Below are 72089 nucleotides of genomic sequence, written 5' to 3' on the forward strand. Positions count from 1 at the left end.
GGGATCTGCGCCGGCGGTGACAGTGTACACCACCGCGGACATGACCGCCATTTTCTATCTGATTCCTCACTTGTTTCCTGACCTTCAATAGGAGAACACCTACACTGCGTGTGCTGGTGTGACCTGTGTCTGGAACCTACTATGATCCGTGTGACCAGAGAAAGGGCCCCTGCCTTCACTTTGGAGGAGTTGGAGCATTTGGTGGATGGGGTCCTACCCCAGTATGGTTTATGGGCCTCCAGACCAACAGGTGAGTACACTTTGGGCACGATGCATGTGGGAAGGATGCATGGAGATGTGTGTTCAAGCATTGTGTCATCAGGGGGGAATGTTTTGTGGTGGTGTACATGTTGTGCGCCGGACGATGTGTTTGCCAATGGTGATGGAAATGGAATTGGCGGGCCTTATGTGTGACAGGCTGGATTGTATGTGTAATGGTGTTCTCCTGTCTGTATTACCTCTGCAGGTCAGCGACCATCAAAAGAAGGGATTATGGCATGCCATCACCAAGGATGTGCTGACCCTGGGAGTCTATGGTAGGCAGAGCACCCACTGTCGTAAACTTGGGAGGACCTGAAACGCTGGGCACGGAAGACTGCGGAGTCCCAGCTGGGTATGGCCTCCCAACAAGGAAGGGGTGCCCATCGGAACCTGACGCCCCTGATGGCCTGCACACTGGCGGTGGCCTACCCAGAGCTGGATGGGCACTTGAGGGCATCACAGAAGCCACAAGGGGGTGAGTACAGTGGGCATTATTAAATAATTTGGCAGCTGGGATGGGATCTGAGTGGTGGATGTGAGTTAGTGGGTGACTCTAAGGCCAGGCCAGACATTGCAGCGTGAGTCAACTCTAGGGTAATGGGTGTATGACAAATGCAGGTAACCTAGCTTTTTAGCATTCCATTTCAGTCAGGGCTTTGTGGGTCCCAGGAGGGGTGCAGTTGGAGGTGTATGGCCCTCATCTTGCTGTGTCATCTAGCCAAATCACTGGCAGTGCAATGCTTAGTGCTCAATCCTGATCCCTGTGTGTGACGGTGTTGTGTATGCCAACTGTGGTGTTCGTGCAGTAATTGATCCAGTGTTTCCTCTTTCTCTCTCCCCCTTTTTTCTTCTGTCATACTATCCATGTGAGCATTAGCATCATCTGGCGGAGGAGCAGGGGCACCTTCGACGGAGGGAGCTGCATCCCACAGGATCCAGGAGACAGATTCCACTGATGCCGGTGGGACGGAGGGCGGTGGGAGCACCACGGCGGGGACAGGAGGTAACAACAAGGACTCAGAAGCCTCCTCCAATGGAAGCTTCCTGCTGGTGGCGGACCACTCTGTGACCACCCAAGCTGCAGGTACAGCCGCCACCCCGTACCAGCACCCTCCTCCCAGTAGCCCCTCAGCGAGTAGCCCGTGCCCGTTCACCCAGGAGAGTGGGCCTCTCCTTTGCCCCAGGCATCCCAGATGCAGCAATGCAATGCATTCCTGGAGGGCATCCACGGTGGACTGGCGGCCCAACAGAGATCGATACAGGCTCTGGCCTCCTCTCTGATGGTGGCCACTGTCCCTGTTTCTACCATCCCCCCTACAACTACCACTTCCCAGTCCCAGTCTCCTCAACCCCAACCCATCCCAGGCACACATACAGATGAGCATGCACACAAGACAACACCCAAGAGAGGCACAGGCAAACACAGGCACCACATTTCATCCCATAAGCACTCATGCAAACACCAGACAGGTGCAGACACAACCACATCCACTGCCTATACTGTCTCCCCTCCTCCTCCACCTCCCTCACAGTCATGTCCACGCTCAAAACTGCATGCACTGCATCAACATCACCAACAGCATGACCACACCAAGCAGCACACACACCTCACTAGCAGACACCTCCACAACATCCATGCACACGTCCCCTGTGTCCTCTCCCACCCTTTATGTCCCCCCAAAGGACTCACACACCCAACAGCCATCCACCTCACATCAGCATACTGCCCATGCACCTGTACCCAAATCCAACAGACAGACACCTCCTACAACCACTTCCTCAACTTCCACTCCCATCCCTCCTTCCACAAACTGTCTCTAAGATGTTTTTCCTTGCCTACCTTCACCTCTTCCCTCCCTCTCCCCCCATCCTTCCCGTAAGAGCAGGGTCCCAAAGACCGCACCCCAGCACCTCAGCCAAACAGTCCACGTGGACAGTGGTGGCACCACCTAGTTGTGGTGGCAAGTCAGTGAAGGATCCTACTCCACCAGCCAAGAAGGTGAAGGTTCCCACACCTCCTGCCATGAAGGGGAAGGAGCCCGCACCTCCTGCTTTCAAGGGGAAGAAGTCTTCGACTCCTGCCCAGAAGGCTAAGGAACATGCACAACCTGCCATGAAGAGGAAGAAGCCCTCAACCCCTGCAGGAAGGGTAAGGATCCCATGCCTCCTGCAATGAAGGGTACAAAGCCCTTGACTCCAGCAGAGGCTGTCAGGGTGACACATCCACCACCACCAGTGGTCATGGGGCCCCCACCATCAACTGAGGAAGTGCATCCCTCACCACCAGCAAAGGCTGCCCAGGAGGCACCTTCACCTGCTACAACAGTTCAGCCCTCGCCACCAGCAGAGGCTGCCCAGGAGGCACCTTCACCTGCCACCACAGTTCAACCCTCACCACCAGCAGAGGCTGCGCAGGAGACACGTTCACCTGCCACCACAGTTCAGCCCTCACATCCAGACGACACAGTGCAGCCATCACCACCAGCAGATGCCATGTAGGCCACCCTCCAGGGGCTGCTGTACGAGGAGCCCCCTCCAGGAGCAGTGGACACTCCAGAGACTGTGGCCTTGCACTACGCAGCAGAGAGAAATGGGCATGGAGACCCCTCCAGAACTAGTGGGAAAGTCACCCACTCAAGAGACTGTGGCCTTGCACTCCCCAGCAGAGAGATGTGGGCATGGAGCCCCCTCCAGATTCAGTGGGAAAGTCACCCACCTGAGAGACTGTGGCCTTGCACTCCCCAAGACAGAGATATGGGCATGGATCCCCCTTGAGAACCAGTGGGCTTGTTCCCATATTCATCTGAGGTGCCCCTCACCCCTACCCCCCTGAGGTGCCTGCCCACTTGCAAACTGATGCCCATGCAGAGTTCTATATGGATGAAGTCAGGATTTGAGTTGGGCCTTGGACTGTGCCCTGTGGCCAGGTGGGCCCTTAGTACATTGGACTGGGCATTGGCCCTTTGTGTACATTTATACATATCTGTTTCACGTACAATTGGATTATTTATTAGCTGTTTATATCAATACATTCTCATTAGTGCATTCTTGTTGTCCTTGCATTATTCTGCCATGTATCGTGTGCCATTGTTTTTCATGTGCAGCTGGTTGTGTGCATGGTGTGTGTGTGCCTGGTGTGTGTTGTGCGTGTGTGTGTGTGTCACTCTCGTTTTCCTCTCTTCCTCCTTTGTGTGCTAGGCGGCTGTACTCACCATCGTCGTCTTCATTGGCTTTGGTGTTCCAAGTGGAGCATGATGTAGAAGAGCATTGGGAAGACTTGCAGTTCCGGTTCCATGGCAGCGTTGTTCTTCCCTGTGTCTCCGATGGTGAATCCTTTCTCTTCTGTGATGTGTTTTTGCCAGGATTTTGATGGCATTGGTACCGCCCTGGAAAATGTGGCGGATTGATGTGTAAAAATATGGTGGGCGGTACTTTGTCTTCTGTCTGGCTGTTGACGGCTACCGCTGTGGTGAGTGTTTTTTCCGTCCTGGCGGTTGGTGTGGTACATTGGGTCTCTATGGGAGTTATCATCGCCATGGTCATAATTTGGCGGTAATTACTGCCAGCCTGTTGGCCGTATTACCACTACTTTATCGCTCGCTGCCAGGGTCATAATGAGGGCCTAAATGTTTTCTAGCGCATAGAAATCAAAATTGCCAATCTGGACACCTGGTCGCACTCGACCGGGGCAAAGTCAAAATTTTCAGGCCGACGCAATCGAGCCCTGCTTAGCTACAGTGAGTGGGAGGCCTCGGATAAAGTTTTACCTTTGGACTTACTCTTTTTCTTGAAGATTTTCTGGTCCGGGACAAAGTAACCTGTTGAAGCCAACTTCCCTGGAACTCTCAAATACAAGTCGCAGGAGGCTCGGTCAAGGGTTCTACATTCTGATTTAGGTGCTTTTTCGGGATGGAAATCTTCACCCGGGACCAAGTTGAAATTGAAGCTGACCTCCCTGGAGCCCTCCTCGGATCCACTGCGCGGGAAGCCTCGGTCAACTTTTTACAAACTTTTTTGCAGGTTTTACTCTCCGATGCCGGATGACGGCAAATCGATTTCGATGCAACTTCACCAGATTGCCTTTCCATGAGTCCCCTGGCAAATCCTGGAAGCCTGGGACTCTGGAGCTTTTCAGTAGGATGAACTTGCAAGTCAGGCAGGGTCGCGGTCGACGTCAGGTCGGTCTACTGATGGAGCTTTTTCTCCATAATTGCTCCAAATTCCTTCAAACCTCCGGATCTTCTTTCAGAAGGTCTTATGAGGTTCTTTGGGTGTCTACAATTCATCCCAAGCATCCAGAGGCTCTGAGTTGACCTTGAGGGTTGGGCCTTCAACTCCCAGAATGGTCATGGCTCAAATCCAAAAATGACTGCTGACCACTGGTCAGCTAAGCTATTTTTGTAGGAATTGTTGCAGGTTTCTGGTTAGCGCCTTTCTGCCTGTATCTTACAGGGAGTCCCTTCTTGAGGTCTTAGAAATCAGGCAAAGTCATTTTCTTTGTGAAGCCCACAGTTTGCAGCTGGTGCAGTCCTTCTGAGTGCAGTGTCCAGGTGCAGTTCAGGGGTCCAGTAGGGTGGTCTTTCTTCTTCTTGTCTTGGTCCTGTAGTGGTCTGAGGTAGGGTGCAACTCTGCCATTTTTATTCTTAGGGTGGCAAGCAGGGGGGAGGGTCACGTGCAGGCCACCAACCTCTTGAGTGACCACTTCCTGGGAAGTGTGGCAAAAATCAATCCCAGGAAGCAACATTCCTCCAAAATCCAAGATGGCAAAAATTCAGTCTTAGAGTTTATATCTCGCTGAGTCCACCCACTTGTGTGACTACGTTTCCCTTAACACCCCTTTCCAGCCTTCTCTTAATCTAATCAAGGGGCATCTGGCTGTCCGGGTTTGCAGGAAATGGCGGAGTTACAGTTGCTGTCCCAAATGTCCTTCCCTCCTTTGAAGACCAGTTTGGCTGTTCATCCCCCATCCTGTTCCACCATCTGCTAAGGGAGATCTCTTCTTATCAGATGCTTCTTTTGCTTCAGCACAGGCCACTTCACACCTCATCAAGGCAGCCTGGCTGACCAATTAGAGTAGGGCACTACATGGCTGAAATTGGTAACTTTTAGGAAGAGTTCTAAAACTCTTTCTAGGTACAAGTTATATTTCTTTCAAAAGTGGCAAGTTGTTGGATTTATTACAAATTTTAATTTGATACTAAACATGCCATATATACCTCCTTGCAATGGAAAAAAAGACTTTATTATTTTAAAGTAAACTCTCTCCATTGTTAGCCTATGGTGCCCATTCACTACCATAGGGAAAAACAAATTCAGCTATTTTAGGTCCTTGGAAGTTCTTTTAATTCCAAAATCGAATTTGGGGTTAATTTTAACTTAAAAGCAGCCAGCAAGGCAGGATTGCCTTTAAAATGACACTGGGCACCACAGCGTGCACCTCTGGGTGTACTACCTATGCTGGGGCCCTAAACCTACATGCCCTACCATATACTAGGGACTTATAGGTAGGTTGACACAGCCAATTATAATTAGCCTAATTTGCATAATCCATTTTACACAGATCACTGGTCCTGGGACAGTCAGAGTCAGTAACCACCAGTACCAGTCAAAAAGTGTAGGGGGTGACCAGGGCAAAAAGGAGGACTTTCTTACACTGACCAATACATCAGTTGTAGTGGAAAGTAGTTGTGTTCTTTCCACAAAGTCCTAAAGAGTCGCTGCTCTGCCCATGCATCGGCCATTGAAATAGATGAATAGGTTGGTGAGCCAAAGGATCTGTGTATCTTTATTTGCAATAGACATTACTAATGCGGGTAGGATTTTCTTTTTTTGACTACACATTATTGGATGTTCTTATTTAAAATGTTGAGTACACATTAGTTGTCTCATTTTTTACATTTTACCTTGCCTGATTTAAAGTTTGGCAGAGGGGGCTACTCCGTCACAAATGTGACGGATGTCCCTTCCTCCGTATCAGGATCTCTTAACAGCCTATGGAGATTGTAATATGGCAGGCGGGATATCTGTCACATTTGTGACCAAGTAACTTGTCTGCCAAGCTCTGAATCAGACCCTAAGTTTTGTTGTAACTGGTTTCAATTTCTTTCTGGGTTCTGTGCTCAGATTCCTTGATTACTTTCTTTCCTTTCAGATGTTTTTGTTAAATTAGAAAAAATATTTAGAAAAGTATTTTTGGACCTTAATTTGCCTTAATTATTTGGACCTTAATTAAAAAGCATTCTTACTCATTTTTATTCTTTCCTATTACTTTTATTTCAGTATGTACTATATAATATTTTACCTGTAAAACAATGTGGGAGAATTACTGTTCTTCAGTACGTAGAATGTGAATATCTTCCTTAGATCAAGGAATTCTTTCTAAAGAAGGATATAGCAAGTACCTACATATCGGTCAAAATGTAAAAATGCCATCTTCGAGCACTCTTTAACACAAGTTCTGATCAGAAACCAATCCTCGTGAATCATTATTGTGCTGATTCTGAAACATATAATTTTGAAGTGTACATAGTAGATTATAGCCCTGAAGAAGTCAAAGGCAATAGGACCAGAGTAGGAAACACATGGTGGCTAGAACATTGGAGATTATGTTGGAAACAGAATAAAGTATAGACTGATTCATAATGATTGATTTCTACATAGTATTTGTGATAGAAACTGCTTGGAGGTGACATATCTACATTTGAACGTTGGTCCTTTAGAAGATTGGATGGTGTTAGAAATTAGGTCTCTAGTTGGCAGAGGTATGCACCTGTGTCCAAACAGGGACTACAATCCTTGTCTGGGTAAGTCACTACACAACCTAAATTATCCTGCGCTCACCCTCTGGTTGCTTGGCACAGAGCAGACAGGCTTGACTTAGAAGGCAATGTGTAAAGTATTTTTGCAATAACTCATAGAGCAACACAGTGAAAACACCACAAAAGTACCCCATACCAGTTTAGTAAAATAGGTAATATTTATCTGAATAAAATAAGACCAAACTGACAAAAATCCAATATGCACAAGTCAAGATATCACTTTTGAAATATTTAAATGAGTCTCAATCCTTAAAAATCAGTGGTATATCTTTGTAACACACATACCCTGGAATGAGTCAAAAATAGTGACGCACGGGTCCCAGGGGAGGTAATGCGTCGAGAAATCAGGTTTTGCATTGGATTTTCTGGCACGACACAGACGATGTGTTGTTTCTTTCCATGTTACAAGGTGATGCATTGATTTACAGGAGCGCAGCCTTGGTTCCGAGTAGATGCGTTGAAAAATAAGGTGCTGCGTCTGATTTTCCGTGAGTCATTTCTTTCCACGCTGCAAGGGGATGCGTTGATTTACAGGAGCACAGTCTTGGTTTCTCACTGCGATGCAAGGATATATTGACGCCCAGGGAAGATGTGCTGAAAATCCTTGATGTGCTGCTAAGAAGAAGTAGGCGCTGCGTTGTTCTGGTCGGTGATGCAGTGATTTGTCAGCCACGAGGCAGGTGCTGCATCGCTTTTTGCAGACGTTGCATCGATTTTCCAATGCACAAGAATTTTCTCCTCTTTGGGAAGTCTTTGTTGCCCTTAGGCTTCAAACAGGAGGCAAGCCCAATCTAAGCCCTTGAAGAGCACTTGTGGGGAACGCAGCGCCCTTCTAGCAGAGTCAGGGGCCATCAGGCAGCAGGGCAACAAGCAGGGCAGCAGTCCTTCTCAGCAAAGCAGTCCAGATGTGTCCTTTGGGCAGCGAGTCAGTCCCCCTGATAGACTCCAGGTGTAGGTCCTGAAGTGACATATTTTGTGGGGTCAGAGACCCAGTATATATTCCTAAATGGGCCTTTGAAGTGGGGGAAACTTAATTTGTTTTTTTTAAGTGCACAAGGTCCCCTTTCAGCCCAGTCCTGTCTGTCAAGATCCCTGTAGTGGGTTAACAGTCCTTTGTATGAGGGCAGGCCACTGGCCTTTGAAGTGTAAGGGAGAGGCAATCCACCCTTCCTGCCCAGGGAGACCCATTCAGTATACAGATGAATGCAGATGTGACTGAGTGTCCTGTATTTATGGCTGTCTGGGTGAAGTCCACCAGGGGAGCGCTCAGCCAGCACAGCACAGATGTGGATTGTAGACAGGTTATAAGACACAGAAGACAGTAAGTGCAGAGAAATGCCCACTTTCTAAAAGTGCCATTTCTAAACTAGTAATAATAAATCCAACTTCACCAGTAAGCAGGATTTTGTATTATCATTCTGGCCATACTAAACATGACAGGGCTGCTCTTTGCAGATCAGAATCTACCACTTAAAAGTGTAAAAGGGCAGTTCTAATGCTGGCCTATGAGAGGAGCAGACCTCACAATAGTGGAAAATGAATTTGTGAGTTTTCCACTGCAGGACATGTAAAACACATAAGTATATTTCCTGCCTTTTAGTTACATAGCACCCAGCCTTATTGGTTACCTAGGGCCTCCCTTAGGGGTGACTTATACGTAGAAAAAGAGGGGTTTGAGCTTAGCAATTAGTTTTAAATGCCAAGTCGAAGTGGCAGTGAGTCTGCAAGCACAGGCCTTGGAAAGGCAGGCCTGAGACATGGTTAAGGGGCTACTTATGTGGGTGGCAGAATCAGTGCTGCAGACCCACTAGCAGCATTTAATTTACAGACCCTGGGCACCTCAAGTGCACTTTACTAGGGACTTACATGTAAATTAAATATGCCGTTTGGGTAGGAGCCAATGTTACCATGTTTAGGGGATAGACAAATGCACTGTAGCACTAGTTAGCAGTGGGAAAGTGTTCAGAGTTCTAACACCAGCAAAAACAGGGTCAGAAAAATAGAGGGAAGCAGGCAAAAAGTTGGGGGATGACCACCCTAAGGCTGTCAGGTCTAACAGATGGCCACTCAGCCCTTCCGGTGTCCAGGTTCAAGGCATATAAGAACACTAAGGGCCTAATTAATGATGCCCTATGGTACACTGCGCCACTTGAGCATCATTTTTTATGCTCGGGTGGTGCACTGTGCTGTCCATATTTACAAGGCCACGCAAAGCCACCTTGCATGGCTATTCATGGTTTTGTAAATATGGACCCTTTCATGCATAACACTGTGTGAAAGGAGCGTTCCATGGGTGTTTATGTGGGTATTCTCATGCGACACCCATGGAATCTGACCGTATCTGACGCATTCCCAGATTTACAAGGTTGGGAATGCGTCAGATTAAAGTGACTCAGCGAGGAGAAATAACATTATTTCTCCCCATTTTTAGGGTTGAGCCTGCGTCGCATGCGCTTGCTTCGCTAAGCAAGACGCTTTAGTAATTAAAAAGGGCTCGGAGCCCTGTCCACCTCACGTCAGTGTCTGTCATTGGCTTGTGGGCTTGCCTGTTAGAATGTGCTTGATTTCATTAGTGGAAGGCATGCACATGTCATGCCTTTTTCGGTGGATAGCCCTCCTCGAGCGCATCGACGAAGTACAGAAAACATGCAAGGCTCGCTGTTTTCTGTCCGGCTCGTGGACTACTTTTTCTCTATTTTCCCAGCGCGATCTCGTTTGGCAGAAGTCGAGCGCTTCACATAATATCTGCCCTGTTACACAGTTAATTGCACTTTTTCGGGTTACGTACACAAATGCACTTTTGCCGATAGGTTTCATTACCAGTGAAAAGTAGGGTTAGGAGTTTACAACGCTATCAGCTCTAACACGAGCAAACGCGAGACCCGTTGCATTGCAAATGCTTGTTTCCTCTTTCTATGTGTGCTGCACTCTACAGCACACATAGAAAGAGGAAACACCATTAACGATTTTTTTTTATGTGAAGGAAGGTGTCCCTTCCTGCACATAAACAATTATTGCTGCGATGCATGCCCCCTTGCTCCATGGTGCAAGGGTGCGGCATTGGTGCTAGGCTGCAATTTATGCGCCATCTCATGGGACAAGGACAGGAATGTGCTGTATCTTGTAGATACAGGGCATTCCTGCCCTTTTGTTTTGACCCAGGGCAGCACAGCAAAAAAGGCTCTAAGTTAGGTAATACTGTGGAACTATGTGCATAGGAATACCGTCCTCCACCTTTATTAACTTGATCTCGGTCTAGTTGTGGTGGAAGGTGTTTCATGGGCAGAACAATATTGTTCTTTTGAGAAAAAGTAATATCATAATCATATTTTTGTTTTTAAATTAAGTAACCATAAACTAAGCAAAGTGTTTGTTTATTTCTTGGTTACGCTTAACTTTTAGTTTATATAGGTGGCAATTCGGTATCAATGTTATGGAGCTTAATTGAACATATCTTCTCAAGTCAGTAATCTCCTCGTACGTGACCAGAATATGGTGGTTTCTGCTCTGTACGTGTTTTAATTTTGCTAGTGTTTTGAGATGTAAAATTATGTATTTTCTTGTGACAGAAGCTTATTTTTAAATCACAAGATTCTAAATTTATTCGAATGGTACTTAAATGCAAGTAAAGGGTGGGCGTGTCCAAGATGGCGGAGCGCTAGGACGTGTCCGAGAGCGCTCCACCGCCTCAATCCTGGAAAGTGCCTTGCGGCCCGTGGGGGGGGAAGCCTGGAGGCTCCTCCTCACCGTGAGGCGCCCCCGGGTGTTTTGCTTTGCTCGGCTGCGGCCGGGTCCGGGTTATGCCGCTCCCGCGAGGTGACTGGCCTCTTCCCGACGGCCCCTCCGGGCCTGGTGCCATGGGCCTGAGGGCCTGGGGGCTCGCTCGGGGCCCACTGCGCTGCGGGACCCGGCGCCTGGAGATCTGAGCGCCCGGAGGGAGAGGGCGCTCATTCGTGCTCAGCCAGACCGGGAGAGACAAGCAGGGCCTCCTCACCCTGGTGCCTTGGAGTGGGGCCGTTTGAAGTGCAGGGCCCCAGCAGAAGGTAGGGGCCCAGAAGCTTGGACGCCGGGCTACTTTACTCCACTATTTGAACTTTTGACGAGTGTGGCCCGCAAGTTTTTGGAAGGGCGCCAGGAGCGGACTGTTGCAAAGGGTGGCTGCTGGGGGTTGGACCTGGGCACGGTCCCGGCCAAGTGGGCTCATACTGCCCGGCCCCATACAGAAACCTTGGATGCTCGGCGGCAATGAACAGGCGAGGTGTGACCAGGCCGGTGTACCATGGCGGCATCAAAGTCCAAGCGTGAGCGCTCGGTGAGGGACATGCTGGCAAGGACGCGCCTGATATCTGTTACGGTGGCGGAGGACCTACCTGAGACGAGGGCCCTGGAGAGTCGCGTGGAGACAGAGCCAGAGGAGAGCTCTCCCGTTACGAAGGGCTTTCTGACATCCTTGTTTGAGTCGCTTCGGGGAGATATCCAAGAGCTGCGTAGGGACATCTCACAGGAGGTGAAGGAGTTACGAGGAGAGGTTACCTCCTTGGGTGAACGTGTATCGCAGCTAGAGGACAATGAGATCCCGCACGGTGAAGAGGTGGCGGGCCTGCAACAGGAGGTAGTCCGTCTCCAAGAGCAGCAGGACCTCCTCCAGAAGGCGGTTGAAGACTTGGAGAATCGCTAGAGGCGACAGAATATTTGTATTAGAGGGGCTCCGGTTGGTGCTGAAAAAGAGGACATTGGGGGTTACGTGATGGACCTGTTTCTCTCCTTGTTTGGCACAGACGAGACACAGGAGGTAGTCCTGGACCAGGTACATCGAGTTGGGCGCGCCAGAGGCCCTGGAGACCACCCCCCTGATATTTTAGCCTGTCTCCACAATTTTGTCCTTAAGGAAAAGATCCTACAGTGGGCCCGCAACCTCCAGAGTGTTCACTTTCGAGGGCATGAACTCCAGCTATTCCATGACCTATCGGTGCGGACTTTGCAGAGGCGGAGAGAGTTTAGACCGATCACGGATCACTTGAGAGCGCACAATGTGTCCTATTCCTGGGGCCATCTGTTCCGCTTGGTCTTCCGCTGGGAGGAGCGGCTCCGGCAGGTGAGATCCGTCTTGGAAGCTAGCCGCGTCCCGGGTCTGGAGGATATAGGCCGGGAGGCGAGCGAGGGGGCGTTTCTCCCAGCGGGGGGCCCTCCTCGTTGGCGGAGAAAAGAGAAGAAAAGGAAGCTGCAGCACCCGACGGCCTCGGAGTTGAGGTAGGAGAGAGAGGCCGCTTTGAACAATGTAGCCGCCGGAACTTCGGCCTAGTTTGGACACTTGGGGGGCACCCGGGATTGCTACTGGCCGCATTGCTAACAACATGCTGATCGTCGAAGAGGGTCGAGGTGGCGGGGGCAGTGGACTTGATCACCGGATCTGGTTGGATATACTGCCCTGTGGAAACTGCACCTCGCGAGTATCTACAACCGAGGACTTCTGTGTTCTATGCACCTGTTGTGCTTATTATTTGTCTGTTGTTGGGTTTCCCTGCGATACTGGCTTTTGGTGGAGATACCCTTGGGCCTGAGTGCTCTAGGTGGTCTAGATATTAATGTAGGTGGTAGTCCTCTGTTGTGCCCCTGCCTCCTCTGCTTGCTCCCCTTAGTATAGGCTTTTACAATTAAATGTTTAAGTTTAAATGTGAGGGGGCTCAATAACCCTAGTAAGAGGCTAGCCATCCTATCAGCTATAGAGAGATCGGGGAGTCATATATGTCTCTTGCAGGAGAAGCACCTTGTCTTTAAAGATACCTACCGCATGCGCTCTAAGTGGTTCCCCAGGCAGTTCTGGTCCTCGCTACCATCAAAGCATGCAGGGGTGGCGATACTTCTGTCACGTTAATTTCCGGGGGAAGTGATATCAAAACTGCACGAGGTCCCAGGGAGGTTCTTGGCCATGAGGCTTAGACTCTGGGATTTTTCCTTCACGATCCCTTCCCTTTATGCACCTAATTCCCAACAAGAAATCTTCCTGAGACAGTCTTTGACTCCGCTGCTCCAATCCCCTGATGGTGCTGTTTTGCTGGGGGGGTGCCTTTAATTTGGTGATGGACGGGGACTTGGATCGCTCAGGTCATCGGTATGGGCAGAAGGGGTCTTTGTCGGATGCAGGGCGGCAATGGTTGAGTGAGTGTGGTCTAGTGGATGTGTGGAGGAGTGTGCACCCCTCGCTGAGGAACTACTCCTTTTACTCATCAGCAACCAAAACATACGCTAGGTTGGACCTCTTTCTGGCATCCCAGGAGCTTCACTCCAGGGTTAGAGATTCAGTGATTGAGCCGCTGGCCCTGTAAGATCACGCCCCAATTACAGTTGAGATCCACATGGACATGGAGAGGGTTGGTACATCAGGATGGCGATTTAGGGATTCAATGCTTCAGAACGCTGCAATGGTAGAGGCGATCCGAAGGGCAATAACAGACTACCTTAGCTTTAACGATGATGGGATAGTAAGAATTGCAACACTGTGGGAGGCACTGAAGGCTGTCTTGAGGGGTGAAGTGATGTCCCTTTCCTCTAGGGACAATAAGGCAAGGAGTCGACTTAGGGGGGATCTAGAGCAGCGAGTGAGGGTTTTGGAGCGCTCTCATAAACACATCGGTGCTCCTAGAATATGGCGAGAGCTTAAGAAGGTGCGAAAGCAGCTGAGGAGATTGGACTGGGACAGGGCAGAGTACGCGGTAGTCCATCTCAAACATAAGTACTATGTAGGAAGCAATAAGTGCGGGAAGTTGCTGCTGCATAGGTTGAGAGCACAGCGTGCAGCATCAATGATAAAAATGGTGCGCTCTCCTTCTGGAACAGAAGCACACATGAGAGACCAAATAGCGTAGGCATTTGCGGAATTCTATCGAAATCTATACAGGGCTGAGGAGCCTGGTACCTTAACCCCAGAATCCTTCTTAGAGGACATAGCAATCACCCCCTTGTCTTTGAGAGAGGCAACCGCGTTAGATTTACCTATAAGGGCGGAAGAGGTTATATCGGCGATCGCTCGGCTGCAAACCGGGAAGTCACCTGGCCCTGATGGCTTCTCAGCGCTTTTTTTTATAAATCCTTCTGTGTGGAACTTGTTCCAGTTTTGGTGCGACTTTTTAACTCTTTTCGTCAAACGGGCGTTCTTACGCCTAGTATGTTAGACCCTACCATCGTGGTTATCCCGAAACCGGGGAAAGATCCTGAGGAATGTGCCTCGTATAGGCTGATCTCCCTTCTGAATATTGATGCTAAATTATTCACTGGCATTTTGGCACATCGTCTCAACTACTATATGCCGGGGCTTTTGGATCCCGACCAGGTGGGTTTTATACTGCATAGGCAGTGTAGCGATAATACCAAGCGACTGCTTCACCTCTTGGATAAAACCCAACACTCTCGTAGGGCGGCGCTATTCCTATCTATCGACGCTGAAAAGGCATTCGATAGAGTTTACTGTCCATACCTGTTTAAGGTGCTTGAGCGCTTCGGACTGGGATCAGGCTTTATGGCATGGATTTGCTGCATTTATCAAGCGCCTCTGGCGGTGGTTCGGGTCAATGGGACACTTTCCGTGCCGTTTGCCGTCCAAAAAGGGACCAGACAGGGGTGTCCGCTTTCACCCCTCCTTTTTGCGCTCTACATGGAGCCTATGGCGCAGAGACTCCGGGATAACTCTCAGATCAAGGGCGTGAAGTTTGGGGGAGATGAACACCTTATATCACTATACGCGGACGACATCCTCCTTACTCTGGCGGAGACTATGACCTCACTACCGGTGCTAATGGGTGTCTTAGAGGAATTTGGGTGGGTCTCGGGGTTTCGAATGAATATGCTTAAATCGCAGGCCATGGGTAAGTTTATTAGTGCGGAGCACGAACGGGACCTGAAGGGCCGATTCCATTTTACATGGTCCTCTTCGGGGCTCGGATACTTGGGGATCGAGCTGGGCTCCCCAGTCGCCCGCACAGCGACGTTGAACTATGCGAAACTAACTCGGGAGTGCATCGCGACTTAGAGGCATGGGGGAAACTTAAATTGTCCTGGTTGGGTAGGGTTGCGGCAGTGAAGTTGACCATCCTACCACGTATACTATACCTGTTCCAGGCGCTCCCGTTGGAGCCTCCTCCGCGGACGATAGCGACCCTCCAAACAGCGGTTCTAAGATTTATATGGGAAGGGAAGACGGCGTGGTCATCGCAGCAGATCCTGTATCGCCCCAAGAGAGAGGGGGGACTGGCGGTCCCCTGTCTTCTTCGATACTTCCAAGCAGCACAGCTGCGTTTCCTCTTGGAATGAAGCCGAACGTCTTCCGAGAAGCATTGGTGTTTTATGGACCAGGCAGTGGGGGGCTCTCACATATGGAAGGAACCCTAGCTTAAGCGCCAGCACAGGGCGCAGGGATTGTATATATCCCCGGTCACAGAGGTTTCAATGAAAGTGTGGGATCGGGTGGCCGACGGGGTGGGATTGACGACCTTCCTGTCTCCAATGACTCCTCTGGGGGCGAACCCCGATTTTGGCCCGGGCCTACAGTCTGAAGCATTGTGTTGGTGGTATGAAGGGGGTTGCAAAAGGGTGGGATATTTATTTGATGAGCAGGGGTTTATCCCCTTTGACCGGATGAGGGAGCTATATGGCCTAACCGAAGCCGACAGGATAATGTACTATCAAATAAGACACTGGGCCCTGCTTCCAGTCAATAGGTTATTAATAGATAGACCGTTAACACCGTTTGAAAAATGGATACTAACGAAAAAGGATGATAAGCGTGTGGTTTCTGAGCTTTATGTCCTTATACGAGGGGAGGTCTGCTCGACCAAGACTAAGGGGCAATTGAGATGGGAGAAGGAACTTGAGAGGGAGCTATCAGAAGAGGAGTGGGAGAGTGTCTTTTATAGGGCGCACCACACAGCTTATCACTCAGCAGCTACAGAGACAGCCTATAAAGTAGCCTCCTCCTGGTATTACACCCCAAATAGGATCCACGCTTGGGATCATGACAAATCTAGTCTTTGCTGGAGGGGTTGTGGGGGGGGGTCCCTTGTGCATTTGCTATGGCATTGCCCCAAACTACACCAGTATTGGAAGGACATATTAGACACTGTGGACAGGGCTTTTGACACTCAGATCCCTAGATTTCCTGCCTATGTCCTGTTGGGCCTTCCCAATTCTCTCACTTTTCCCCTGAGATCATTGTAGGGCCGGAAGATGTCTTTAGCCTTGAATGCAGCAGTACAGCTGTTGCTATCTATGTGGGGGACAGAGCGGATTCCGACAACAGTCTCTTGGCTGCATAAGCTCTGGTTTATTCTCGCCATGGAGAAGCTCACCCTGTCTTCTCAGCAGCGGAGTGGGGACTTTAAAGAACTTTGGCAACCATTCTTATGTATTCTGTCCGGGGAATTTTCAGAGCTGAAATGCCCAATTTATTTGGGGGTTCTGAATTTGAATTGAGTGCAGGGGGTTGTACTTGCAAAGAGATGTGTATACAGGACTAGATTTATATGGTATTAGAGCCTGAGATTGTTTGATCATTGAATTGCTGGCCAGAAGTGGGGAAACATAGTTGTATTAAATCACTAACCTTATTTTTCTATTGTCTCGCATTAAGTAAGCGAATAACGAGCCTTCGGGCAATATTGTGATGTATTGCATATGCGATGTTCGATAATTGAAAACTAATAAACAGATTTGATCTATAAATGCAAGTAAAGTCGATGTCATGTTGGTAGTCAACATAAAGAAGCAGAAAACATTTCAGGCTAGCATAGAAAAAAGATTTATAATTAAAAAAGATTATGCAAAACTAAAAATGCACTAAAACAGTATATTTTATTTAAATGGAAGGTAGAAAAATGATATAATGACATGTAAAGTAAGAGTACTTGCCATAGACCACACAGAAACGTGAAGTAAATGAATAATTGAAACCTATACATTTTTATGCAAGAGTTGTTCAATGTTCCCAGATGTTTTCATTTAAAGGATATCATTTTTGTTATATTTTCTGTGCGGGAACAATTTACTCTCTCAAAATGTGAGGGTTGTAAAATTTTAACACAGTAGTCTGTCAAAACAAAATCTGGATACTATTTACTGAAACAGACTAATTGGGCCTCTCAAGCTGAGAGACGAGGAATGTATTACCTACTGGTTCTTGCTGCAAAATTGTTAAGGTTCTTGTGTATCACTTTCAGTATTTTATATTACCTCCTTTACCTTCTCCTTAGTTGCGTTCAATGTAAGGTATGGGAGACTCGCCCCAGATGCCACCCTGCTCTTTCTCAGTGGCGGCCGACGCAATTGAAAAGTAGTTGGTGGGTGGAGAGGGTGTGGGTGGACTACACTGGGGGGGAGCAAGCGGGGGGCCCGCAGTGGGCGCACAGGGTTGTTTAATAACAAAAAAAGAAAACTTACCTGGTGCTACCGGACACCTCGCTCTCCTCTTTCTGGTCCCAGCAGTCCCAGCAGTTTTAGACTCCATGTGCAATCCCTGCGCTGCTCTCAAGCTGTTACCAAGCATGAGAACAGTTTGGGGATTGGACTGATTTACCACTCACTCGGCAAAGGAAGCCTGTGCTGTTTCTCCAACCCAGCTGTCAAATACAGCTGGGTTAGAGAAGCCTAAGTGTGCATATCTTTTTGGCCAGCTTAAGACAGCCGGCCGAACTGACAAGCTCACTTAAGCGCACTCCATTCCTCCCCCTCTCATGGCCCAGTCCTGCCCCCTGCACATGCTGGTTCAGCCAGCAGCTGAAAAATAAAACAATAATAAAATGTGTTTTATTTTCAGATACTGGCTCTGGGCCAGTGGGGCGATGCTCCTCTGCCATTGCGGAGGAGCCGTGGCTGCTCTTTCTACTATCAAGATGGAAAGTACAAGGGGAAGCAAATACAAGAGACAAACAAGCCATAGCACGATACTGGACATCCCAATAGAGGAAACAAGTGAATGTAATGAAATGGGAGTTAAGCACACGGAAGATAGATTACCTTCGATGTTTGCAATTCAAGGAAAAAAGACGTGTACCTTTAATAGTGAATCATCTATCTAAGCCCTGGAAGTTTTACACCATCTTGTTTTGGGAGGGTATAACAGGAAAAAAGGAATCGTATTGAAAAGTAAAGGGAATTCCCTTTCTACCAGTAGAGGCTGCAGGGGTTCCAAGACTTTCTAGTTACTATTGCCCACAGAAACAAGAACCTCTTTTCTAGTCACTGAACCATACTAAGCCCCACCTCCCACACCAGAGAAGAACGCTCAGCTGGGGGACCTGTGATTCACCAAGGGTAACCATGGTAACAGCCTCCACGTGGCTCCTGAAAACCATGGGTGAGTGCCACCTGAGCAAGAGCAGTGAGTCAGCATTACTGCTTGAGTGTGTGCGGACTAAGCTTCAGCAGGTCTTGCTAAGGTGCCATTCCATACAGACCTCGCACCACTGGGTCCGGTGCATGTAAGAATCACATTGTATACAATGTTCGCAGAAAATAGTGTTTTCCCATAAGTTCTCGTGGTCTAATCAAAAACGTATTGCTATGTTTGTATTTCCAATGATATGTAGAGGCCTTTCAAGAAAAATGACATTTTAAATATTCTTACTTGGTAGCATATGAAAGACACTGATGTACTTTTTTTCTTGAGTGCCAAAATTTTACCTCCCTCTATAAGGTTTTGGAACATTCCCATGTTATTTGCGAAAAACACAGTAGTATTCCTTTATTCTCTGTAGCATAAATCGGCCTTTTAAGTAAAATTGATTTACCAACATGTGTAAATCTTCAAGAAGAAAATCAATTGACATTCTACTATTTCATAAGTTGGAATATTTAGGTGTTTCCAGAAAATACATTGTTACATTTTCAATTATATAAATAAGACTTTTACGCTGAAAACATTTTCTAAAGTTCTGATATGCCCCTTTGTGAAGTCTTAAGAATTACTCAGATTTCTTAATAATAAGACTTAGGGCCTCATTATGAATTTGGTGGTCCATGGACCGGCATGGTGGTGGCAGTGGTCCGACCAGCGTCGGGTTGTCGGTTAGACCACCAGATTATGAGTCATGTTGGCCTATGGAGCAAAGACCGCTGGGGTCCCACTGGCACCGACAGGCAGCACAAACCACCACACTCATGAGGCTGCACAAACAGGCCAGAAGATACAGTGTTTCAGCTGGACACATATGATGTTGCACACCGGCAATGTGACCGTGACGGTCCAACCACCACGTCTCAGAAGGTGGAAATGGGGACTCTTAAGGGAGACACTCAACTGCAGGCAGCCTTACATGTCTGGTGCCGCCATGGAGGCCGTCACACACGTCCTGCCGCTACTGCTGATCATCTAAGGTGCACAAAATCAACATCGCCGTGTGGCAACTGACAGTGAGTATACACACCTACCTGTGTTATTAAGTGTACAAACAGATCATTGTGCTGTCGTCCACATGATACGGAGGTCACGATAATGGGCACCAAGCACACGTCTCATTGCGTCCCAGCTTGGAATTATACACAAAGAATGATACAAGCACAGTCACAAACACCCCCTTTGGGCAGGTCACTCACACCTCACCACAGCACTACACAAAATACATGGCCACCTATCTCAGGCACAGGCACAGTGAAGTGTACACAACATTGTCTCACACAACACAAACAACACACCAACATCACATCTACAAATACAGCTCACACGCACATTCCTCACATGCCATGAACTGTCATAACGTTCAACACACATATGTATGTATGTGGCATGGAACACAAACAACACTCCCAGTAAATAGCCCTGCAATGAACACACACATCCACACATTGCAATACAATGGAAGTACAAAGGGATGCACAATAGTTAGAAAGACAAATATACAAACCTCACTATGCAAACAACACCTGCACAATTAGGATGGGGCCATCAGGAACTACCTGGGAAGGAGGCTGCACTGGGACACATATCACCTTGCCCTGCCTATAGAACAATACTTACACAGGAACTGGCTTTTGAGGTATCTCTGGGACAAACAATAATAGACCTAAATGACACGCCCTTCTGCACAATATGGAAGTGCAAGTCAACAAAGCATATACAACTCCAACTGCATGAAACATACTTCTACATGAAGTAGCAGTAAGGTACACACAGCTAAATGGACACATGCACAGTCTAATGCAAACAAAGCTAGTACAATTGAACACACTCAATGTCTGCACAAACAAAACTCAAAATGACACACACCAGATGAATACATAATCTATATCAGAGGGACAAGTCTGACGCCATACATGCTCACATTGGCAACACAAGATTAAATACTTACCATACCAAACAGTACACAATGCCATGACATCACCATTGCATTTACACCCACATAGCCATACACGCAACATATACCCTTGCTTTGGGGGACACAAGCACTCCAAACACAGTCAGATACTGAAAGCAACAGCAAATGGTTCAGCTAGCAGGTTGAAACACACACAACTGTAGCCAGACAACTTAAGTTACTCAGGAACAGCTTGAAGGTAGAAAAGGAATTGCAGAACAAATGTATACCCAAAAAGAACCTACTGTTTGGGTTTACTAAATTCCAAAGAGCAAAAGTCCAAGGCCATTGGCCAGTCCATGTATTTTGGCACAGGCACATCATGGTCCTGTCACTTGACTCATAACTGTGAGGGAACCTCCACAGGAAGGGGCATCAAGTAGGCAGGCAGGCACATCAGGGATCATCTTTTGGGGAGGAGTCAGATTTGGCAGGGGGAGTTTGGTCTTGGGTTTGGGAGGGGTGGACTGTTTTTTGGGAGGGGTGGGCTTCTTCTTGGAGACAGGGGTATGGGTGCTTGTGGGGAGTGCAAGGGACACCTTGGGGGTGGAAAGGAGGGGCTGGAAGGTGGGTGAGGGCCTCTTGGGTTTGGGCAGGAGTTGGAAGGAACAGGGCAAAAGTCATGTTCAAACAAAAACCTTTCTTAGGGACACAGGGACGGTCAGAAGAAGGGGTGGAAATTTGGAGGTCAAGGGAGTGGTTGTCTGCTGTGTTGGTGTGGATGTCATGAGTGCATGCATGGGTGAGTGAGTGTGTCTTGGGGATCTGGGGGATGGAGGTGCTGGGGGATGGAGTGGTTGATATGTATGTTTGTTGTGGTGGTATCTGCAGGTGTGGTGGATGTCTTTGTGTCTGTTTGGGTGGTGTCTGCAAGTATGGTGCTTGTGGTAGATGTCTGAGTGTCTGTTGGTGTAGTGTCTGTGGGTATGCTGGGTGTGGTAGGTGTGTCACTGACTGTTTTGGTACCTGTGGGTGTGCTTGATGTTGTGTGTGTTATGCCTGAGGGTGTCTGGGGAAGTGGTGATTGTTGTTATGTCTGTGGGTGTCTGTTGTTTACTTGCATGCCGGTGTGTTTTGTGGGGCTTCTGTCTGTGTGTGCTGGTCTTGTGTGTTGAGGTGGATGCGTGTAAATCGGTCTGTGTGCTTTGGGTAGGTAGGGGAAGGGAAACTTGGATTGGAACGAGGGAGGTGGAGGGGGGACAGAAGGTGGGGGGTGACTTGCTGCCGTTAACGAGGAGGCCAGAGCCTGAAAAGATCTCTGTAGGCCAGCCATTACACCACGAATGCCTTCCAGGAATGCATTTATTTGTTGGAGTTGGGTTGCCAATCCCTGGATGGCATTCACAATGACTAACTGACCCACAGAGATACTTCTCAGGAAGTCAATAGCGTCCTCAGCGAGGGCAGCAGGGGTAACAGGGCCTAGGGTGGAGGTGCCTGTAGGAAAGGAGAAGGCCACCCTCTTGGGTGAGTGGGCACGCCCAACTGGGTGGGGTGCAACAGGGAGGGCGGTGATAGTACAGGGGTGGTGGACAAAGATGGTATAGAGTGATGCCCCGATGGGTCCACCACCACTAGGGAGTGTCCACTGGAGGAAGAATCCGATGATGAAGAGGATGTTCCGGTCTCCCCGTTGGCACTCCCTTTGCTCTCCAGAGAACTGTGTCCCTCTGTGTTGGTGGTATCTTGACCCATGGCCATATGTTTCCCCACTCGGCTGTGCCCTGTCTCTTTTACTTCCCCATCTGCCAAGGGAAAGTGTTGATCTATAGCTGCACCCAAAGTATTATGTAGGCTCTGTCACATGTGTGATGACCATCTTCACATTGCAGATAGCAGTGAGGCACCAGCACCCATTATTACCTGAAGACAACTAGCCTCTGGGTAGCATAAGCCAATATACTCATTTACCCAGACACATGGCTGAAGACAGTGATCCATCACTTACTTACCTTTGGCCTGTAACATTGAGGAGTAGTGGTCTGTTGCATAGAATTTACACACACTACAACAACAAACAGTATTTGATTGACCAATGTACGCAGCCTTATGTTGTCCATGGAGAGCAAGTGATTTGTGGATTGTATACAGTTGCGTCCTCGGTCCCTGGGCCAATAGGCAAGGCACATCAGTATACAATACATGACATGAATTGTCAGGGAGAGCTGTCAGAACCTAAGACATTCACTTGGCAATTTGACAGGCATGAATATGCCCTGTACTCACCCCCTTGTGGCTGCTGTGCTGCCCTCAAACACCCATCAAGCTCAGGATAGTCTACCGCCAGAATGCAAGCCATTAAGGGGGCCATGGTCCGACAGGCACCCTGCCCACAGTGGGAGGACATCCCCAGCTGGACCTCAGCAATCTTCAGGGTCCAGCATCTCAGATCCTCCCACCTGTTTCTGCAGTGAGCACTCCACCAGCTGTGGACCCACCTTGTGGACAATGGCTCTCCTTGGTGTCTTCTTTTAATGGGTGTTGAGAGATCATGATCACAAGTTTCATCACAAATAGTTGAGTCACATACATGTCGGTAACATCGAGCTAGGACTTTTCTATTTGTCAATACTCTCCAAGTGCGACACACACAAGGCAATAAGTACAGATACATGACTACACACACACATATATATTTCCATCTGCAGACTAACCCACTGCCCAGCTCACGGTCTGCAATGACTAAGCAAGCTTACTGACATCAGATAGACCCCTGCTCTAGCAACCTGTACTGTGATGTGAGCTACCATGAAACACTACACACCTATGTAGCTTCTAAAGGGTAAACTTCTTAGGCATGAATGCATCAGCACATTCACACTTTGTGTGAGTGACTCACTGCATGCAGTCCCTACAGGCAATTGCCAGAGTACAAACTCCAACATTACTAATGAGTAACAATGAAAGGGCTGGCAAGTGGGTACAGAAAGTATATTCTCTGGCCATGTGTGGACATGTGGAATAACAAATGCAAACTCATGCCACTTCACGGAGTGGGATTCTGTGCTGTATACCTGTAGCACAGAACACTTATTTGGACATATGTGTCCATCAAACAGAGATGTCTTCCAACTAACAAAGCCGTGTATTGTACAGTTTCTGCACTGTTACCAAGCTACTGGCACAAATATCACAGTCTCTCAGAAATCACACACTGTCTGCACTGTGGAGCTATCAGTTCTGCAATAAGCCTGTACAGGACATCCATGTTCTGTGGGAAGGTGACAACAGAGCTGTGGGAGTAAGGGACCTGTTATGAGTGTAAGACACAGACTGACAATGATGCTAAGTGCACATATGGATTAGATTAATGATTTACCTCTGTACCCATTCCTAATCTAGTTAAATGTATGAGGCATTCAGGTCAGATTTTGCCACCAGTGCCTCATATTGGCAACATGACAGGATCTGCTGGTGTACAGGGAGTGTCTCTCCCACAGCGGCCTGGACTAGGTCCCATACTGGGAGATACATGTGACAGACCCTGGTCTCTGCAGGCTGAGCATACAGAACCTATATGACTTTCCATTCCCATCACTTCCAAGCATGACAGTACATCATGTAGCTGACAGCAATAGGCATGTGGTGTGTGTGGCAACCATAAAGGCCCAGTGAGTCATGATATGCCTCCCAAACAACAGTTTAGCAAGGGCAGATGTGGTTTGAAAGATCTGTGTCACTATACATATTGCTCACATGACTCTCAACTGACTCATACAACATGCATACACAGCTCATGCTGTCATGCACACACGTTGTCTGACATTTCCAACAATCATGAGGAAAGAGATGGCAGTGGATGGCAGTAATATCTCCTCACCTAGTTATGTGCATCCAGCTCAAGGAGGCTTTAGGACCTCCAAAACCTCACACAACACAATGTGACTGCACTTAACATATGGCACTAGTCACCAATACTTGCACATTGTCCATCCTATTGATGCCACACAGTCTGCAACAACAGGCACATGAGTAGTCAAACTGGCACACATGGGCACATTCAAGCCTGTGAGGAGGGAAAAGATGGTGAAGTACAGAGAAGAGTTTGCACTTGAGGTACTTACCTGCTCTTCTGGTGAGCAACAGAGCTGTTCATATGGGATGGGACCTCAGTCACTAGCCTCTCCAGCTACTCCGGAGAGAAGTCACAGGCCCTATCACCTGCTGGACTTGGCATGCTTGCTCCCAGAGGTGGCACACAGCAGCTCAGGTCATGGAGGTCTTGCTGGAAGCAATGCCAGGAGTCAAGTGAGTGAATCTGCAGAACATGGCGGTCACGTTTGCCACATACGAGGTCGTCCCTGCCGGTGGATACAGCCATTGGCCCTCGACTGCCACTGGCAACAAGGTTAGCCTATGGCTGTGTCCGCCATTGTTGCAATCGCCTACCGCCATGACAACTTCCGCCTGTGGTCGTGGGCGGTTCCTAATGTCCAGAGAGTAAGCAGGTAGCCCCTATTTTGGCTGCCTTAAATGGTGTATTGGGCAGTAGTAACTGCGTCACACCTACGGAAATGTATTTTTCACCGTATAAACATGCTTATCCTGTCTTGTCACGTAGGTCCTATAACTCAAACACCATTGTATTATGTTGCAGGGCACAGATGACATTTAAAAGTGGGGCACATTCCACCACTGCTGATCGTTATTTTGGTGGTAGGAATACCCAGTCACATTTTGGTGGGCAAATGTGTTGCACATCATTGAGTTTGATCCATATACATGTTGTGACCACATGTGTGTAATACCATGCTAGCCACATGTGACCCTGGTGTTATATGCAGCTGTTCTGTGTACAGGTTGCAATGTCTATCCATTCTGAAATGCCTTGTCGCATGATATCATTGACATGCATCGTGTATGTTGCTGTGGACACACTGAATAATGTTAGAAATCATGTCCTGTCTACCAATCACTGGCAGACCTTCAGACCATGGAAGAACAACACATCGTACTCCTAAATCATCTGAATAGGCAAACAATAGTGGACTCATGTGGTCAGTTAGAGCCAAATCTGATGCCAGCTGTTAGTTATTCAACCAACATACCACCCATTGTACGTCATGTCAGTATTGCACTTCCTGGCCACAGGGCCCTTCCAACAAACAGTGGCCCTATCAGCTGGCATGCCCCAACTTATGCTCAGTCTGGGGTTGAAGGATGGCCTCTCAGCAGTGTTGAAACACCTGGACAGCTATTTCCAGTGTCCCCAGCGTAAGTATTTAGCCCATGTGAAAGCTGACTTTTATGGTTTTTCAAGCATCCTACATGTGGAGGGGGCCATTGATGGCACACATGTACGCATGGTCCCACTGCAGACCAATGAACATGTATACCGCAACAGAAAGAACTTTCATTCCATCAATATACAAGTTGTATGTTTGCCAGATATCTACATTTCACAGGTCGGTGCCCGTTATCAGGTTCAGCCCATGATTCCTTCATATTGCAGAACAGAGCCATGCCCAGCTGATTTCACAAGTGTACTCAGGGAGGGCCTGGCTAGTTGGAAAGTCACATCTGTTCTGATTGTGTGTGTTCAATGTCTGCTGCTACAATCATGGAGTAAGTGACTCATTGTTGCACATATGTCCCCTGCCCTAACAGAAGACTCCGAATATCCAAACAGCCCTTGGTTATTGACACCAATAAGTAATCCGACTGCACCAGCAGAAGTTCACCTCAATGAGGACCATGGAAGAACAAGGCAAGCTCTTGTGTTCCTGAAGGCTAGATTTAGGTGTTTTGACCAGACTGGTGTAGCCCTCCTCTACTCACCTGGAAAAGTGTGTCAGAGTACTGTGGCATGCTGAATGTTCCACAACATCACCCTGCTGTGGCATATCCCCTACATCCCAGAGGAGGGAGACCCTGCAGTGCTACCGGGTGAGAAGCCTGAAATGCCAAGTGAGGATGACAGTGGTGAAGAGGAAGGAGCAGTCTTCGGTGGAGATCCCATCAACAGCTACTTTTCATGAGGGTAAGTATGTCATATAATTTCATGGCTATAACTGTACAATGTACTGTAGGTCTGAGAATGTGTGGAGTAGAGGGTTTTGGCAACAACTAGGGAGCTGATACTCTGCAATATTCAGCCAAAGGGTGCTTGAAGAGTTCACCTTTGACATATAGCCACCTTGATGATGCTGCTTTGTTTGTGACAGTCTCAGTGCAATGTAATTCCATTTCCAGATGCTTGCTATGTGGTTGCGTAATAGATATGTTTTCAAGTCTATACTCCTTGTTTTGTACATAACATCCTCATGTGGGCATTTCAGAGTTGTGACATTGGCAGGTATCTGGTGCTGTTCTATCAGACAAAGTGGACATGGATCATCCCAGGTAACATAGGTCACAGATTTGGGGTGTATGGGACCTGTGCCAAGGCAGGTTGAACAGTGTTTGGATGGAAGGTCTGAAGTGCACATTGTACTTGTTTAGTGTGCTGTGTTGGGCCAATTGCATCATGTGTGTCATTATGGGGGCATGACATCTGTAGTCATCAATTGTGAGCAAGGAATTCACCCTTCACATTGGCTAAACACTCCTCTTGTACGACCTGTATGTAGCTGTAGATGTGTTTAATCATTGTAGGCCACAGTGCCTGTGCCACAACACTGACATATGTTTGTGTCATGCCAGCAGATGCATGGTCATTGGATAATGATGGGTCTGTGATCAAGGAATTTTGTACTGTCCTCTGTCTGTACCTTGGTTTATGTGATGGTGGATTACTCTGGTGTTGTATGTGATAAGGCTCCTGCTGGTGACAGTATTCACTTTTCTGTGTGCCTATTTTATAGGACAATGTGTGCCAAGGCCCTTCCTTTCACTGTCGGGGGGGGGGGCTGTACCTTGGTATGTGTGTTCCTTTACTCAGTATGAGTCAGTCATTCTTGTCTTTGACAGTCCAGACATTTCGACAGCCTATGTGCTGTACAGTGCAATGAAATGTTTGGTGTGATCAGACACTTGTGGCAATGTGTTTGTGCGTGTTGGTAGTAATCCTTTTCAGGACATTGTACCTGTAACATATCCCTTCTTACATTAGTATCTTGTGTCTTCCTCATTTGCTTCACATGATCCTACATCTCTACATAGCAAAATATGGAACAGAATCAAACAGACAATGACTTTGTGATAGGTGGACTTATTGAAAGGTTTTGTAGAAAATAAAATTGGGGCATGATAGAACAGAAATTTGAAGGGGTCAGTCATGTTGGATTGAATAATTGGAGTAGATGCCACACCAGAGGAAGTTAAAAGTCCAATGTACTCCTCCCATTGGGAATGGAAGGGGGTTTAAGAACAGTCAACAGAGTGCCTATGTTGCACACAAAGGAGGTCATTTTGTAATAGGTCACTTGATAGCAGTGGTGGTTGTCTTGCCACCTGCAGCACCTGGATTCCTCACTGGATGTCCCCTAATGTGGGAGTATCTGCTGCTATAAAGGCAGGGGTGTTTGGGGGTGGGTTCTTCCCCTGACAGGACCTCCCTTCCAGTGGCTGGCACCAATGACGGGCCTGGTGTAGATGTGTCAAAGGAAGGCGTAGAGTGTTGTTGTCGATCTCTGCTCAAGGTGGTGTTAATGCCCCTCAGAAGCCCTGTTAGGGAGGCCATGTTGGTATTGTGAGCCTCTTACTATTCACACATTTCTCGATGGAAGTCCGTCTGCAGCTACTTTACTTCCCAGAGTTCAGAAAGTACCTAGCCCATCACACCTTGGGAATCCTGATAGACCCCCAAGTCTTGGCTGATAGTGTCCTGGCCAGGAGCAGCCCCAGTGGCCTCACTGCACTGGCCCACAGCATCCCTCCCACACACCCTACCCCCATGGCCCTGTGTAGGGTGGCCTCTCCCACTGGTTCCTGGACAATCATTGTCAGAGATGTTGTGCTGCAACTCAGGATCCATGACGGGGAGCACAGGATGGTTGACAAAGTGCTAGGGACACAGGTTGGAGGACACATGGCTGCCTGTGATGTGGAGGCAACTGGGCTGGGAGGTGTTGATGTGGCCTCAGTGAGACTCACTGTTGGTGTCTGACCAGGTTGCCCAGATGAGCCAAAACCATCCTCCAAGTCAAGATGTCCAGTATTATCTTCATCACTGAGGGCTTCATCCATGAGAGTAGTGGCAGTCTCTTCAGTGGCGTATGTGTGGCCAGTGACAGCTCAACCTGTTGATTTGAAAGATACAATGTTACTAGTTGTATTGCGACATCTACCTTCAAAAGTTTGGAGTGACATTTCGTAAAGACCCTGTACATATTTGATTTGCGAGTAATCCAATTGTGATAGGTATACATGGTATTGGTTGTATTGCGATGGCATTGTGGAGCATGCCAGATCTCCTTGCCTGAACCAGCTGCTGAGATATGAAAAACATTGACCCTTGGGGGGATGGCCTGAGAATGTCATCTTGCCACCATTGCAGGTTAAACAGTGGCCAGGCAAGCTAGGTGTTTGGCCAATTTTGAGAGCTAGTCAAATGTGATGCAGGCAGACCCAGGAGTTTGTTGTATAAGTGACTGGAGTCATTGTGTGGTAACTGCAGTGCTAATGTATCTGCTGCCAATACCATTCTGATGATGCATCTTGAGGCCTTTGGGATCATTGTTTTGCACACTGGGCAAGGTGTCCTTTCTCTCTTCAATAGTTTAATCTTGGTTTAGCAGGTCAAGAGGGAGCTGGGTAGCCAGATACATCTCAGAGTTGGGCATGGTCTATACCCTGGTCATTCCCCGATGAGTAAATCTCAATTCTGATTTATCAGGAAAGGGTATTTGATCAAGTGACCACTGGTTACGGTCTCTACTGCACACAATTGACAATTTTGATCCTTCCAGGTGTGTAGAGTGCATTTGGGAGTTCTCTACTAGATGGATTTGGGCAAGTGGAACTGGTTTTGTTGTTGGAGTTAGGGAAACAGGGCCAATTGGGATTGCATTCCGGTCACTCCCTCTATGTCACACCATTGTTCATGTAGTATCCGCCCAGGAGAGTGAACTTCAATTCAGAATTCAAAGGCATGGCTATTTGGGCATATCGAGTGAGCGATAGAGAGCCTCCTGGCCTTAGCAATCATGTCAGTCCCTCTACTACACACACTTTACAAATGGTATCCTCACATCTGAGTAATCTTACTTTGTGTACAAAGTTCTGGTGTTTGGAGTCAGAGAAACAGTGCCTCCTGTAAGTTGCAATCAGGTTATTCAATCTACTTCACACACTTGACCAATGTCATCCCCAAGGTGAGTAAACTTAATTTGTGAGTTGACAAATAGGGGTATTTGTCAAGGGAAAACTATGCTGGTATTTGGAGTTACTGGAACAGTGCCTCCTTGGATTTGCAGCCAAGGCTGAACTAGGAGACATGCAAAGCTCTTGCAATACGACTGTGGTCACACAGTACTCACACTCATGAAAGACAATTCTCAGTGTTACAAAAATAGGTACTTTATTTTAGTCACACAATGGCAAAAATACTTTGTAGGTTATACTCCCTTAGGAGGTAAGTAAATCACACAATATATACACACTAGTAACCAGAAACAGGTAAGTACACTGTAAGAAAACAGTACTAATAGTAAAAATCACAATAGGTTGCAATGGGCCTGGGGAACACAAACCACATGCTAAAATAGTGGACAGCGAAAGTCGGTTTCCCACCTAGGCAAGTGTAGTGTGTAGAGGGGTTCTGGGATTGTAAGAAAACACTGAAAGTAAGTAATGTACCCCACCCCAGAGCCCAGGAAAGCAGGAGTAAAACACAGCAAGTTTCCTAAATCATGGTAGAAGTCATGATAGAAGATAATGCTAGAACCAGAAGAGACTGCAAGACTCCAATGACGGATTCCTGGACCTGAAGACCTGTGGAAGAAGGGGACCAAGTCCAAGAAGCACTGAAGAGTCCAGGGAGAACAGGAGCCCTTGCTAACCCGGATGAAAGTGCAAAAGTGGAACCACTGGTGAGAAGATAAAGTCAGTATTGCACCAAAGAAGACGGATGTGGGTTCTTGGTTGGTGCAGAAGATGTCCCACCCCAGATGGATAAATGCAGTCTGGTTTGCGGAACTGGATTCTGCCTTTGCACACTCAAAGATCGCGGTTAGCAGAAAATGGTGCTGCCCGGGAGCAGGAGGGACCTGGTGGCCTCTACCCAGGAGGGGAAGGCAGAGGGGGCTCTCAGCAACTCAGAGAGCCCTCAGAAGACCTGGCAGCGTGCACAGGAGTCCCACAGCATGGGGACTAAGAAGGTGCAAATGGAGGCCCCCCGCAGCACTACACAAAGAATTCCCACGCCGCCGGAGAACCACTCAGGAAGCTGTGCGTCACATGATGGAGTGCTGGGGGGCCTAAGATGTGCTGTGCATAAAGAGCTTCTTGGAAGGTCGCACACAAGCCTTTGCAACTGCAAGTCACGCAGTGCACGGGGGTACTGTCTTGCGTGGGGAGGCAAGCCCTTATCTCCACCAAAGTTTGATAGCTGTACTGCCGGAGTCACTTTAGTCCACCACTTGTGTTGCTGAATCCACACCTGTTGTCTGGAGAAGGGATCCAAGCCGCTGGTTGTTGCTGCAGAGAGGTGCCTGCTGAAGCAGGAGACTGTATGACGAAACAACGACTTCAAACACAACTACTGCCTTAAGAACGAGGTCGGAACACCGACCTCGTTGCTACTTCTAATGATTTTAACACGAATGCCTTAACAACGATATTTCGTTGTAAAGGCATTCCTGATAAAATCATTAGCAATAGGCCCCATTCACCCTACATCCCTCACCCCACCCCAAAACCTAAAACCCTCTGACCCCCCACCCACTCCCCAAAACCAAAAACGCCCCACTCCCCCAAACCCACCCCAAAACCTAAAACCCCCTGACCCCCACCCACTCCCCAAAACCAAAAACGCCCCACCCCCCCAACCCCACCCCAAAACCTAAAACCCCCTGACCCCCCACCCACTCCCCAAAACCAAAAACGCCCCACCCCCCCAACCCCACCCTAAAACCTAAAACCCCCTGACCCCCCACCCACTCCCCAAAACCAAAAACGCCCCACCCCCCCAACCCCACCCTAAAACCTAAAACCCCTGACCCCCACCCACTCCCCAAAACCAAAAACGCCCCACCCCCCCAACCCCACACCAAAACCTAAAACCCCCTGACCCCCCACCCCCTCCCCAAAACCTAAACCCACCACTTACCTTCGCCAACTCACTTCTTTGTACCTTAACCACACATGTTCGTTGTTCAGAACATACGTAGTTAAGGCACAAAAAACCGGAGTCGTGGTTAAAAAAAGCGTTGTTGCGCTTTCGTTAACCACGACTTTCGGAAAAAAAAAGTCGGAAAAAAGGATGTTCCCTGAAGCAGGAGAGTGACTCCTTCACTCCACAGGAGATTCCTTCAGTTCTTCTGGTGCAGGCTGAAGGCAGGCAGTTCCAGAGGATACACGGCCTGGAAACTGTTGCAGTTGCTGGAAGGAGCTGAAGATACAATGTTGCAGAAGTTGTCTTTGCTTCTTTGTTGCAGGTTTGTAGAGTCCCTGGAGCAGTCAGCAATTGATCCGTCAGTAGAAAATAAACTAAAGGGTGCAGAGGATTCCTGCTGGAGTCCTGCAATCCGAATCTGAAGAAACACCCAGAGGAGAGACTGTAAATAGCGCTGAGATGGGGATTGATCACCTAACCAGGTAAGCACTTATCAGGAGACGTCTCTGACGTCACCTGCTGGCACTGGTCACTCATATGCTTCCAGAGTGCCCCACCACCTTGGAATCCAAGATGGCAAAAGCCAGGGACACTCTGGTGGAGCTCTGGGCACAACCCCTGGGGTGGTGATGTACAGGGGAGTGGTCACTCCCCTTTCCTTTGTGCAGTTTCATGCCAGAGCAGGGACTGGGGGTCCCTGAACCGGTGTAGACTGGATTATGCAAGAAGGGCACCATCTGTGTATGTAAATTCAAACTTGGAACCAGAGAGAGCATAAGCACTGGAGTTCTGATTAGCAGGACTCCAGTGACATAGTAAAGCATACTGACAAAAACAGTGAAACAGACTGACATGTAGGGCACAAACCATAAGCATTTGGGTCCTGACTAGCAGGATCCCAGTGACCCAGTCAGAACAAACTGACAAACAAGCCAAAAATGGGGGTAACCATGCTAGAAAGAGGCTACTTTCTCACAATGGTATTTAGAGTTACAGAAACAGTGCCTATTGGGCTTTGAAGTCATGTCATTCTGTATACTACACACACTTGACAAATGGTATACTTACAAGTTAGTAAACTTCATTTCAGATTTCACTAGCATGTGTATTTGTACTTGTAAACACTGGGCTGGTGTTTGTTTTTGGAGAAACGGAGCTATTGGGCTTTATAGTCATGTGACTCCCTCTACTTCCCAACAGTTAGCACATGGTATCCTCCCAGGTGAGTACACTTCAATTGGGAGTTCACAAGCAGGAGTATTTGGAGAAGAGGGCACTGTGCTGGTGGTTTGAGTAACAGTAACAGTGCCTTCTTGGAGTTGTAGTCATGTCAGTCCCCGTACTACACACACTATACAAATGTCATCTCCCCAAGTGAGTACACTTCAATTGTGAGTTGCCAAATAGAGACAAAAGGTGAGCTGAGGGCATGCACGACATGGCATTTTGGTGACATTTGTAGTGTTGTGACTTACCAGACTCCACTCCCCCAGGTATTCCTGTCAAGCCCTCAGGATGTAGGATGGCCAAGACCTTCTCCTCCCAGGGAAAGAGATGTAATGGGGTGCTGGGAGGGCCACTGCTAGTCTTCTTGGCCTGCAGCTGGTGCCTGAAGACCAGGGAATGAAACTTGCCCCTGAGGTTGTTCCACCGCTTCCTGATGTCCTCCTTTGTGCGCAGGGTGGTGTCTACAATATTGACTCTGTTGACTATTCTGCCCCACATTTCCATTTTCCTACTGAGAGGAGTGTGCTAGACATTTGCTCCAAACAATTGTGGTTCAACTATTATAAATTCATCCACCATGACTCTCAACACATCCTCAGAAAAACTGGGATTTTTTTTAATGTGACATGCTGGAAAAAAAACATGTGATAGTGGCTTACTGAAAAGGATAAATGCAAAAGGATGTGACTGGGCAAAAGTATGCGCTGGGTGTGAAAAGAGATGGTGAGAAAAAAATGGTGCCTAATATCTGTTTTGTGTACAAAGGTTGCTGTGACTTCTGTATTTTGCATTGGAGATGCAAAGGACTGAGGTGTTTGAAGGTATGTGTTTTATAGTGTCCTTTGCAGGTGTGTCCAGTGTGGCAATGTGTGCCACCTGTGTTGTTTTCAAATCCATTCAATATGCCGTTGTGTATTACTTTGGTGACCGCAAACCGTCGTGGTTCAGACCACCATGGATGTCCGCCACTGCAACTTTGTTCTTGTAATATGCTTGGTGGTTGGCCGAATGCTTTTGACGCTGGACGTTGGACTGTCTAAGTCTGGGCTTCCGCGTCGCTTGCGGTCTGCCTTTTTTGGTTGGCGGTCATGCCTGCTTGACTCGTAATAGGGCGGTCTGTTAGACCGCCAACATGGGGTTCTTTTTGGGACCACCAATATGGCGGTCTTTTTAGGTCTGCCAACATGACGGTCTTTTAAAGACTGCCAACATGGCGGTCTTTGAAAGACTGCCAAAATGGCGGTCTAGCTGTCAAACTGCCACACTCGTAATGAGGCCCTTAGATTGTTTCTCCATTTACTCGTCAAAAGTCTCCTTACAATTTTCTTTTTTAAGAGCTGTGCCTCTCTTGAATTTGCAGACATTTCATATTTGTGCCTTTTTCTTGGAGTTCTTGCATATCAAGGCTAAGTTATGGTATCTCTAGCAAAGTGAGTTTTATAATTTCTCGGTTAGTTCCTTCATGAGACCCAAAAATGTTTTTGTATATTCCTGAGTGGAATTCATTGATTGTGCTTTCACGAAATTAGTTGCAGAAATGTCCCACTATTCAAATAAACGCACCACAGTTTATTTTTATTGCATTGTATAAGCGGAGAAGATTTTCCAACTTTCTCTTATGTTCCTTCTTCAAACATTGTTTTTCATATATCTCTCAATTGGTAATACTTTGTCCTTTGAAGTAAAGATGTTTTTACATTTTTCCTTGTGTTCCATTGCAAAACCCATTAATGCTCTTTTGACTACTACAGTATACACTGTCCTTTTACGTTGAGAGCCTTTTCACATTTCCATATATGTTTGCCTGTGAACACAATTGATGTTATTTTAAAGCCAACTGCATACACAATCTTTTCAGGCATTTTTTTTGTTTGCCTATTTTGTTCTCATGATAAACCTGTTGACCTTCTTTTTTATTTTCTTGAATAGAAACAGTTGGTCCCTTTCATGAAAAGATGGTTTTTAAATGTTACCAAAGGTTCCACCTCAAAACATCATTGCTATTTGGACACAAACGTATTCTTATGGTATTGGCTCATTTTCTGGCATAAGAGCTGCTAGTAATCTTCTGTTTCCCTGGGTTAGAGAGATAGGTGTATTTAAGAATAGTTGTTTCAAAATTGTCCTTTGGCACTATAAAAACACTAATAGATGCTTGCGTTTAATGATATTCTTATACTGCCAAAGGTATATACAAACCTTTGTAGAGAACATGTTTGTACTGTGCAACATGTTGTTTGCCAAACCTAAATATATTCTTGAATTTCCCAATTTGTTTTTCAAGAAAAGAGAGTTTCACATTTCCCACATACAACCATAAAAAACACTCCTATGACGTGTTTACTTTTTGCCATCACTGTTATTTTAAAAAAAATATTTTATTGAAATATCAAGATGACCAGAAAGCAATTAATAATAGAGGTAATGCATAAATCTGTTACAATGGAGAATAAAAATCAGCACAATAACGAAAGTCTTATGATTTTCAGGGTGGAGAGGAAGGAAGAGGAATGTTAAGGGGAAACAATACTTATATAAATGTAAAAACTGGTCTCATAACGTGAAACCCAAAACAAAGAATCTAAAGAGATTGCATTATTGAGGTAATAATAACAATAAACAACAATAACCTGTAAAGATAAGAAACAACAAAGAGATAAAATATTCACAATGGCTATAAGATTTCTGACAATGTACAATTTGTAGATGACATACAATTAACAATTTTTATTCACCCCTTCGCTGCCAGGCCTTTTCCCCCTCCTGTGCCGAGCCTTTTTTTGGCTATTTGGAGCAGTTCGCGCTTAGGCCCTCATAACTTTTTGTTCACGTAAGCTACCCACGCCAAATTTGCGTCCTTTTTTTCCAACATCCTAGGGATTCTAGAGGTACCCAGACTTTGTGGGTTCCCCAGAAGGAGGCCAAGAAATTAGCCAAAAAACAGTGAAAATTTCGTTTTTTTTTAAAAAATTTGAAAAATGGGCTGCAGAAGAAGGCTTGTGGTTTTTTCCCTGAAAAGGGCATCAACAAAGGGTTTGCGGTGATAAAATCACCAGCTTCCCAGCTTTCAGGAACAGGCAGACTTGAATCAGAAAACCCAATTTTTCAACACAATGTTGGCATTTTACTGGGACATACCCCATTTTTACGATTTTTTGTGCTTTCAGCCTCCTTCCAGTCAGTGACAGAAATGGGCATGAAACCAATGCTGGATCCCAGAAACCGCAACATTTCTGAAAAGTAGACAAAATTCTGAATTCAGCAAGGGGTAATTCGTGTAGATCCTACAAGGGTTTCCTACAGAAAATAACAACTGAAAAAGAAAAATATTGAAATTGAGGTGAAAAAAACATCAATTTTTCTCTAAGTTTTACTCTGTAATTTTTTCCTGCAATGTCAGATTTTCGAAAGCAATATACCGTTACGTCTGCTGGACTCTTCTGGTTGCGGGGATATATAGGGCTTGTAGGTTCATCAAGAACTCTAGGTACCCAGAGCCAATAAATGACCTGCACCCTGCAGTGGGTTTTCATTCTATGCCGGGTATACAGCAATTCATTTGCTGAAATATAAAGAGTAAAAAATAGCTATCAAGAAAACCTTTGTATTTCCAAAATGGGCACAAGATAAGGTGTTGAGAAGCAGTGGTTATTTGCACATCTCTGAATTCCAGGGTGCCCAAACTAGCATGTGAATTACAGGGCATTTCTCAAATAGATGTCTTTTTTACACACTGTCTTACATTTGGAAGGGAAAAATGTAGAGAAAGACAAGGGGCAATAACACTTGTTTTGCTATTCTATGTTCCCCCAAGTCTCCCGATAAAAATAATACCTCACTTGTGTGGGTAGGCCTAGCGCCCGTGACAGGATACGCCACCAAAACACAACGTGGACACATCACAGAAAACAGACCTGTTTTTAGCAAAGTGCCTACTTGTAGATTTTGGCCTGTAGCTCAGCCGCCACCTAGGGAAACCTACCAAACCTGTGCATTTCTGAAAACTAGAGACCTAGGGGAATCCAAGATGGGGTGACTTGTGTGGCTGGGACCAGGTTCTGTTACCCAGAATCCTTTGCAAACCTCAAAATTTGGCTAAAAAAACACATGTTCCTCACATTTCTGTGGCAGAAAGTTCTGGAATCTGAGAGGAGCCACACATTTCCTACCACCCAGCGTTCCCCCACGTCTCCCGATAAAAATGATACCTCACTTGTGTGGGTAGGCCTAGCGCCCGCGACAGGAAACGCCCCAAAGCGCAATGTGGACACATCACAGAAAACAGACCTGTTTTTAGCAAAGTGCCTACCTGTAGATTTTGGCCTGTAGCTCAGCCGCCACCTAGGGAAACCTACCAAACCTGTGCATTTCTGAAAACTAGAGACCTAGGGGAATCCAAGATGGGGTGACTTGTGTGGCTGGGACCAGGTTCTGTTACCCAGAATCCTTTGCAAACCTCAAAATTTGGCTAAAAAAACACATGTTCCTCACATTTCTGTGGCAGAAAGTTCTGGAATCTGAGAGGAGCCACAAATTTCCTTCCACCCAGCGTTCCCCCACGTCTCCTGATAAAAATGATACCTCACTTGCGTGGGTAGGCCTAGCGCCCGCGACAGGAAACCCCCCAAAGCGCAACGTGGACACAGCCAAATTTTTGAAGGAAAACAGAGGTGGTTTTTGCAAAGTGCCTACCTGTAGATTTTGGCCTGTAGCTCAGCCGCCACCTAGGGAAACCTACCAAACCTGTGCATTTCTGAAAACTAGAGACCTATGGGAATCCAAGATGGGGTGACTTGTGTGGCTGGGACCAGGTTCTGTTACCCAGAATCCTTTGCAAACCTCAAAATGTGGCTAAAAAAACACATGTTCCTCACATTTCTGTGGCAGAAAGTTCTGGAATCTGAGAGGAGCCACAAATTTCCTTCCACCCAGCGTTCCCCCACGTCTCCCGATAAAGATGATACCTCACTTGTGTGGGTAGGCCTAGCGCCCGCGACAGGAAACGCCCCAAAGCGCAACGTGGACACATCACAGAAAATAGACCTGTTTTTAGCAAAGTGCCTACCTGTGGATTTTGGCCTGTAGCTCAGCCGCCACCTAGGGAAACCTACCAAACCTGTGCATTTCTGAAAACTAGAGACCTAGGGGAATCCAAGATGGGGTGACTTGTGTGGCTGGGACCAGGTTCTGTTACCCAGAATCCTTTGCAAACCTCAAAATTTGGCTAAAAAAACACATGTTCCTCACATTTCTATGGCAGAAAGTTCTGGAATCTGAGAGGAGCCACAAATTTCCTTCCACCCAGCGTTCCCCCACGTCTCCCGATAAAAATGATACCTCACTTGTGTGGGTAGGCCTTGCGCCCACGACAGGAAACGCCCCAAAGCGCAACGTGGACACATCACAGAAAACAGACCTGTTTTTAGCAAAGTGCCTACCTGTGGATTTTGGCCTGTAGCTCAGCCGCCACCTAGGGAAACCTACCAAACCTGTGCATTTCTGAAAACTAGAGACCTAGGGGAATCCAAGATGCGGTGACTTGTGTGGCTGGGACCAGGTTCTGTTACCCAGAATCCTTTGCAAACCTCAAAATTTGGCTAAAAAAACACATGTTCCTCACATTTCTGTGGCAGAAAGTTCTGGAATCTGAGAGGAGCCACAAATTTCCTTCCACCCAGCGTTCCCCCACGTCTCCCGATAAAAATGATACCTCACTTGTGTGGGTAGGCCTAGCGCCCACGACAGGAAACGCCCCAAAGCGCAACGTGGACACAACCAAATTTTTGAAGGAAAACAGAGGTGTTTTTTGCAAAGTGCCTACCTGTAGATTTTGGCCTGTAGCTCAGCCGCCACCTAGGGAAACCTACCAAACCTGTGCATTTCTGAAAACTAGAGACCTAGGGGAATCCAAGATGGGGTGATTTGTGTGGCTCGGACCAGGTTCTGTTACCCAGAATCCTTTGCAAACCTCAAAATTTGGCTAAAAAAACACATGTTCCTCACATTTCTGTGGCAGAAAGTTCTGGAATCTGAGAGGAGCCACAAATTTTCATCCACCCAGCGTTCCCCCACGTCTCCCGATAAAAATGATACCTCACTTGTGTGGGTAGGCCTAGCGCTCGCGACAGGAAATGGCCCAAAACACAACGTGGACACATCACATTTTTTCATAGAAAACAGTGCCTACGTGTGGATTTTGGCCTCTAGCTTAGCCGGCACCTGGGGAAACCTAGCAAACCAGTGCATTGTTGAAAACTAGAGACCTAGGGGAATCCAAGATGGGGTGATTTGCGGGGCTCTGACCAGGTTCTGTTACCCAGAATCCTTTGCAAACATCAAAATCTGGCCAAAAAACACTTTTTCCTCTCATTTTGGTGACAGAAAGTTCTGGAATCTGAGAGGAGCCACAAATTTCCTTCCACCCAGCGTTCCCCTAAGTCTCTCCATAAAAATGGTACCTCACTTGTGTGGGTAGGCCTAGCGCCCACGAAAGGAAATGGCCCAAAACACAACGTGGACACAACATATTTTTTCACAGAAAACAGAGGTGTTTTTTGCAAAGTGCCTACATGTGGATTTTGGCCTCTAGCTCAGCCGGCCCCAGGGGGGGGGAAATGCCCTAAAATAAATTTGACCCCCCCACCCCACCAAACCCCCACTGCCCAGGTGCGACCCTTGCCTACGGGGTCGCTACCCCTGCGTGACATTGGCGCCCAAAAACAAATTCCCGGTGCCTAGTGGTTTCTGCCCCCTTGGGGGCAGATTGACCTAAAATCGACCAATCTGCCCCCAAAGGGGGCAGAAATGCTCTAAATACAGTTTGCCCCCCAGGGAAGCGACCCTTGTCTGATGGGTCGCTCCCCATCTCTAAAAAAACAAACAAACAAAAAAAACAAAAAAACATTTGCCCTGGCGCCTAGAGGTTTCTGCCCCCGGGGGGGGGCAGAAATGGCCTAAAATAAATTTGCCCCCCCAAACCCCGCACACCCCCCCACCTCGGAGCGACCCTTGCCTACTGGGTCGCTCCCCCTGCGTGACATTGGCGCTAAAAAACGAATCCCCGGTGCCTAGTGGTTGCAGATTGACCTAAAATCGACCAATCTGCCCGCAAGGGGTCAGAAATGGTCTAAACACAGTTTGCCCCCCAGGGGAGCGACCCTTGTCTGATGGGCCGCTCCCCATCTCTAAAAAAACAAGCAAACTAAAAAAAAAACACTAAAAAAAAATTTGCCCTGGCAACAAGAGGTTTCTGCCCCCCCTGGGGGCAGATCGGCCTAATAATAGGCCGATCTGCAGAAATGGCCTAAAATAAATTTGCCCCCCGAACACCCCCCCCCCGGAGCGACCCTTGCCTACGGGGTCGCTCCCCCTGCGTGACATTGGCGCCAAAAAACAAATCCCCGGTGCCTAGTGGTTTCTGCCCCCTTGGGGCAGATTGACCTAAAATCGACCAATCTGTCCCCGAGGGGGGCAGAAATGGTCTAAATACAATTTGCCCTCCAGGGGAGCGACCCTTGCCTGATGGGTCGCTGCCCATCTCTAAAAAAAAAAACAAACCAAAAAAACACACAAAAAAAAAATTGCCCTGGCGCCTAGAGGTTTCTGCCCCCCCTGGGGGTAGATCGGCCAAATACCAATAGGGCGATCTGCCCCCAGGGGGGGCAGAGATGGCCTAAAATAATTTGGCCCCCCCCACCCCCCACCCCCCCGGGGAGCGACCCTTGACTACAAGGTCGCTCCCCTTGTGTGACGGCGCAAAAAGAAGATCTCTGGTGCCTAGTGGTTTCTGCCCCCCTTGGGGGCAGATTGACCTAAAATCAACCAATCTGCCCCCAAGGGGGGCAGAAATGGTCTAAACACAATTTGCCCCCCAGGGGAGCGACCCTTGCCTGATGGGTCGCTCCCCATCTCTAAAAAAAACCAAACAAACAAAAAAAAAACACAAAAAAAAAATTTGCTCTGGCAACAAGAGGTTTCTGCCCCCAGGGGGGGGCAGAAATGGCCTAAAATAAATTTGCCCCCTGAACCCCCCCCCCCCCCTCGGAGCGACCATTGCCTACGGGGTCGCTCCCCCTGCGTGACATTGGCGCCAAAAAACAAATCCCCGGTGCCTAGTGGTTTCTGCCCCCTTGGGGCAGATTGACCTAAAATCGACCAATCTGCCCCCAAGGGGGGCAGAAATGGTCTAAACACAATTTGCCCCCCAGGGGAGCGACCCTTGCCTGATGGGTCGCTCCCCATCTCTAAAAAAAACCAAACGAACAAAAAAAAAACACCAAAAAAAAAATTGCCCTGGCAACAAGATGTTTCTGCCCCCCCTGGGGGCAGATCGGCCCACTAATAGGCCGATCTGCCCCCAGGGGGTGCAGAAATGGCCTTAAATAAATTTGCCCCCGAACACCTCCCCCGCTCCCCCTCCCCCCCCCCGGAGCGACCCTTGCCTACGGGGTCGCTCCCCCTGCGTGACATTGGCGCCAAAAAACAAATCCCCGGTGCCTAGTGGTTTCTGCCCCCTTGGGGCAGATTGACCTCAAATCGACCAATCTGCCCCCAAGGGGGGCAGAAATGGTCTAAACACAATTTGCCCCCCAGGGGTGCGACCCTTGCCTGATGGGTCGCTCCCCATCTCTAAAAAAAAACAAACAAACAAAAAAAAAAAAAAAAAAAAAAATTGCTCTGGCAACAAGAGGTTTCTGCCCCCCCTGGGGGCAGATCGGCCTAGTAATAGGCCGATCTGCCCCCAGGGGGGGCAGAAATGGCCTAAAATAAATTTGCCCCCTGAACCAATCCCCCCCCCCCGGAGCGACCATTGCCTACGGGGTCGCTCCCCCTGTGTGACATTGGCGCCAAAAAACGAATCCCGGTGCCTAGTGGTTTCTGCCCCCTTGGGGCAGATTGACCTAAAATCGACCAATCTGCCCCCAAGGGGGGCAGAAATGGTCTAAACACAGTTTGCCCCCCAGGGGAGCGACCCTTGTCTGATGGGTCGCTCCCCATCTCTAAAAAAACAAACAAACAAAAAAAAAAAATTGCCCTGGCGCCTACAGGTTTCTGCCCCCCCCTGGGGGCAGAAATGGCCTAAAATAAATTTGCCCCCGAACACCCACCCCCTCCACCCCCCGGAGCGACCCTTGCCTACGGGGTCGCTCCCCTTGCGTGACATTGGCGCCAAAAAACAAATCCCCGGTGCTTAGTGGTTTCTGCCCCCTTGGGGCAGATTGACCTAAAATCGACCAATCTGTCCCCGAGGGGGGCAGAAATGGTCTAAATACAATTTGCCCCCCAGGGGAGCGACCCTTGCCTGATGGGTCGCTGCCCATCTCTAAAAAAAAACCAAACCCAAAAAAAAACACACAAAAAAAAATTGCCCTGGCGCCTAGAGGTTTCTGCCCCCCCTGGGGGTAGATCGGCCAAATACCAATAGGGCGATCTGCCCCCTTGACTACAAGGTCGCTCCCCTTGTGTGACGGCGCAAAAAAAAGATCCCTGGTGCCTAGTGGTTTCTGCCCCCCTTGGGGGCAGATTGACCTAAAATCGGCCGATCTGCCCCCAAAGGGGGCAGAAATGGCCTAAATACATTTTGCCCCTCCAGGGGAGCGACCCTTGTCCAAGGGGGTCGCTCCCCATCTGTAAAACAGAAAAACAAAAAAATCCCTGGTGCCTAGTGGTTTCTGCCCCCCTTGGGGGCAGATCAGCCGAATCAAAATAGGCTGATCTACCCCCCCCAAGGGGGCAGAAATGGCCTAAAATAATCCCCCCCCCAGGGAGCGACCCTTGCCTAAGGGGTCGCTCCCCCTTGCGTGAAATTCACGCAAAAAAAAAACTCCCTGGTGTCTAATGGTTTCTGCCCCCCTTGGGAGCAGATTGGCCTCATCAAAATAGGCCAATCTGCCCCCAAGGGGGGCAGAAATGGCCTAAATATAATTTGCCCCCTAGGGGAGCGACCCTTCCCTAAGGGGTCGCTCCCCACCAAAAAAAAAAAAGAAAACATAACAAAAATAAGAAAAAAAAAAGATCCCTGGTGCCTAGAGGTTTCTGCCCCCCCTGGGGGCAGATCGGCCTAATAATAGGCCGATCTGTCCCCAGGGGGGGCAGAAAAGGCCTTCCCAAAAAAATGCCCCCCCTGGGAGCGACCCTTGCCAAAGGGGTCGCTCCCGTTGCGTGAAATTCGCGCGCAAAAACAAACTCCCTGGTGTCTAATGGTTTCTGCCCCCCTTGGGGGCAGATTGGCCTCATCAAAATAGGCCAATCTGCCCCCAAGGGGGGCAGAAATGGCCTAAATATATATTGCCCCGTAGGGGAGCGACCCTTGCCTAAGGGATCGCTCCCCACCTAAAAAAAAAAAAAATCATCACAAAAAAAAAAAAGGTCCCTGGTGCCTAGAGGTTTCTGCCCCCCCTAATAATAGGCCAATCTGCCCCCAGGGGGGGCAGAAAAGGCCTTCCTAAAAATATGCCCCCCAGGAGCGACCCTTGCCCAAGGGGTCGCTCCCTTTTGCCAATTTCACTGAAAAAAAAAAAATCCCTGGTGTCTAGTGGGGTTTCAAAAGCCGGATTGCAAGCAATCCGCTTTTGAAACCTGTGAGAGACTTCAAAGGGAAGGAAATACATTTCCTTCCCTTTGAAGCCTCTCGGGGCCTCCCCCATGGGATTGAAAAAGAAATGCAAAAGCATTTCTTTTTCAATCGCGCTGGAAGCTCTGCTTCCAGCGCGATGGGGGAGACCCTGTGACTAATCAGCGCGCGCTCGCGCGCTGACGTCACAGGGGGGGTTGGGGGGGTCGGGGGGGGGGAAGGGCTTCCCCTTCCATCCCAGACTTGGGGGGGTGGGGGGGAACCCCACAGAGGGAGTGCTAGCGCTCCCTCTGGGCTCTGTGCACAGGACGTAATGGTTACGTCCTGGGCACAGCAGCACTGTGCCTCAGGACGTAACCATTACGTCCTGGGCACAGAAGGGGTTAAGAAGAGAGGCCACGGGTAACCATAACAATTGAGCATTATGGGAATTAGAGCATTGAGAGACATAAATAGTATCCATTGTATGATAGGAACCTACACAATCCCACCAAATCGTATATAATAGTTTAGATGAACACTTCCAATTAAAAGCAGTTTTCTGCATTTGTCCTCATAATGTTAAACCCAATACATAGAATATAAAGAGATTGTATTACAGAGGTTATAATAAGAATACATTATAATAACCTGTAAAGATAAGAAACAACAGAGAGATAAAATATTCATGGTGACTGGAAGATTTCTGACAATGTGCATTTTGTAAAAGACATACAATTTTTACTAAGAAAAGAGGCCAAGGGTAACCATAACTGTAGAAGGCTGGCCTGGTTTGTAGTGGGTACCTTAGGTACTTACACCTTACACCAGGTCCAGTTATCCCTTGTTAGTGAATGTAGTAGTGTTCTAGCATCTTAGGCTGGTAGAAGTAGCTATAGCAGAGCAGCTTAGGCTGAACTAGGAGACATGCAAAGCTCATGCAATACCACAGTACTTGGACATAAGTAAAGACAATACTCAGTGTTACCAAAAATAAAGGTATTTGGGTGACGCAGTACCAAAAATATCTTAGAGACAATACTCCTTCTGGCAGTAAGTATTATACACAATATATACACTAGACACCAAACTTAGACAAGTAAATAGTCATAGAACAATGCAAACAGTAGGAAATCCTATAGAATGCAATGAGAGAAAATAGGTCTAGGTGCAACACAAACCATATTCTTAAAAAGTGGAATGTGAATCACAAATTCCTCCCTAGACAAGTGTAGTGTGTGCAGAATCGCTGGGAGAATAAGAATACAGTAAAGGTAAGTAAATTATCCCACCCCAGAGCCCAGAAAAGCAGGAGTAAAGTACTGCAAGTTTCCTTAGGACACACTACACCTCGTTTTTGGGATATTGCAGCAGCCAACCAAGTCTGCAAAGAACAGCTGCTGTATTATTGGACCTGAAGACCTGCAAAGGAAGGGGACTAAGTCCAGAAGTTGAAAGAAGTTCCAGGAAGGACAGGAGCCCCTGCCAACCCAGATGAGGGTACAAAGGAAGAGGCCCCAGTTAGTAGAAGACTACAGAAATGCACCCTAGGAAGATACCAGTGGGCATAATGTAAAAGATGTCCCACGGCGTGAAGATTGTTGCAGATGAGATTTCGTGTTGGAAGGCGCCAACAAGCCTTGGCTACGGCAAAAGTGCATTTTTCATCAAAATGGCACTGGATGGACCCAGGAGGGACCTGGAGGCTTCACCTCTGTGTGAGGAGGAAGAGGGGGCTCTCAGCACTTTAGAAAACCCTCAGGATGCCAGCCAGCACCCCCAGAAGCCACAGGATCGGGGTTCAAAGGAGGTGCAAAATGCGGTTGATGCAGCACAACAAAAGAAGGTCCCACGCCGCCGGAGAACAACTGAGCGAGTTGAGCGTCGCAGGGTAATGTGCTGGGGACCTGGGACAGGCTGTGCATGAACGAATTTTGCACAGATTGCACAGAGGCCTCAGGAGGTGAAGAAGACACAAAACACAGGGGTACCGTTGTTCTAGGGGAAGGCAACATCTTACCGCCTCCAAATTGCATCAGCAGGACCTCAGGACAGTTTATGTCACACCCCCTGTGTCATTAGAAGCAAGCTTGTTGCTGTGAGAGGAGTCCCAGGGTACCAGTCGTTGCCTTGGAAGGTGCCTGCTTGGAGCAGGGGAGTGACTCTGTCACTCCACAGGAGATTTCTTCGGTTCTTCTGGTGCAGAATGAAGACAGGGAGTCCCTAGAGCGTGCACACCATGGAAACTGTTGCAGTTGCTGACTTGGAGCTGAGGTTGCTGAAGAAAAGTGTCTCTTGTAGACACTTTGTTGCAGTTACAGCGTTTCTTGGAGTAGGCTGCGGTTGATCCGAGGTTAGAAGAGTCTGAAGTGGTTGCAGAGGATTCCTGAAGGAAACTTGCAAACAGAATCTGAAGAGAACCCACAGGAGAGACCCTAAATAGCCCTGAGAAGGGGATTGGCTACCTCATCAGATAAACCTATCAGGAGGGGTCTCTGACATCACCTCCTGGCACTGGCCACTCAGAGCCCTCCAGAGTGCCCCCACACCTTGCAAAGCAAGATGCCTAAAGTCTGGGACACACTGGAGGAGCTCTAGGCACCACCCCTGGGGTGGTGATGTACAGGGGAGTGTCACTCCCCTTTCCTTTGTCCAGTTTCCCGCCAGAGCAGGGGAGAAGGGGTCCCTGAACCGGTGTAGATGGGTTTATGCAAGGAGGGCACCATCTGTGCCCTTCAAAGCATTACCAGAGGCTGGGGAAGGCTATCCCTCCCCAGCCTGTAACACCTGTTTCCAAAGGGAGAGGGTTTAACACCATGCTCTCAGAGGAAATGCTTTGTTCTGCCTTCCTGGTACCGGGCTGCCCAGACCCCAGGAGGGCAGAACCTTGTCTGTGAGATGGCAGCAGCTGTAGCTGCAGTGAAAGCCTCAGAGAGCTGGTTTGGCAGTACTGGGGGTCCATGTAGTGCACACGTGTAATGGCATCCCCACCCTCACAAAGTCAGGGGAAATAGCCCTGAACTATGTAGGGGCACCTTTGCCATTACGTCCTGGGCACTGAGCTCAGAGGAAGTGCTAGCACTCCCTCTGTGGGCTTCCCTCCCACCCCCCCCAAGGCAGGGATGGAAGGAGAAGCCCTTCCCCTTCCACCCCCAACCCCCCGCCCCCCCGCCAGTGACGTCTGATGACATCAGCGCGCATTTGCGCGCTGACCTCATCAGAGGCCACTTCCCCATCGTGCTGGAAGCTCAGCTTCCAGCGTGACCGGAATAGAAATGCATCTTCCGATCATGTGATGGGGGCCTGAGAGGCTTCAAAGGGAAGGAAAGGAATTTCCATCCCTTTGAAGTCTCTCAGAGCATTTCAAAAGCCGGATTGTAAAGCAATCCGGCTTTTGAAATGCCCACTAGACACCAGGGATTTATTTATTATTTGAAATTGGCATAAGGAGAGCGACCCCTTGGGCAAGGGTCGCTCACCAGGGAGGGTAATATTTTACAAGGTCTTTTCTGCCCCTGCCTCGGTCTATTGTTAGGCCGATCTGCCCCCGGGGGGGGGGGGGGCAGAATCCACTAGGCGCCAGGGATCATTTTTTTGTATTTTTGTTTTGTTTCTTTTTTTTTTTTTATTTGTTGGGGAGCAACCCCTTAGGCAAGGGTCGCTCCCTAAAGGGCAAGTTATATTTAGGCCATTTCTGCCCCCCTTGGGGGCAGATTGGCCTATTTTTATGAAGCCAGCCTGCCCCCCAAGGGGGGCAGAAACCACTAGACACCAGGGAGTTTTTTTATTTTACGCCAAATTCACGGAAGGGGAGCGACCCATTAGGCAAGGGTCGCTCCCCGGGGAGGGGGGGGGGCAAATTTATTTTAGGCCATTTCTGCCCCCCCTGGAGGCAGATCGGCCTATTGTTATTAGGCCGATCGACGCCAGGGCTATTTTTTTATGTGTTTTTTTTGTTGTTTTTTTTTAGAGATGGGGAGCGACCCCTGGGGGGGCAAATTGTATTTAGACCATTTCTGCCCCCCTTAGGGGCAGATCAGCCGATTTTTGTTAGATCAATCTGCCCCCAATGTCACGCAAGGGGAGCGACCCCTTAGGCAAGGGTCGCTCCCCGGGAGGGTTTGGGGGGCAAATTTATTTTAGGCCATTTCTGCCACTTGAGGGCAGATTGGCCTATTGTTATTAGGCTGATCTGTCCCCGGAGGGGGGGGCGGGGCAGAAGCCTCTAGGCACCATGGATTATTTTTTTTTGTTTTTTTTGTTGTTTTTGTTTTTAGAGGTGGGGAGCCACCCCTTAGCCAAGGGTCGCTCCCCTCGGGGGCACATTGTATTTAGACTATTTCTGCTCCCCTTGGGGACAGATCGGCTGATTTTTGTTAGGTCAATCTGCTCCCAAGGGGGGACAGAAACCACTAGGCACCGGGGATCTTTTTTTTTGTGCAAATGTCACGAAAGGGGAGCGACCCCTTAGGTAAGGCTCGCTCCCCAGGGGGGTGAGGGGGCGGCCGGTCAAATTTATTTTAGGCCATTTCTGCCCCCGGGGGCAGATCAGCCTATTGTTATTAGGCCGATTGGGCAGAAGCCTCTAGGCGCCAGGGATAAATTCTTTTGTGTTTTTTGTATTATTTTTGTTTTTTAGAGGTGGGAGTGACCCCTTAGCCAAGGGTCGCTCCCTGGGGGGGGCAGCGGGAGGTAAATGTATTTTAGGCCATTTCTGCCCCCCCTGGGGGCAGATCGGCCCATTGAAGCCTCTAGGTGCCAGGGATAAAAAAAAAATTGTTTGTTTTTTAGAGGTGGGGAGCAACCCCTTAGGAAAGGGTCGCCCTCCGGGGGAGGGCGGGGCAAATTTATTTTAGGCCTTTTCTGACCCCTCTGGGGGCAGATCGGCCCACTGAAGCCTCTAGGCGCCAGGGATAAAAAAAAATGTGTTTGTTTTTTAGAGGTGGGGAGCAACCCCTTAGGCAAGGGTCGCCCTCCGGGAGAGGGCGGGGCAAATTTATTTTAGGCCGTTTCTGACCCCCCTGGGGGCAAATCGGCCTATTGTTGTTAGGCCGATCTGCTCCTAGGTGTGGCAGAAACCTCTAAGCACCAGGGATAAAAACAAATTGTTTTTTTTTTGTTTTGTTTTTTAGAGGTGTGGAGCATCCCCTTAGTCAAGGGTCGCTCCACTGGGGGGCAAATTGTATTTAGACCATTTCTGCACCCCTTGGGGGCAGATCGTCCGATTTTTGTTAGGCCAATCTGCCCCCATGGGGGCAGAAACCACTTAGGCACCGGGGATTGGTGTGTGTGTATGCGTGTGTTTTCTTTAGGGGGGCAGCCCCTTGGGTAAGGGTCGCTCTCCATGGGGGCACATTACTGTTGGCCATATCTGCCCCCCTTGGGGGCAGATGGGCCTATTTTTGGAAGGCCAATCAAAAGCCTACCAGAGGCCAGGGAAGTTTTTTTTTTTAAAATAAGAGGGTGGGGGTATGGCCATACCCCCACCCCAAATAAAAGTGGCCAAAGTTGTTCTGCCCACCAGTGGGCAGATGGGGCAATTACTCCTGATCCACACCCCGGGGAGGCAGAAAGTCTACTAGATGCCAGGGTATTTTAAAAAAACTAAAAATATTGGGGTGGTGGTTACCAACCAGTATGGGCCTGGTTACGCACCCACCTCAACTGAAGGGGATAACAGGCTTTCAGCTCTCCCCGCACTCTAAAACATCTTATCCCACAGCAAGCAAGAAGACATTTGATTATTTTGGGTTTTAGTTTTACATTTGGGCCATGAGAGCTTGGCTAACTCTCAAAATCATCCCACTTGGAATGGTGAGGGCTTTACGGACTGGGGGACGCTGCCATGTAGAAAAATCCACAAGACCTAGACACATCTGAAAACTAAACATCTGGGTGATTCCAGGGTGGTGTGTTTCACATGCACCCCGCACCATTTTTGTACCCACAATCCCCTGCAAACCTCCAACTTTGCTGGAAAGCAAACATTTTTCCCACGTTTTTGTGATGGAACCTTCCGGAATCTGCAGGAATCCACAAAATTCCTACCACCCAGCATTGTCCTATCTATACCGATAAAAATTCTGCTGCACTTGTCAGCCTAAAAATGTTTGTTTTGCAAACTGCCGTTTTGGACCCCCTTTGGTTCACCCTCAATATCAACATGTTTTTGGCTCTTTCCTTTCACAAGCACTTGGCCCACCTACACAAATGAGGTATCATTTTTACCGGGAGACTGAGGGGAACATTGGATGGTATGAAATGTGTCCCAGTGCAGTGATCCCAAACAGAAATGTGGGAAAAATGTGACTTTTTAGCTAAATTTGAGGTTTACTGAGGATTCTGGCTAAGAAAACATTGGGGGATCCACGCAAGTCACACCTCACTGGACTCCCTCGGTGTCTAGTTTTCAGAAATGTCTGGGTTTGGTAGGTTTTCCTAGAAGGCTGCTGAGCCCAGGACCAAAAACGCAGGTGCCCCCGGCTAAAACAGGTAGTTTTGTATTTGATAATTTTGATGTGTCCAGATAGTGTTTTGGGGCATTTCCTTTCGCGGGCAGTAGGTCCACCCACAAAAGTGAGGTACCATTTTTATCGGGAGACTTGGGGGAACGCTGGGTGGAAGGAAATTTGTGGCTCCTCTCTGATTACAGAACTTTCTGTCACCGAAATGAGAGGTAAAAGTGTTTTTTTGGCCAGATTTTGAGGTTTGCAAAGGATTCTGGGTAACAGAATCTGGTCAGAGCCCCACAAGTCACCCCATCTTGGATTCCCCTTGGTGTCTAGTTTTCAAAAATGCACTGATTTGCTAGGTTTCCCCAGGTGCCGTCTGAGCTAGAGGCCAAAATCCACAGGTAGGCACTTTGTAAAAAACACCTCTGTTTTCTGTGAAAAAATGTGATGTGTCCACGTTGTGTTTTGGGCCATTTCCTTAGGTGGGCGCTAGGCTTACCCCCACAAGTGAGGTACCATTTTTATTGGGAGACATGGGGTAACGCTGGGTGGAAGGAAATTTGTGGCTCCTCTCTGATTCCAGAACTTTCTGTCACCGAAATGAGAGGAAAAAGTGTTTTCTTGGCCAAATTTTGAGGTTTGCAAAGGATTCTGGGTAATAGAATCTGGTCAGAGCCCAACAAGTCACCTCATCTTGGATTCCCCTAGGTGTCTAGGTTTCAAAACTGCGCAGGTTTGGTAGGTTTCCCTAGGTGCCGGCTGAGCTAGAGGCCAAAATCCCCAGCTAGCCTCTTTGCAAAAAAACAGCTCTGTTTTCTTTGTGAAAATGTGTTATGTTCATGTTGTGTTTTGGGGCAGTTCCTGTCGCGGGAGGTAGGCCTACCCATGCAAGCGAGGTACCATTTTTATCGGCAGACATGGGGGAACACAGAGTAGCAAAACAAGTGTTATTGCCCCTTGTCTTTCTCTACATTTTCCCCTTCAAATGTAAGACAGTGTGTAAAAAAGACGTCTATTTGAGAAATGCCGTATAATTCACGTGCTAGTATGGGCACCCAGGAATCCAGAGATGTGCAAATAACCACTGCTTCTCAACACCTTATCTTGTGGCCATTTTGGAAATACAAAGGTTTTCTTGATACCTATTTTTCATTTTTTATATTTCAGCAAATAAATTGCTGTATACCCGGTATAGAATGAAAACCCATTGTAAGGTGCAGCTAATTTATTGGCTCTGGGTACCTAGGGTTCTTGATGAACCTACAAGCCCTATATATCTCCGCAACCAGAAGAGTCCAGCTGACCTAACGGTATATTGCTTTAAAAAATATGACATCGCAGGAAAAAGTTACAGAGTAAAACGTGGAGAAAAAATTGCTGTTTTTTCACCTCAATTTCAATATTCTTTTATTTCAGCTGTTATTTTCTGTAGAAAACACTTGTAGGATCTACACAAATGACCCCTTGCTGAATTCAGAATTTGGTCTACTTTTCAGAAATGTTTAGCTTTCTGGGATCCAGCATTGGTTTCTCACCCATTTCTGTCACTAACTTGAAGGAGGCTGAAAGCACCAACAATAGTAAAAATGGGGTATGCCCCAGTAAAATGTCAAAATTGTGTTGAAAAATGGGGTTTTCTAATTCAAGTCTGTCTGTTCCTGAAAGCTGGGAAGATGGAGATTTTACCACCACAAACCCTTTGTTGATGCCATTTTCAGGGGAAAAACCACAAGCCTTCTTCTGCAGCCCTTTTTCCGATTTAAAAAAAAAAATGTTTGCTGTATTTTGGCTAATTTTTTGGTCTCCTTCAGGGGAACCCACAAAGTCTGGGTACCTCTAGAATCCCTAGGATGTTGGAATAAAAGGACGCAAATTTGGCGTGGGTAGCTTCATGTGAACAAAAAGTTATGAGGGCCTAAGCACGAACTGCCCCAAATAGCCAAAAAAAGGCTTGGCACAGGAGGGGGAAAAGGCCTGGCAGCGAAGGGGTTACGTGCAGTGAAAATGGGTGTGAAATAGTGTGTGCACTATTTCATGCAGGCTGCAATGGCAGTCCGTGTAAGGGTTTGTCTGAGCTCCCTATGGGTGGCAAAAGAAATGCTGCAGCTCAAATGGATCTCCTGGAACCCCAATGCCCTGGAAACATAGGTACCATATACTTCTAAAGGGGGTCCAGTATGCCAATTGAAATTGGTAAATGTTGCCACTGGCCTACAATGACAACTTTAAAAGCAGAGAGAGCATAAGCACTGAGTTTCTGATTAGCAGAGCCTCAGTGACACAGTTAGGCACTACATAGGCATACACAGTAGGCCACAAACTATGAGCACTGGGGTCCTGGCTAACAGGATCCCAGTGAGACAGGCAAAACACACTACATATAGGTTTTTATGTATGAGCACTGGGGTCCTGACTAGCAGGATCCCAGTGACACAGTAAAAATTCCCTGACACACACTCACAAACAGGCCAAAAGTGGGGGTAACCATGCTAGAAAGACTACTTTCTCACAATAACAACTGAGCATTGTAAGAATTAGAGCATTGATACATACAGATAGTATCCAATTTATGATGAGAACGAACACAATCCCACCAAATCTTACACGATAGCTTAGCTGAGCATTTCCAATTAAAAGCAATTTATTGAAAGGCTATTGCTATGAAAATATGTAGTAGTTTACAATCCGGGAAGGTAGGAGGAAATTCATTGGTTAAAGTGCCTAAAAGGAGATGGATAATGGTAAAGAAATGATGTAATTGAATATTTGTTTGATTTGTGACCAGACTTTATGCCAAAAGGAAAGCGTATTAGGACACCAAAATAACATATGCATAGTATCTCTTTTGGGAAATTTAGAGACCAGCATTGGGACATGGTGGAAGTTGGACATTTTTAATAATGTGTGAGGGAAAAACAAGTCTGCTGTAAATAAAAAACATGCTTTGAGTAACACTAGCTGTTCTATAAACTTTATATATCCTTTACCATATTTTATTCTAAAACGTAGCATTCCAGTTCATGCCAAGGTCTTTTCCCCAAAGGAGTTCAGTTTCTGATTAGGCTCAAGATTTGGTTGAGAATAAAATAAAAGGGTAAGAAGTGGTTAGGTCAGACTTATGTGATATGGAGAGAGGATTGGTCTGTAGGGAGAAAAGAATATCCAAGATGGCGTTTATAAGCGAGAAAATTGGGTGTGATGAGACTGAGCACACTGTCAAAGTTGAGGAAAAAAGACGAGAGCAACATTTTCAAATAGTTGTGCTATCCACAGAATACCTTTATTCATTTAAGAACACCAAAAAATTGCTCTGTTATAGGTCTTAGGAAGTGTATTATACCAGATAGACCTACTAAGAAAATTAGAAGGAGTCAATATAATGGAAGTGGAAGTGGATCTTATCAAGAAGCCAGTATGTTTAAGAAGGGGGAACGAAATGATAGAAGATTTAGAAGAGAAAGAACTTCTTTTGGAGAAAAAAAGAGATGAATAAGAGCTTTTTCAACACAAAGCCATAAAGGAGAAAATGGTGAGGTAGAATCGGAGATCCAAAGTGAAGCCTGGCATAAACTGAATGCTTTATGATATTTACAAAAAAAAAAAAAATGTACACTACCTCCAAGTTTTGATTTTTGTAGGAGGGATTGGGAAACTCTTGCTTTGTTGTTGTTCCACAAGAATTTAGAAAGCAAAGATTTTAGTTTCTTAAAAGAGGCTTTGGGAATATATACCAGTGACATAGAAATAGTATAGGGGAAAAGAGGAGAAATCTTCATTTTTATGGAGTCCAGATGACCCGACCAAGACAAATATATGGGATTCCATGAAGAAAGTACATTTTTGATATTAGTAAATAGTTCTTTAAAGTGAACAGTTGGTGAGTCTTGTCATGAATTTTTAAACCTGATACCTAAATATTTAATCCTAGAGGATGACATCCACTGAAAATCAGCTTCTATGAAGGAACATTTAAAAGTTTATTTATTTAACAGTACTGGCAACACGATTGCTGCAGGTCATAACACCCCTCATCCATAGAGACCAGTCTGGGTTTATGCCTGGGTGCTTAACCTGACTGAACCTCTGACGCACCCATTATTGGATGTCAGAGGTAGCACTCAGACCTTCGCCCTACGTATTTCTGTCACTGGATGCTAAAAAGCATTCAATGTGGTACATTGGCCCTTCCTGTAGAGCACATTAGTCAAGTTTGGCTTTGGACCTAAATTTAGATGTTGGATATCAATTCTATATCAGGATCCAAAGGCAGCAGTTTGGGTGAATGGGGTGTTATCCCTGGAGTTCCCAATTGGCCGGGGGAAGCAACAAGGATGCCCTCTGTCCCCCTTCCTGTCTGCCCTCACAGTGGAGCCCCTGGCGTGCCAGATCAGGCTGCACCCCACCGTCCATGGCTTCCGAGCCACAGAGACAGGGGACATAGAGGGAAAAATATCCCTATATGCCGACGATATCCTGTTATACGTTACTGAACCCTCAACTACCGTCCCCACCCTTTGTCACATATTGGAAAACTATGGCCTTTGTTCTGGATCTAAAATAAATTGGGATAAATCTATTGTATTCTCACCAGGGCTGATACAGGAATGGTGCCCTGTGCCGGCAGACCTGACGATCGCTCTTGAGGGCTTCAAATGTCTGGGCACCTTCATAACACCCGATAGCGACACCTGGTATTGCCACAATCTGGGGAGGTTGGTGTCCGGATTCCAGAGTGACACACTGCCACATATTCTATACATTTTGCAAAATACATACTTCCCACTGCCTAGAGACATATATATATACATATTGAGGTAACTGTCAACATTTTCTTGTGGCAGGGTAGACACCCAAGGATAGCACTGAAAACGCTGCAGCGCAACCCCTATGATGGTGGAATAGCCCTCCCCATAAAGAGTCCTACTACTAGGCAGCACACCTAATCCTGATTAACGTCTGGATATATGCACCACAAGACCACCCATCATATAAACTGGAGAGGGGCACTCTGGCAAAGCACTCCTACCTACACTACCTATATGGAGGCAGTGGGTCACGGAGTAAGCTCCCCACCACCCAGGTGACATTGGCAGTCTAGGAAAGAGCAACATGAAGAATGGGATGGGCTCAGAGGGTCACTCAGGTGACACCGCTATGGAGGGGTTCATGTCTTAGTGAAATTAACAAACCACAGGGCTTTAAGGCATGGGACATGACTGGGATTTCCACTGTTGGGGATATCCTGGAAAATCTCAACTCTTAGTACTAACTACATAAGTCCCAATTTCTTAAATATGTGCAACAAAAACATGCCTGCATCGCTGAAGGTTTAACCAACAGTGTAATCACAGAGTATGCCCCACTGAAGGGGAGGGTAGTACAAGAGGACCTCCCCAAGGGGGACATATCGCTCACCTACCGAATACTAAATAATAACATGGCCAATAATCTGATAAACCTCAGGAGGTGGCGCTCATAAATACCAAAGATGTGGCCTTCAAATCCTGGATATTCCTAGTCCAATACAAAATCCTCCACAAGGTGTACTACCACATGGGCTAAACTGCACATTATGGGCAGGGCGGCTTCGCCGATATGTTTGCGGTGTAGGATTGACAGATGTGAATTTTACACACTTAATGGCATTGCCCTCTTACCCAGGAGAACTGGATAATGATCCTGAGTGAACTGGGCAGAGTGGTAGAGGTAACACTCCCATCTGAACCGGCCTATACACTGCTAGGGATCCCGAACAACGTAGATATACCATGCTCCCAATTACTTTTTAGTGCACATGGCATTGTGGTGGCAAAACAAGATATAGCGAGTAAGTGGAGGTCAGAGCGATTCCTACCCTACAAGAATGGAGGAGGGGAATGGACCTCTACATGGCAGCAAAGAAAGTCACACAAGAGAATAGGGGTTGCCGAAGGAACTTCTGCAATATATGGGGATGGTGGCTCAGCTAGTACGGGCTTGGGCTGATAGATGACAGTCAAAATGAAGTGCCAGACCTAGAATCATAAAACTACTCGAGAGGACAAGGGGGCCAAATGAATGAGTCCTACAGGCCTGGGACAATAGGAGAGCAGATGAACTTCATGGCACTGCTAAGACTCTCAAGCATTGTTACTTCACAACTGTCTATAATGTAGCCTGAATTTCTGTATACCCTGTAAGTGCCCTCCGTACCACCTTTATCAAAGTTTGTTGAATACTGTGGTTATATTGAACCTTGCTAAATAAATAAAAAAGATATTTAAAAAAAGTATATTTATTTAAAGAAAGAACTTCCGTCTTGTCTTTGGTGAATTTATAACTTGAAACCTTATAGAAAAGGGCTATTTCATTAAGTAGTACAGGCAAGGACTTCTCCGGGGGTGAAAGAAAAGAACATCATCTGCGTAAAAAGATGATGATCACCATTGGGAAAGCCAGAGATGGACAAATTAAAAAGAATATGGCAAAGGAAGGGTTCAAGAGGAATGACAAATAATAACAGAGAAAGAGGAAAACCCTGTTGAACACCACATTGTAGAGGAAAATATGTAGACACTGCACCATTTACCAAAATAGATGCCTGTGTAGATTGATATAATAGAGAAATTATCTCAGGACCAAAACCATGCCAGGCTAACCTAAAGTCCCAGTTCACCCTATCGAATGCTTTCTCTGCACCTACTGTTATTGTTGGAGTTTTAAAGAGAACAGCTTTACTGAGCACATTAAAAATAATCTAGTATTGTTAGACACTTATCTACTTTTTATGAATCCTGACTGCTCCTTCCCAATAAGATGTGGACGAAATGTTTCTAAACGAATTGCTAATATTTCTGCAAAATTCTTGTGATCTACATTTACTAATTAGTTAGGTCTATAATTTTTACATAGAGTGTGGTCCTTATAAAAGATACAGAAAATTGCATATCCTTTAACAATGAGTTGTTAAATCTGCATCTATGAGATTCAGGCTGAGGGGGAACCAAATCCAAATCTGTAACCAACATGGCATGATCTGAAAGCACTATGGGACTAATGTGTTTGGACTATATGTTGTACAAAAAGTTTAGAAACAAAAATATGATCTAATCTTGTAAGGGTACCGCGTGTAGCAGAATAAAAAGTGTAGTCTCGAGAAGTAGGTTTGGAGAGCCTTCATAAGTCAATAAAAGAACCATAGGAAATAGTGGAATGGAATTGTTTGTGCATTTTATGATGAGAAAATTGGACCGAGGATTGTCTATCCAAGAACGGGTCCATAACTTGGTTCAAATCGCCACCTAGAATAAAGTAGGCATTGGTACATTGTATGCATTTTTGAGCAACTGCAGGCCAAAGAAGGTAATCAGGTTGTGGTAGGGCATAAATGTTGAAAACCATTAAGAGAATGTTGTTGACTAAAAGTTTAAAAATAATCCATCTGCCTTTGTCATCTTTTTCTTGTGAAAGTATAGCAAGATTTAAGGTTTGTTTACACAAAAAAATAACATTATTCTTATTAGCAGTAGGGGCTGCAAATACATAGTCTACCCATCCACGCTTGAGTTTTGAAGCTTCTGACTCAGTAAAATGGGTTTCTTAGAGTAAGACTACATCGGGGTCTAATCTGGCTAAGTGGGATAATATGAGGATCAATACTGTACAGAGGGAAAGAGAGATATGAAATGAGATACTGGGCATAGGACCAGTCAACTGTATTATAGATGGTGAAACTGCAGGTCTGAAAGGTTGCTAAACACATGTGGTTCTGTGAACGAGTGTCTTTTAAGATTTTCACACACGAATTAAAATTGCAATAAGAAAATAAAGTACTTCATATGTGTAGAAATGGCACATAAAGAGAGGTGCTGGATGATGGTAAAGAAGAGAAAAAAGAAATATAAATCCTGAGAGACTTGCGCTCAGCAATAATTACGCATTGTAAATGAGTATGAATGGTGGTGAGATGTGATGAGGAATCAAAATGGCAGCTGCAAGTATTCAGCAGCAGCGCCAATGGGCAGAGGAGTGACGTAAAGCTTCACCTGGGCATGTAGGGTGCTTAAATAATTCTCCTGACAATCCAGTGACAGGGGAATCCAGCATTACACGTTCTATCATGGTGAGAGTATCAAAAAATACATCAAAGGTTCTAAAGCGCGGAAGAGCTCCCGGTTCTGGCGGCCACCTTAAGTGGCACTCAAGCCACACCACACCCATCAGTCCATGCTCATCAGTGTATTTTATAAAATGATATATTTAAATCGTGTAATCTTTTCAGATAAAACACATTTTCCATAAATAGTCCCATAATAAACCCATAAATCCTGCTACACGAAACGTAGCATCTTTTGTTAAGTGGGAATGATTGGTCACTTAAAAATAGGGTTTTATAAATTTTCCTCATATCTCATTGAAAACCAACTTTGTTTGGGCCACACCCAGTAGATTACCCAAACACCCCAAAATGAAACTGCAACATTTTCAGAGAAAAAGAAAACAAGCACTTATCTACAACCACTCCAAATGATGTATGATCTTGTAGGAAATTATGTTAGGAGTCACACATACCAGTCAGAGAATCCCTCTACTGCAGGTGAAAATACACAGCCCCAAACCCAGAAATCAGTATATATGTAAACAGTTTAGTATTTTAAAACAAACTAATGGTTATTATGTGCTATTATCACACAAATAATGTATGGTCCCTGCCACAATTATTAATAACTTGGCTGACAAAATAAGGGGAAACCCTAAATACACCTAAATTGCATGCCTTCACACATCTCTAACCAATTAATACATACCTATGTAATATGTTGCAGGATGTGTTAGAATATTTAGGCAGACATGTACAGCCCCACATGACTTTGTGACAGGAATCCAAACGTCAACAAATCATCTCTCGGCATCCCTCTAGCAGAAAGGTGTTCTTGGCCTTTTTAGCGGACAGCCTGCTGACCAAATTCAAAAGAACAAAGGAAACCCGTTCTGGAGATATGGGTGAAAAATGTAATAATGCAGCCATTCTCCAACACTCAACTTTTTGTGCATTGGGCCAGTGCTTACATGACTTAAATGATAACAACACCTCTGACAACTTTAATGCTTTTACCTAAAAGAAAAAAAACACAATTCATCCTAAAATCGGGGACATTTATTGCATGTTATTCTTGACAAAATCATAGTAATATTACTTAACTAAAGAAAAGTATTTACTTTCAAGAAAACTGAATTTTGTAATGTTGATCCCATGACCGCCTCTTGTGAGCATATGATTCCAATGTTATGCAGAAGTCTGTTAACTTATGTCTTTGTTGCAAAAATCCTGCATGCTCCTACATGAAGCCTTTTTGATAAGATACATTTCCCAATTGGGAATGAATTGTCCTGAAGGTTAAAGAGGTTTCACTAAGTTCATTTGCAATCGTTTGTGTTCTTATGTTTCATTACACGTAAAAGGGATTATTCTCAAATGTTCCTATCTAAAAGCCATTGATGTAATAATTGCAAATGTGATGTATTGGTCATTTCAGCCAACACGGTTGACAGAATATTAAAATTTCTGTCTATAACCTAATAAAATTCTTGTATTTCTAAAGGCACTCATCAATATTCTTGTATTTTCCAAAACAGAATGACTGGCTGTTTCTCTTCAATAGCACTATGCAATTTCCACACAAAGGGCCTAAATTAGGCCTATCTTTAAGGAAGGTCAGCTGCTGCAAAACCACATGGCGAAGGCAGGCTTGACTCTTTTGGGCAATGGCTGGACTGGGGGAGTTTCTAAGCCATATCTGCTGTGTTTTCCATACAGGTCCTGGAAGTGAATAATCATTGTCCACCACATGGCCGAAAATGCCCAGCACCTCAGGGAAATTAATAATTTTTTTTCAAAATAAACCCATAATTTGTGAGCTTTTTGTTTGGAAAAAATATATAATAATAGCTTGTCTGTCATGCTTCCATGGCATAGCAGGTTGCACTGCACAATTTCAGCAAAAGTGTGCCTGCTCTGTCGATGCAAGCACTTTTTACATACAATTCCCACTAAGCAGGCTGGGATCTCTAAATATGGTGTGGGGCTGTGGCAGGACAGGGGCAGCAGAGGCAATGCCTTTACCGTCCAATTGTCTTCACAGTTTGTGTGTCAAGGGCTAAATAAAACCTATAGTAAGTTACAAAACTCATTGGTGTATGTTCTACATTGGATTTCCAAAAGGTAATACATAATAGCAATGTATTTCAGAAAATTGTCTTGGCTGTACAAGGAGCAGCAGTCAGACTGTGTTTTGTAGGTTTGTCATGGATAAATGTATGCAATATCTGTAGTACAATGGGGAGGACCCTGCCTGTTAAACAATTTGTCTGCCCACCTCATTTAGATATGGACTGACCTTAAGTCAAAATAACCCCCTAATTGCGCTACTTCAATGGAATACTACCTTCAATGGCCTGAAGGTGAAGGGACGAATATTACACTGCTCTCCCTATTTAGGTTGGACGGTACAATATATTCTTTCCCTGCCTGTCACTGCCAGGAAAAACCTGGTGGTAAGGGACACGAAAAACAAATAATGACCTTAACACCCTGGGAGAACACTACCAATCTTGAGGTCATTACTTTTTCTGTTTAACAACTCCCACTTTTACAGTTTGATTTGAAAAACAAAAAAGCAAAACAAATTGATAAAGTTTGGTGAGCAGCCAGCAAACCCAATTGGGCTAATCCACCAGACTGTTGTACACTGAAAGGAACTGGCCTGATGAGGGTTCCATTTAATATATATAGATGGCGACTGGTGCCGGTGATCATCTCTGAATTTGATGGATGGTATCAGCCAGTATATTGTCTGGTAGTCCCTCACGATGGAGGAGGACAAACCTTTAATCAGACCCCAGCATCAAAATGCCTCAAACTGTGTACTCTTTAGTGTGATGGAAGTATGCATTAGTAAAACAAATGTAGACTGTGAATTGCTTGGATTTTTTTAGGCTCAATAATAGGAGAGGTTTGATTTAGTTATACAGTAGAGTCAGTAAGAAGATAATAGGGCCTTATTTACCAGGACCTTGCACCACTGGATCGTGACTTTTAGCGATGCTCCGGTGGCTCAGAGCCCCACTCCATATTTACAAGGTGACGTTAAGCCACTTTACATGGCTTAATGCCGCCTTGTAAATATGGGCTGCCCCAAGCAGTTTTCTGCTGTGAAGGGGCATGCATTGTGTGTTGCTGTGGGTCACCCCATGCAACATCCATTGCTTTTGACACTGCCCCAGATTTACAAGAAATCGTTAACCTGAGGCAGCACGAAAAATGGCTCCCCAAGGTTGGCCTTAGAGTGGCGCAATGAGGTGAAATACTTTTATTTCTCTTCATTTATTTGCTCTTTCTATGTGTGCTGTATTCTGCAGCACACATAGAAGGAGCAAATCGTCATTAATGATTGTTTATGTGCAGTAAGGGATCCATTCCTGCACATAAATAATCACCCCCACAACACAGGAATCCTTGCACCATGGCGCAAGGGTGCCTGAGTTGGCGCTAGGCAACTGATTTAGGGCTGGTGCAGGAGTAAACACAGATGTGCGCCATATTCTTAAAAATATGGCACAATCCTTCATTTTGAAAATGATGCGGCTCGGTGCAGCAATATTGCTTGCGGCTCCATGCTGTGCCACTTCCTAGTAAATGGGGCCCTAAGGGCACATTCGGCGCAAACCTTGCCCCATATTTAAACTCTGACGCCCGACCCTGCGGATGTCAAAATTCCAAAGTGTGCATAATTTTTTGGAGGCAGGAAACTGCCTTGCATTAATGAAATGCAAGGTAGGCGTTCCCGCCCAAAAAATGAATTTAAGGCCTACGCCTTATTTATACTCCAGTGTCATTTTGACGCACAGGAGGGGGTGGGCCTTAAAAAACGGTGCACAGCCTGATGTGCACCGTTTTTTAACACCTGGGTCAGGGCAGGAGTTAAGGGACCTGTGGGCTCAGAAGGAGTCCAGAGGTGCCCTTCCCTGCCCCCAGAGACACTCCCTGCCACCCTCGCCCACCCCTGGAGGACACCCATGGATGGGGGGACCCATCCCCGGTCAGTACAGGTAAGTTGAGGTAAGTATTTTTTTTATTTTTTTAAAGTGGCATAGGGGGGCCTAATTTGGGCCCTCCTACATGCCACTGTGCCCAATGACCATGCCTAGGGGGCAGAGGTTCCCTGGGCATGGCCATTGGGCAAGGGGGCATGACTCCTGTCTTTGCTAAGACAGGAGTCATTTAAATGGGGGTTGTGTGTCAAAAAATGACGCAAGTCCGGTTTGAGGCATGATTTTTGCCTCAGACCTGACTTGCACCATTTTTTGACGCACAACACCCGTTTTCCCCTACGCCGGAGCTGCCTGGTTTGAGTCATTTGTTTTTACTCAGACCAGTCCACAGCGTCGGATAACGTCATTCCTTAAATAAGGCGCCCGCATGTTGCGTCGGAATGGCGTTAGCCGGTGGTAACATTTTTGACGCAAACCAGCGCTGGCGCTGGTTTGCATCAAAAAGTTTAAATATGGGCCTAAGTGTGCAACACCATGGGGAAATGACTAATAGTAGTGACATTATAACCATTTTGACGTTCTGCATACTTGATGGATATCTCTGAAATTTGGGTGGAGATCTCCACATGGTAAGACATAGGGAACAGTTTAAGAAACTTTAAAAAATAGATAAAACATTCATATTAAATATTAATCTTAAATAATTGTATTTTTTTAAAAATGTAGAACAATATAACATTGTCCAGCTTCCTACATTTCAAAGTTAAAATTAAAGTTTAATTACTTTGAATATAGTAAATTCATTTTGTATTAAAATGTGTTAAAAGTGATTTATAGATTTTAAAAAGTTAATAAAATATGTCAAAAATAATATAATAATTATGTTTTAGATGTTCTATTTACAGAAAACCTATTGAGATTAAAGAACATACAATTATAGTTTTATTTTTATAAATAATTTATTTTAACATTAGTTCATATGGAGCATTATTTTTTGGGGGACTACCTCTGTTATCTTCTATGGAACTGTGTTGTAGTACAAGTGGTTGGCTTTGGGTGGTGCTAGACTTACATCATTGCAGAACAATTTGTTAGCTGTGTGTGGTGCTGTTCTTATTCCAGCTGGAGTACAGGTCTGACTGTTTTGGGTCATTTTGGCTGTAGCAACTATAGATGGTCAGTTTTTGAATAGCAATAAGTTTACTCTTTTGTGGGTGGATGTTTGCCATTCCCTAAATCTCTCCTTACTCTTCCTGTAACCCTTTAGTTATATTTATTTCACATTTTCCATCCAGTTCCTACTGTTCCTCCAACATTTACAAATTAAAAGTACACTGTGTGCAGAGCTCTTAACAATCGGCTAGGAGGTTTCCGCATTAGAAAGGTAGGAGAGATGGAGGTATGGACTTAGACACATTGCAATGTGAATAGAATTTTGTAGTATGTTAGTAGTACTATTATACTAATAACTTAATACTACTATATGTACTACAAAACATAGTTTCTGAATGGTGTCCTGCAAGTGCCAACTAGCGTTGACATTTTATGATGAAAACTACACCATGCCATGAACATAGGAAAAGACGGAAACTCTATAAACTGCAAGTAGACCAGTCGCCTGAATCTTTGCGAGACTTTGCTGGAGAAATCCAACCTTCACGCACGTCTACCACACAGTTGGGGTATTCAGGGACTACTCTGTGTAGAAATTAAAGAAGACCTATTTTAATTAACTAGAGCTTGTGAAGCATTTTACGAACCATTACAAGAAAAAAACATGTCTTGCTAAACTAAAGAAGTGGCACAAATTACCTCTCAAATTTATTGAACGCATATCTCTTGTTACAATTGTGACTCTGCTAACTTTCTTGGATTTATTTCATGCAATTACATGACTGCTAGTTTTGAAAGTTGCAAAAAGTAATCACTCACTTTTATAGAGAAAGCAAAAAAGGGCACCGGATGAAAACTTGCTTAACTATTGTCATATAAGCAGCCTTTACTAGATTTATGCTGCTAGTAATGTGTAGTGGTAGTCTGCAGAATAGCGCAAATAATGACCCAAGAAATAATAGGACAAGATACCTCTACTATGCCGTTCTTAAATTAAATTTAGTTTCTCAGGTAAAGCTAAATTGAAGCCAGACCAAATAATCTTTATTAATTAGAATTATATTTATCAGAATCCACAAATTCCAATGTTGAATTCACACTCTCAACTTCGGATTCCTCTGTGCTATCAATCCCCATCACGGGGAGAGAGGTTGACTAATGCCCTCTTACATTTCGAAGCATTGTGCAACCAAGTATCAATTTTTTTTCAGATCTTTGCCTTCTGACCCGGTCATTTCAAAACAATACTTGACTAACTATGTATGTTTTGGAGATATATTCTCTTCTAGTGGAACAAGTGGATGATTGCACGCCCTTTAGCAGAATTATATAGCAGATTTATTTTATTTTTGTTTTATACAGTGCTGGCTACATCAGCAAGGTTTCAGAGCATTGTACATGCGTGGGCTTGAAAACATCAGGCAGAAGTTAACCTTGTGTTGACTGGAGACATAGCAGTAGTAGAGTAACTAGGGACTAGAGCCCCGAGAATCACTAGGGACATGGACACCTATGTAGTACGTTGAGAACAACAAATACAAATTAAATGTTAATTTAATAACAATAATTGCCTACAAACCAAATGACGCAGTGAGTACCAGAAACAAACATGCTCGGTGCTCTCGTATTGTGTTACACACGTGTGATAAAAGTGATCAAGTTCATATCATAATTTCAAATATACTGTAGCATGGCCTGCTAAACAAAGGTACATCATTTTCAGGGTCTGAGCTATGGTCAACAAAGTTTCAATCCCTTTACAAATGTGGAATGATCCTCAGGACACAAATGGATATAGAGTCTGAGAAAGTACTACAAGTAAGAAATAAGAGAAATGGAGGAATCACTTATGTGTTTAAATGAAATATTTGTTCTATTATGGAGGCACAACAAATCAGGAGTAGACTGCTTATAACGCTGTCAAGTTAAAGGCACTGTAAAAATTTAAAGAGGGGAAGAAATTAAATTATAGAGAGATCCAACCTGGCTAAAAATGTGTTTAATAGGACAGGTATGTTGTTCACCTCAGGGTAGCAAAAGTCAGCCCCTTTGCTGGTCCAAAGAAGAGCAGGGCACAGTGGCTGTAAGAACCCGGAAAGCATTTAGGTGTCACCTGAAAAACGAGAAAATAAAGACATTTTGGTTGCGAATGGTACAGAGAATGAACAAGAAAAGATCTGTTGATAAGAGGCATACGACAAGTTTGTTCAATAAGCAGCACCAGGTGAATAGATTGATGCAGGCTGCATGGCATCCTGTAGAGTTATGGCAGGTGAGGAAACAGATAATGGCGCCATCATGAGTTGTTGACATTCAGGGCAGAGAGGCAAAATGAGAAGTTAAGTTGCGCCATTCAAGTCACTGGTGCAAAAAGAAGAGCTTGCCAGTGTGGTGCGCCTGTCCTGGTAGATGAAGGTCTGCCATAGATGAGTGACACGTTGATTGATAAGGATATTGTTAGACTTTTCATCCTTGGCATGGTCTCCTTTAACTTTTTGCCTCTGTTTCCAAGGTTGTTGGTGTGTGCTGGACTCTGTTTTTGCTGTTTTTGCTACTCTGGGCACCTTACCACTGCTATCCAGTACTAAAGTGCAAGTGCTCCTATACAAAATGTGTATGTAATTGGTTCATCCATGATTGGCATATTTGATTTACTAGTAAGTCCCTAGTACAGTGCACTAGAGGTGCCCAGGGCCTGTAAATCAAATGCTACTAGTGTGCCTGCAGCATTGGTTGTGCCACCCACATTAATAGCTCTGTAAACATTTCTCAGACCTGCCACTGCAGTGTCTGTGTGTGCAGTTTTTAAACTGCTAATTCGACTTGGCAAGTGTACCCACTTGCCAGGCCTCAACCTTCCCTTTTCTTACGTGTAAGACACCCTAAGGTAGTCCCTAGGTAGCCCCATGGGCAGGATGCAGTGTATGTTTAAGGTAGGACATAAGCTAATGTGTTTTATATGTCCTAACAGTGAAATACTGCTAAATTAGTTTTTCACTGTTGCAAGGCCTATCCCTCTCATAGGTTAACATGGGGGCTGCCTTTAAATATGATTAATGTGTAGATTCCCTTTAGGAGCAGATAGACATGTGGTGTTTGGGGTCTCAAAAGTTCACAATTTAAAAATACATCTTTTAGTTAAGTTGATTTTAAGATTGTGTGTTCGAAAATGCCACTTTTAGAAAGTGAGCATTTTCTTGCTTAAACCATTCTGTGACTCTGCCTGTCTGTAGATTCCCTTTCTGGGTCAGTTTGACAGTTGGGCTGTTTACACCTCTCTCTAGACAGTGACACAAAAGGAGCTGGGATGTAGCCTGCATATCCTGATGAGCCATCTGTGCTAGGAGGGAGGGGAGAAGTGGTCACTCACACCTGAAAGGACTGTGCCTGCCCTCACACAATGCAGTCTCCAACCTCCTGGTGTGTGTCTGGGGCCTGGCCTGGGGAAGGCAGGATTTCACAAACAAAAGAGACTTTTCTTTGAAGTAAGCCTACTTCAAAGGACAACATGGGTATAAGAAGGGCACCCAAAACCACAGACTTTAGATCACTTCTGGGAACCAAGAGGAACCTCTGCCTGAAGAAGAGCAGAAGAGCTGAGGAAAAAGAGCTGCACTGCCTGTGACCATGCTCTGTGGAGCTATTCTGCAGTTGCTGCTTCTGCCTGTGCAAGAGGACAAAGACTGGACTTTGTGTGGCTTCCTTCTTGTGAAGAACTCTCCAAGGGCTTGAAACTGAGCTTTCCCCCTGTTGTTGAAGTCTCAGGGACAGTAAAGACTTCTCTCTGCCAGCACCTGGAGCCTCTGCTGGGACTCCTCACCCCACCAAGTGGTGCCCTATCCAGTTCTTAGGGCTTTGACAGGTGAAGCTGGTGGACCAAGGTTGGAAATCAATGCACAAATCGCCGTGCAGGGAAATTTCCGATGCAACCTCAGAGAGCGGCTTAGCAAATGACGCGCTGCCGGCAGCGCGGCTGAAATCAATGCAGCGCTTGCAGCGCGGCTGTGAAATCGATGCATGCACCTGGAGAAACGACGCTCGACATCGCTGACGGAGGCTGCAACGACGCAACATCGCTGGACGTGGAAAAACAACCCAAGCCTTCCTGGACCTGAGGTGTTTTGTCCAGATCGACGCATCTCTCTTCTGCAGGGAAAGAAATGATGCACACTGATTGGACCGGAGAAGTAGAAACAACACACAGCCTCCTTTGCGCTTACCTTTTTCGACGCACACTCGCCCGTGTGTTTTTTTTTGACGTGGCTCAGGTAACTTTTCACGCTAACAGCGTTAACGTTTTGTTTAAAAAACATGAAGACTCTTTTTGCATTTTAATTAATAACTTAACTTGTGTATGGGGGATTTTTGTCATTTTGGCCTTGTTTTGTTTAGATAAATATTTTCGATTTGTCTAAACCTTTGTTGTGTCATTTTGTAGTGTTTTCATTGAGTTACTGTGTGTGTTGGTACAAATGCTTTACACCTAGCACTCTGAAGATAAGCCTGCCTGCTCATGCCAATCTACGTGAGTGGGGGTCAGCTGAGGGTGATTCTCTTTTACCCTGACTAGAGTGAGAGTCCTTGCTTGGACAGGGGGTAACCTGACTGCCAACCAAAGACCCAATTTCTAACACATATAGGGGGTGATTCTCACCCTGGCGGGTGGCGGAGGCCGCCCGCCAGAGTTCCCCCTCCAAAATACCGCTCTGCGGTCGAAAGACCGCTGAGGGTATTTTGGGTTTTGCACTGGGCTGGCGGGCGACCGCCAAAAGGCCGCCCGCCAGCCCAGTGCAAAACACCCTTCCCACGAGGACGCTGGCTCAGAATTGAGCCGGCGGAGTGGGAAGGTGCGACGGGTGCAGTTGCACCCGTCGCAAATTTCAGTGTCTGCAAAGCAGACACTGAAATTATTTTTGGTGCCCTCTTACGGCATGGGCACTGCAGGGGCCCCCAGGGGCCCCGCGACACCCCATACCGCCATCCTGTTCCTGGCGGGAGAACCGCCAGGAACAGGATGGCGGTATGGGGTGTCAGAATCCTCCATGGCGGCGCAGCTTGCTGCGCCGCCATGGAGGATTCATTTGGGCAGCGGAAAACCAGCGGGAGACCGCCGGTTTTCCACTTCTGACCGCGGCCGAACCGCCGCGGTCAGAATGCCCAGCTGGGCATCGCCAGCCTGTTGGCGGTGTCCCCGTCATTATAGCCCTGGCGGTCTTGGACCGCCAGGGTTAGAATGACCCCCATAGACATGAAAAAAGAAAGAGGAATAGAGAATAAGGTGTCCATATTGGAGAAGTGTCCCAAAACAGTGAAAAGGCAAAGGAGACAGATCGTCATTAGAGGGTAGCGGTTGGGAGGAAAACTAAAAATAGCAAAGGGACACCAAAAAAGAAAATGCCAAGAAGTAATGTATGAACGTCAAATCAATATATAAAAACAAGTACAATACACTATAAACATACTAAAATATAAACAAACGCCCATTTGTAATAATAGACAAAGAGCAGTGCCCATTTCCCATATGCATTATATAAGATTGGTCCAGTTCTCTAGACAATTTAGTCCAGTTCTAATTGTGTCCAATTTCATGATCCATTTCAATTCCTCTTTGATTAGGAGTTGTTCAATACTGCCTCCTCTTTCAGGTGTTGATATTACAGCAATGAACTACCACCGTAAATCATTTTCTGAATGTCCACATTCATTTAAATATTCAACCAATGGGGCAGTCAGAACCGTGCAATGCATGTGACTCCTATGTTAGCAGCTGGAAATGTTAATGTTCTGATCTGGCCAATGTACAGCTTCCCACATGGACAGATTATGGTCTACACAAGTAGTTTTGTCAAGGTTTCGAGGCCCTTTGCTTAGGGCGCTCTGACTGGGTCATCATATTGATATAGTGGATAAGGTGAAATTTAGTCAGTGCCTAACCCTTGACTTACCTTTACGTTTACTAGATATAGACAGAACTGTTAAAGCGTCCCAATCTACTTAATTTATTCACTCTGGGACTCGTTTTAGGCCAATGAATCTTTTGACCCTGATTGAAGACACCTTAGGACGAGATAACTAATCAACATGTGAATCAACAAGTCAATAACGTTATCAATAAGACTCGGAAACCACCATGACCTTTCAGTCATGAATAACCACACCAGTTTAGTACGATTTTGTGGTGTTTATTCCCTATTGGTTACAATTCTACTAGTAAGTTTATTAGTCTCAAAACCATGAAACACATCAACATTGTCATAATATGGCAACTCGAATAAGATTTCATCAAAGCAAAGATCACGAACATTAGAACATAACACAACATTAACATAGGTTAACCTTAGCAGAGTATCATTAGCACATTATTCGACAAAGCACTGATTCAGTCATTTGTCTATTTGCGGCCGTTTTAGTGAACCCCTCAACTAACCTCGAATTAACATTGGCATGTTGGGATTCATGCAAAACAATTTAGTAACACGAATTTGGAAAACATCTATCTATGGTCTCTGTCAAAAAGAAGCAGTTGGTACCTAGAAAGGAAAGGCAAACAGACAATTATAATTTCATCATCATATAGTTACCCTCCGTAATGGGTCAGCATACAGAGTCAGTCTTCGTCCTCAGGACATCAGTTGATTCGCCATCAGCCAAGAAACACGGCAAAGTTCAGCAAGACGGGGTAAGTAGGGACATTTCCCTCATAAGGAGGAGAAATATAGGATGGGCAAGATAAGGGTGAGGATGGTTTAAAGAATCAAACAGCAAAGTCTCCAGGCAGAGTGACAAAGTGTCTGGGTCATAGCAAAAGTTTGCAATGGCATCTCCTAATGGTTCCTCGTGTCAAAGGTTTTCATCCCTTTTTTGTTGTACAGTCCCCTAATTTCTAATTGGGTAGGGTTAGCACCCCACTATCTCCATCCAATGACACTCCAGTGGTACCATCAAAATTGTCACCCCATAACAGTTCTCATGCAGTTTATTGGTTCTTGTGATTGACGTCTTCAGTGCGTAGAATGTCCGGTATGATTTCGTACTCTCGTGGCCCTCTTGCATCCTCAGTCAGTAGTTCCATTGTCTGTACCGGTTTAGGCGACCTTGTACCTGTAACAAGTCTACACTGTTGCATTCAGCAAAAATGTTTCCTTGAGCAAGTCAAATTTCATGAGAACGGATCTACTACGGTTACACTCATCTTTTAGCTTTGGAAAAGTATGAGTACATGTCCTTCAGCAAGTCAGCATTTAAAAAAAAAAACATTTAATATGAAACCAGGCAGCTAGGCCCTACTCATGCTAACTAAGGCCTAATGAATTAATTAGCAAAACCTTAACCTATAGCTTTTAATACTAGTACAAAATCATACATTAATGCATTAATAACTCAATTTTACTCAATTTTATTAGTCCTGTATATATTGGTGGCCACTCCCCGTGGGCACATTTCAGACTCACTTTTAGTAAAACACATTAATATATTTTCTATGCGGCATTACTATGCCTTAGTTCATAAACATTTCATGTTAATTTTGAGTATAAAAGCTACGCTCCCTCAGTCCCTCCTCTGATGACACTTGTCATCACACAAAACCTTTTCCTTCACAACCTTTCACTTCTTAGTTCACGCTTTTCATATTCTTCTCCCCTTCTTGATTTTTCCCAAATTTCTTTGAACATGTTCTCCTTTTTCTTTTCCTCTTTCCTTTTATTGTGTTTTGCCAATTTTCTTTTAATTCTTTTACTAATTTTGCATGTTATCCATAGTCCGAATAAACAAGCTAGAACAATCAATATAGTTTTGAAAGTATCCCATTCCAAATACTACTAAACCAATTCCCTACTTTAACAATTCCCTTCCCAACCTTTTCCCAAACTCCAGGTTCCTGCATCTCCTTCAAATCTGTACTGTCTCTTGTTAGGTTAGTAAGCATACCCCTAATCTTATTACTATTGTCTGGAATGAATGCACAACAATCAAAACAGAAAGCCAAGAACTCTTGTTGCCACTCAGCTGTTGTCGCATAAGCCCATTCAGGACCTGCGTACCTCCTGTTTGCAACTCTCTTTCTTTTCAGTTTGCGATCACCCTGCAACTCTCCCTTACTGAGATCCTCTTTCCTGGTTGTGTCAATTTCTTCTTCTATTGTTTCATTAGGGACCACTTTCTCCTTTGCAGCTTGTGGTTCCGGCCAATTATCACCTTTAAGTGTTCTCCTACCGCTCAGCCTTTCAGGATGTTGAACAGTGCCATCCTCTTGTGCTATGGTGTTTTCTCTTGATGGACCTGTAAGCGGCTCAGTAGGAGTTGGAACACTTTGACCTCCTTCTGCCTCACCTCCTTCACCTTCAGGGTCTGTCAAGGGCTCAACTTCAAACCTGTATCCGTCTGCTTCTGGGAGAACCTCTCTTTGGGTCGGTCCTCCTGGCACCTCAGTTGAGATAGGCTCACCGTCACCCCTCTGGATTTCGCCTACTGTTTGAGTGACCAAGCTGTCCTCAACTGGCTCTCCTTCAGTCTCAGTTCCCCTTTGATTACCCTCCGGCCCTGAGACTTCTTTCTCTGCAACAGCTATTTTCGAAAATTCGAGTTCCTCATCAGTTGGACACGTCACCTTCTTTGTGTGACTGTCATGGATCCAGTTTGGAAGTCCTGCACATTTCACAGCAGTAGTAGTTGTCAGTATTACTTGATACGGCCCCTTCCAACGTGGCTCCAAACACGACTTCATCACGTGTTTCTTGACAACAACCCAGTCACCGGCTTTCAGGGTGTGTCCTGGATCACTTATCGCTGGCAATGTGGTCGCTTCCACCTGGTGAGAGAAAGAGCGGACCACGTCAGCCAGACCCTTGCAGTAGTCCAACACCATATCATCCGTGATATTCACAAGAACATTTGCAGGCACTGCGGGCAGTCTCATAGCTCGGCCCATAAGAATCTCATGAGGAGACAGTCCTGTTTTCTTGTCGGTGTGTTTCTCATTGACATCAGCACTAAGGGCAATGCATCAGGCCATTTCAAATTGGTAGCTGCCCAAATTTTTGCCATTCTCGACTTCAAGGTACCATTCATCTTCTCCACTAG

Source organism: Pleurodeles waltl, chromosome 4_2 (genome assembly GCF_031143425.1).
Source record: "Pleurodeles waltl isolate 20211129_DDA chromosome 4_2, aPleWal1.hap1.20221129, whole genome shotgun sequence".
Taxonomy (NCBI): domain Eukaryota; kingdom Metazoa; phylum Chordata; class Amphibia; order Caudata; family Salamandridae; genus Pleurodeles; species Pleurodeles waltl.